This window comes from Camelus dromedarius, chromosome 4 (assembly GCF_036321535.1).
Source record: "Camelus dromedarius isolate mCamDro1 chromosome 4, mCamDro1.pat, whole genome shotgun sequence".
Taxonomy (NCBI): Eukaryota; Metazoa; Chordata; class Mammalia; order Artiodactyla; family Camelidae; genus Camelus; species Camelus dromedarius.
The window spans coordinates 72394647-72455594 of record NC_087439.1 but is presented as its reverse complement, the minus strand read 5'-3'; the positions used below and the strand labels follow the sequence as shown (position 1 = coordinate 72455594).

The 60948-nt window shown below is 38.0% G+C and overlaps 3 protein-coding genes across 3 annotated transcripts; 2 read left to right on the top strand and 1 right to left on the bottom strand.

Annotated features, from left to right (window-relative positions):
- The first annotated feature begins 238 nt into the window (after nt 1-238).
- Nucleotides 239-10334, top strand: C4H2orf69 (chromosome 4 C2orf69 homolog). Its single transcript, XM_010991946.3, has 2 exons — nt 239-755; nt 7337-10334. The coding sequence occupies exons 1-2, from the start codon at nt 399-401 to the stop codon at nt 8162-8164; spliced, it is 1185 nt and encodes a 394-aa protein (XP_010990248.2). The 5' UTR covers nt 239-398; the 3' UTR covers nt 8165-10334.
- A 3901-nt stretch (nt 10335-14235) lies between these two features.
- On the bottom strand, nt 14236-31647 carry TYW5 (tRNA-yW synthesizing protein 5). The gene is made up of 8 exons (XM_010991947.3): nt 31503-31647; nt 26508-26662; nt 22370-22439; nt 20021-20065; nt 19133-19270; nt 17338-17425; nt 16837-16953; nt 14236-14796 (listed from the first exon to the last, which is right to left on the bottom strand). The coding sequence occupies exons 1-8, from the start codon at nt 31578-31580 to the stop codon at nt 14540-14542; spliced, it is 948 nt and encodes a 315-aa protein (XP_010990249.1). The 5' UTR covers nt 31581-31647; the 3' UTR covers nt 14236-14539.
- A 108-nt stretch (nt 31648-31755) lies between these two features.
- MAIP1 (matrix AAA peptidase interacting protein 1) lies at nt 31756-42700 on the top strand. The gene is made up of 5 exons (XM_010991948.3): nt 31756-32350; nt 35848-35919; nt 36336-36462; nt 37706-37853; nt 39565-42700. Exons 1-5 carry the CDS (start codon nt 31901-31903, stop codon nt 39641-39643), a joined length of 876 nt encoding a protein of 291 aa, XP_010990250.1. The 5' UTR covers nt 31756-31900; the 3' UTR covers nt 39644-42700.
- The last annotated feature ends 18248 nt before the right edge of the window (nt 42701-60948 follow it).

Below are 60948 nucleotides of genomic sequence, written 5' to 3'. Positions count from 1 at the left end.
TTACGGGACAGCGACCCTCAGTCAGCCCCTGATGCGGCGCCTGTCACAACAGCAGACCTTCTCGCTCGGGGTCCTGGGTTCATTCCCTCGGGTTTTGCACCGCCTCAGGCTCTTTCCCAGACTTCCGTTCGAACCTCCCGGCCGTGGCAGAGCCCACCAATCACAAACGTCCTTCCTCGGGCCACGCCCCCTCCCGTCCCTCCGGGAACCAGAGTCGGATTTCGCGCACACCCCTCCTTCCTTTACGCACGCTGCGCGGAGACGTCGGCCTCTGACGCCGCCGTTGCCCCCGGGGCCGGCTTCCTCCTGGGCCGCTCCCGCCGACCGTTGGGCGCCCGGCCGAAGTTCCTCCTTCAGGACCTCCCCCACCCCTCGAACCGCTCTGGCGGCGGCGACCCATGTGGGGGTTCAGGCTCTTGCGGTCGCCGCCGCTGCTTCTCCTGCTGCCCCAGCTCGGAATCGGAATCGCGGCGTCCCGCTCTAAGGCCGGAACCATGAACCTGGGCAGCAGCAGCAGCAGCAGCAGCGGTGCGCTCTGCTCCGCCGCGGCCGAGGGGCGCCGGCAGCAGTGCCTGCAGCTGTCCACGGTGCCGGGAGCCGACCCGCAGCGCTGCAACGAGTTGCTCCTGCTGGCGGCGGCGGCAGCGGCTGCCGGGGAGGGACCGGAACGGCGGGACCTCTCTGGGAACCCGGCGAAGGAGGAGCCGCAACCGCCGCCCCAGCATCACGTTCTCTATTTTCCCGGGGATGTGCAGGTAACCTGCGGCCTGCCTAGGCACCTGTTCCTTCCTCTTGTGCATATGTAAATTCTCTAGATTCTTCCCTCGTAGCTGGTGCCCGGTTCCTTCGCTCGCCTGAACACACCCACTCATGCGCTAACCGGGGTGGCTTCACGAAATCTGAAACCGCCCCTTCCACGCCCCTGACCCCCTCCTCATAGAGCCCCAGAGGGAAGGTGTCCTTGGAGGGCTATGACTTCAGAAGAGACCCCTTGTCAGTCCAGGCTACGAGGGAGTGGAATTTAAGATACATGAATATTTATTTTATAACTTGGTTTCTCAGAGGGGGGGGGGCAGGAGACTGAGAGATGATTTTTAAATTAACTTAGTATGCAGTATTCAAAAAAACGCTGGCAGTTAGTAAAAAGCAAACAAGTAAACAGAAAAATTAGTACAAGGGTGTGACACTCTAGTAACCCTAAGAAAGGGAGAATGGGTGGAAGAAAAAGGACAGTAATTGCCAAGCATGTCAATATTTTGATGTTCACCTAAATTCTGTACTTTTGTTTTTGTGTGTGATTTTATCTGTTACTGATTTTGTGGCTGCAAGCAAATATCCGAGAATATGTTGCCCTGGAAAGCTGGGTCTTAATCTAGATCTTAATCTAGAACTACGTTGTCTAATAAGGTAGCTGTTAGCTAGATGTGGCTATTTAAATTAATTAAAATTAAATAAAATTAAAAATCCAGTTCTTTAGTCGCACTAGCTGCATTTCCAGGGCTCAGTAACACCTAAGGTTTGTATGTGCCAAGATTTGGACAGTGCAAATACAGAGCACTTTCACAGAACATTTCCATTGTGGCAGAAAGTTCTCTTGGGTAGTGCTTGGATGTAGACAAGTAAAGATAGAATATGGCTAGATATGGGAAACAATATTAGTTTATTGTTTTTGAAATTAATGCTTTAAAATAGTAGATTTACGAACTTTGTGTCCCAAGTCACATGACAGTGAAGGTATATGTAGTTTTTTCTCTTGCCCTCCAAATGATTTACTGGTCTAGTATACTGCTAATAAAAAAAAAACTGTGAAAAAACTAATATTTAGATTTAAGAAAAAAACTTTAATTTACTCCAGTGATGCCCTTTTGCCCAGTTTGAGAAAACAGCATGACATTGCTGGCAGCAATTTCTCGAGTTTTATGGAACAGCTACTGTGTGCATCTGTAATGATGATGATGATACTAATGATAACTAACCTTCACTGAACACCTACTAAGTGTTTTTAAAGTGTGCCAGTCAGAATGTAACAAAAGTCTTCAGATGAAGTCTAAAAAGTGCTAAATATAGAGTTGGAGTAATACCTCCTTTCCTTTTGACATCATCTGTTTCTTTAGCCTGAGATTCCATTAGCTTTTTGGACAGTGATATACTGTTGATTTATGCAGAGTATGACGTGCACTAAAAACCCAGGTCTTTTAGAGAAGAGGTAGAGGATAATGCATCAGAGGCTCTGAGGCCAGATTGCCTAGTTTAAACCCTGATTCTGCACTTTTTAAGCTATGAAGTCTCTAGCCAGTTGTTAAATCTCTCTGTATTGTAGCTGCCTCAACTACAAAATGGGAATAACAATGTATACGATATCAGTGAGGATTAAAAATGTGAATACCCAATGAGTTACATTCCTTTTTATCTTTCTGATGACCTTTTTAATTATTGGGGTGTACTGTCCTTGGATTTTTCCTCTGACTACCTTTACTCCCTTCGTGATCTCTTTCAGTCTTTGCCTTTACATACTACCTCATACTGTGACAACCTTCAACATTTGTGTTCTATCCTAGACATATTCCTGGAACTTTAGGCTTACCAATTGCATATACGATATTTCCTTTTGGACATTTAATAGATATCTCAAACCTAAACTCTCTGGATCATTACCCCTAAACTTGCTCTTCCTTAGGTAAAGGAAACTCTTCCTATTTAGTTCAAGTTAGAAATGTTGAAGTTACCCTTTTGTCTTCTCTTAATACACTATAGCAAATAAAGTGGCTTTACCTTCTAAATGTATCTAGAAGTGATCAGAATAATCATTTAAAAATCTAAGTCAAATCATACCACACCTCTGTTCAAAACTCTCCAGTAGCTCCTATGTCACCCCACACAAAAGCCAGAGTCCTCTTGATGGCCTACAAGGCGCTTCACTATCTTTACCTTTTCCCACCCTGTTCCTTTTCTGACTGTCTGCCTTTTCTGTTTTACTCTGCTCCAGCCGCACCAGCTTCATATTGTTCATGGTAGGGACGCTTGACCTCAAAAGCCTTGCACATACCGCCTGGAACAATTTTCCTGCAGATATCTGTAAGGATTCATTACTTCACCTATTTCAAGTCTTTGCTCAAAAATCACCTTAACAATGAGGCCTTTTCTGACCATTCTATTTAATAGTCATACATGTGCACAGGATCCCTGTCAACTTCTTTATTTTAATTCATTTCATTTACTATATTAGTTTCTCATTTCAGTTTTTGTTTGTCTTCCACTAGTACGATGACAGCTTCTTGTCTGTTCTCTTCACTGTTACATCTGTGATGCTTAGTGACTGGCACAAAGGAGGTGCTCAGTAGATAACTTGTTGAATGAATGAATATATGTAAGTTGCTTTGAACAGTGTGTTAAGTGCTTTATAATTATTATATGAAATGCTTTTAGGCTCAGATTTCCTTGTCTTTGCACATGGTTCTTTTGAGCCGAATGTTTATCCTTATGAAATTGCCCTGTTAGATGTAGCTCCTCTTTTTACTGTGTTGCTCCTTTTAGAACCCTTATTTTGGTTTGTATCGTATATAGGTAAAGTGAGCATTCTTTCTGTATCTTTATTTTTAATTTGGGTAATTTTTTTAAAAATTTGGGTAAATATTGAACAGAATAGGAAGGACCAAACAGAACTTTGTAAGGTACTGTTAGCAGCTTTGCCTTATCTTAACACAGATTTATTATTTGGTGTTAATTGTATCTGGTTGTCCATGAAATTTTAAATCCTAATTACCCTTACTTTCTTGATGTTCCTTTTGCAGTCATCTTTTGCTGTATGTCCTGTTTTATTCTGTGCTTGTCCGTTTATGATGTGAATTACAGGAAAGCTGAGGCCATAGTAACTCACATTTCTTTAGGAACCCTTTATGTTTTTCTTATCAGTAATGATTTTGGAGGGAGATCAGAATTTTTTTAAGTACATACTTTCGAATTTTTTTGAGTTACCTTGCTTTTTAAATCCTCAGGATATAGAATTATACTTACCTCTTTTTTTTTAAAGCATAAACTTACAATTGATAAATTTTGACAAGTACAATTATGTAACCATAACAGCAATTACATAATACAGCATCTCTACCACCCTAAAAAGCACCCTTGTGCCCTACTTCCGTCAGTATCCTTTCTCAGCCATAGGCAACCACTGATCTGTTTTCCTTCACTATAGTTTTGCCTCTTCTAGATTTTCATTAGTTAGGAATCATACAGTATGTAGTCTTGTGTCTAGCTATTTGGCCTAGTCTAATGCTTTTGAAATTCATTCTCAGTGTTGCCTTCATCAGGAGTTCATTCTTCAATGCCAAGTAGTTTTCCATGTATGGATATACAGTTTACTTACCCATTCAGTAGTTCGTGAACATTTGGGTCATTTCTGGTTTTAACCTTTAAAAGCTTTTGCTTTCCTAAACACTGGGATATGTAGATGATCATGTCCCAAGTGTATGTCCTGGTGGGTAGGAAAAGACTTAAGTTCTCCTGTGTGTCTCTCCTTTACTACTCACACCGTTACCACACTCAGAACACTCTGACAACAGATGTGTAGGTTTTTTCCCCCACACCAAGTAATTCTCTGCAACACCATCTGTCCTATAATTCAGTTCAGTTCTGACACTGTCTACCTGGAGCTCAGGCAAATGGATGCCCATTGTAAGTCCCAGTCATCACCTGTACTGCTGACTGACCAGCTATAAACTGAGATTCACACAGTACCCTCCTTGGGTTTAGTTAATTTGCTAGAATGGCTCACAGAACTTTGGAAAACATTTTACATACTGTTTACCCATTTATTATGAAAGGATAGGATAAAAGATACAGATGAACATCTGGATGGAAGAGATGCACAGGGCAGGCTATGTGGGAAGAGGTGCAGAGCTTCCATGCCTCTCTGAGTACACTGCTCTCCTAGCACTTGCACGTGTTCACCAACCTGGAAGCTATCTGAACCTGTACTTCGGGGATTTTTATGGAGGCTTCATTGCATTAGTATGATCAGTCATTAACTTCATTTCCAGTTTGTCTCTGGAGAATGGGGAGTGGTGTTGAAAGTTCGGAAATTCTAATCATGTCCTGGTCTTTCTGGTGACCAGCCCCTATCAACCAGGAAATTCCAGGGTTTTAGGAGCTCTGTGCCAGGAACCAGGGGCGGGCAGACACACACACACACACACACACACACACACACACACACACTCTCTCTCTCTCTCTCTCTCTCCCTCTCTCTCTCTCTCTCTCTCTCTCTCTCTCTCTCTCTCTCTCTCTCTCTCTATTATTTCACATCTGGTCACGTAGCCTGGGGCTTCCTGTGCTGTGTCAGGTAGCCTTCTTAGGCTAGTTCCTGTTATAGTCCTAGCTTTTTCACATGGAATGTCTACTTTATGCTCAGCAAAGATGCCCCTTGACACATTTTTTATGGAACTTATAGCTTATACCCCATATAGCTCTCCTTGCTCTGCTGTAAGAGTAGTCCACCTAGGTCACCTCTTTATCATAAATGTCTCCAAACTCTTGGAGACACATGTCAAGTTTTTCTAAAAATCCTTTGTGCCTGTACTTCAGTGGCAATATGGGATAGGCCTCTCTAAGTTTCTGCAGATCAGCGAGCATCTACCTGTGGAGTAAGCACCTCTCAGTCTCTCCAGGAGGTTCTCTTGCCACCTGCCTCCCTGGGGATGAGAAGCATGCCTCCTACCCTGTAACCCCTACAGGGAGAGTAAGTGCATTGCATTCCCAGCTGGGATGAAAAATCTCTCAAAAGAAAACCCTTTCTTCCCACATCCTTTGACCTTTTCTGTGGATTGACCTTGGGTAATAGCCTTAGTCTAATCAATGAACTAAATTTTTAATTGTATTTAAGTTTAGAGTTAAAAACTGATACTCAGTCTGGTTCCTGGAAAACTTTTAAGTGTATTTGAACAACTAGGGTATGTGAATCTACTTTTGCAACTGTAAATTTTATGAAATCTAAATTCAGATCAAGTATTTCCGATGACAATTTAGCACCCAAACTGAAATGTGTTATAAGTGTAAAATATACACTGGATTTCAAAGACTTAGTAAGAAAAAGAAATGTAATAGTCTCAGTATTTTTTACATTGGTTACATGTTGAAATGATAATATACTGGATATATTGGGCTCAAAAAATATATTATTAAACATAATTGCACTTGTTAACTTTTTACTTTTCTTAATGTTGCTGCTAGAAAATTTTATGTGTGGCTCATGTTGTATTTCTGTCGGACAGTGCTGCTCTGTTTACTTATGGAGTTGTTTATTGTGCATTTCTGTACTAGAATGTGTACTCCATATGGGCAGGGTTTTGTCTGTCCTGATCCATGACCAGTCTGTAGGTATCCAGTAAATTTTATAGAATAAATGAATAAATTTGAGTGAATTTTCCTTTTTTAAAAAAGCTATTATGAATAAAAATTAAAAGGAAAACATAATTTATATGCATGCCCTAGAACCTAAACAAAAAGTTATTAAAATATGTAGAATACTTATAAATAAGATCCATATTTAAGAAGTCAAAAGATATGAACAGGCACAAGTAGAAATCCAGATGGTTAATAAATATATGAATAAAATTTCAACTTCATTTAAATTTTTAATAAATTCAAATTAGAATAAGTTATCCTGTGACAGTGAAATTTAACAAAGATAAAAGAAAAAATTATACATACTTCTCTGGAAGATAGTATTGTAGTCTATATAATCAACCTTAAATTATAAATATTCTTTGAGCTACTTTTTCCACATCTAGGAATTTATTTTTAAGGATGTAATCACAGATGTATGAAAGATTTTTCTGTAATGTTCACTGCTGCTTTCTAATACCAAAATTGAAATCAAACATAGCATTCAGGTTGCTGGAGTAATCCAGAGAGGGAGTTCAGGATTGCAGCTTTAATAGGAAAATAATTTAAAATTCTGCTTTGGTCAGAAAGTCTGCCTAATAAACCAAATTGTAATTTTCAGTTAATGTGTTAAGAATAATAAAGATCATATGTATACTAGATAAAATCTATTAAAATATTTATAATCTTTCTAAGTTTTCTTTTTAAAATTTCTACTATGCTGTTTAGCTATATGTTATAACCCTGTCTTTTGATGGATTTGAGGCTTAAACTGAAGAAGTGACTTGTTTAAAATCTTATAACCAGAAAGTAATAGATTTATAGTTTTCATGTGTAGTACATTAGCTATAGGTCATTATAACCTCCTCCACAATAAAAATGGGAAACTAATTTTTTGGAAATAATTTTATATAAATGTGTACTTAATGTTTGTTTCATCTTTCTTACTTTTCAGAATTACCATGAAATTATGACTCGTCATCCTGAGAATTACCAGTGGGAAAACTGGAGTCTAGAAAATGTTGCCACCATTTTAGCCCATCGGTTCCCCAATAGTTATATTTGGGTGATAAAGTGTTCCCGAATGCATTTGCACAAATTCAGCTGCTATGACAATTTTGTGAAAAGTAATATGTTTGGTGCTCCAGAACACAATACTGACTTTGGAGCTTTTAAGCACCTTTATATGTTATTAGTTAATGCTTTTAACTTAAGTCAGAAGAGCTTGCTATCCAAGAAGAATATGAAAGATTTGAATAAGGACTCCAAAGCATCTAATTGTAGATCCAGTTCTTCTCATACTACTAATGGTTGCCAGGGAGAAAAAGAGAGGACCTGTGAAAAATTTGATGAGTCTGCCATGAGCTTTTATCCACCATCACTAAACGGTGCTTCTTTTACTTTGATTGGATTCAGTAAAGGTTGTGTTGTTTTGAATCAGTTGCTTTTTGAATTGAAAGAAGCCAAGAAAGAGAAGAACATAGATACTTTTATCAAAAGCATAAAAACAATGTACTGGCTGGATGGCGGTCATTCTGGAGGAAGCAATACTTGGGTTACTCATCCAGAAGTCTTGAAAGAATTTGCACAAACAGGGATAATTGTTCATACCCATGTAACACCTTATCAAGTACATGACCCAATGAGATCTTGGATTGGAAAGGAGCACAAGAAATTTGTTCAGATACTTGGAGATTTTGGTATGCAGGTGACTAGCCAAATTCATTTTGCAAACGAAGCTCCTTCCATAGAGAATCACTTCAGGGTTCATGAAGTATTTTGAGACTACAGTGTTATTAATGTACTTGTTCAGTGGAGGAGCAGAAGCACTTTGAGTGTTATAAATGCAGATGAGATGTAATTCATAGATGCATTGACAGGGTTTTTTTGATGGGGGGTGGGGGGAAGGAAGCACACATTCCTAAAATATGAGTGTAATGTGCAATAGTATTCCTTGCTTGTGAATGTGAATAGTTTTTAATTTGGACTGGGTTAGAATTAGTTCATTTGAAATCTAAAAGGTGGTTTGTGATAATCCTACAAGGAGATACAAGATCCTTAAGAATTATAGTTATGATACAATCCTTATAAAAGGCAATTAAGATTGTTATTGTTGGAACTAGTTTATTTTCTGAGTAATGTTTAAAACTAATTTTGGTGATACTCTAACAGTAATTAGCTGTTTTGGCACTCAAAACTTTTGAGTAGAAACACTATTTTTCTTCAAAGCGAAGGCACACTGATATTTTCCATCGTTTTGCAATAACTCTACCCTGCCTCTTATGTTTATAAACTCATGGAGTCATTCTTTAATGTGCCACCAAGTCTTCTCTTGCAAGTCAAAATGTATTTGTTTCTAAATATCTAAGAACGTGCAGTAGTGTAAAGTTGGCTTTAAAAAATATTGCACTTAAGCACCATGGCTTAATTTTTCATTGACAATTTTTGGATAAGACATTTTGGAGTTTCTCAAATTTTGGCAAAAAAAGTTATTTTGGAAAATTGTTTTAAATTGAACATAATTATGTATATTGGGTAAAAATATAGTACAGATTTAAAATCATTTCATTATATCAGCCTTTTAAAAGAAATCGACTTAGGTGAAATATTAATAATACTCTATTTGATAGTGCTGTATTGAAAAGGAGACAGATTCTGTAGGTCTAAGTCAGTGTTTCTCCTGAAGCATGAGTTTGTCTGCCAAATGAAAGCAGCTCTCTTTGGCCAAAATGCAAAATTATATTGCTATTAGAAAAATTAAAAGGGAAAATTTGAAGACACAAATGATTTAATTTTGGCTCAAAAACTGCATTTGCTTAACAGTGCTACATAATTTGGGTGAGGTTTCCTTCTGCCCATTTTTCTTGACCTAGATAAATACATTTTGAAAAACCAAGATCTAATGAATGTCAACCAACATTGAAACTTTGTGTGATTACAGTAAAAGGTGAGCAGTCATTTTAAAATTATTAATAATTAGCTTTTTCAGGTCATGAAATAACTAAGCAAAGAAGTAACATGCTGCTTTCAGACTGAAAAAAAAAAGACTGAATCTTAATATCTTAATAACCCAGAGGGCCTAAAATTATAAAATAATTAAAATGTTAATTTCTTGGTTTCTTCCCAGAATTGTATTTTAATGACTCTATACATTCCAAATATTCAGACTTATGAGAAAGGAATTTTACTTACCAAATGCTTAAAAATAACATCCTTTAATTCTGTGAACTAGAGAATAATATCTTTTTAATTTTTTTTTAAAGGATGAAGTACAGTTTTATATTGCTTCAGTTTAAATACCTGCTGTTTCTTTTGAGACCAAATTCCCAACAAGGAAATAAGTCAGCCTAATTCTAGCATTTTATTTATTACCTTGTCTTAAAGCACCATGATTGATTGGATGGCTTTTTTCAATGTGTTTAATAATCCTTGGTTAAATTTATGTGTATCTAATGTAAAATAGCTAAGTTACTGAATGCTTTAATGAGAGGAGAAGAAAAGGCATTTATTTTTACAGGATTAACTAAAATGGAAAAACTGTGGCTTTTTGCCAAAAGAGTTCATTTAAAAATCTGAGATATTTAAAAATCTAGTCCTTGGAGCTCTCTAGTCTTGTGAATGCTTAATTGTAATTGTTGTATGTTAAATGGATATTAAGAATAATTCACTAAACACCTGGAACTGTCTGTCAAAATGAGACTGTTGAAAAGTAGAAATATTTTCTTGAATGAAAATATATTCAGGTTGATCGTTATTCAAATATTTTAATACTTAAAATTTGTTCTTTCTCCACATTTGTTTAAAACTATTATAAATGTTAGTGCATCCTTTTGGATTGTGCCTTTGTATCTGAGTCATGAAAGAGTCAACTGAGAAAGTAGTCATACAAATAATGTGAAAGTTGTTACTGCCACAGCATGAATGTATAATTGTATTAAATTTAATCCACAGAAGTCTGTTTGGATGTACTGTATGTTATTAGATTTGTTAAAACTTCAGCTCATTATTTGGAAGGAAGCTGTTTCCATTTTGCCAGTTTGGGTTTGTGTATGTTTTCAGTAACCTCTGTGTTTTTTCATACGAGCAACTTTGAACCTTTCCTGTAAAAATACATCTCTTCTCTCCTTTAAATTGTTCCACAAAATTTAGCATTATTTCCTTCTGGTGGGTTTCCTAAAGAAGAAAATCTCTGAAAAATAAGTAAGTTCTTCCTTTTCTGTGCTAATCATCCCAGTATCTGCATTCCTTTAGCTGTCATCAAGAGACTTGATTAGAGTATAATGTGATCTATTTTTGGTTTTATTCATGCAGTAATATCTAAGCCCCACCAAGGGCAAGGAAGATCTAGGCACTGAGGATACAATACAGACAAAACAGTCCCAGCATGTGAGTGTGGGAATGTGTAATAGACTGACTTCAGTGGTAAAATATGAAACAAAAGGTATTATTCTTCAAAGAGCTGTTCTGTTATACTTCATTTAAGAGATAAACGCTTTAGAGGATAAGATCTACATGTAGGTAGACCTTCTCTGCAAATTAACGTTGCTCTTTAGAGGCAGAGAGGCCAAGCAGCTCTTGGCGGTAGAGACAGGCAGTCACTTAGGATGGTCATTTTAGTATCCCATTTAATGGAACTTGAAAAAACAGAATATAACTTAGGTGTATGTAAGACACCCAAACACCAGTGGCCTGTATGCTTGAAACAAGATTGTAGGGTAACACCAGAGATAGGTGGGTGACTGCCAGCCTATGTGAATTCCTCCTGATCACATGTTTTTGAGCACTGCCGGAAGGAAGCACAGCAGCACAGGTCCAACTCCATTCAGATGTGCTTTCCTGCTTCCTGCCTTTTTTTTTTGGTCAGCTTCTTAGATTCAGCTTCCATGTGTGTTGGCAACTCTAGATAGGTAAGAAAAGCCTTATTACTAAGGTTCTTTCCAAATGTTCACATAGCTGCTGTTCAAAAGGATGGAAAGAGAGAAAATAAGCCATATTGATTTTGTTTCCCTTGTTTTGATAATTCATCAAAGTGAAAAGTTTGAAACCACTGAATAAAAAGAATTCCAATGTAATTATGTACCATGGCAAATACTGTTAATGTTTGTGAGAAGATAGTAATTAGTCTAAACATGTACTTTTAATATTTTGAATATATATCAAGAAAAAGAAAAAAATTAAAATACATAACTGCAGATTCCAGTCTGCCCACCTACTTGTCTAACCTCGGAGGCGATCACTATCACTGGTTTCTTCTGTATCCTTGCAGAGATAATTCTGTGCATGTACAAGTAGGTGTTTACTTAAGTATACCTTTAACACAAATGGATGGCATCATTACTGCACCCATAGTTTCAAACCTTTTTCTCACTTAATTACCTTGGGGTAATACCTTGCCAGTACATACCTACACCTGTCTCATTCATTGGCTATAGTATTCCATTTTTATATTACACTTTGCTGTTTACCTGTTCATTAGTTCATCAGTTCATTAGTCTTAACTTTTATCCTTTGTGTAGCAAGCAGCACAGTGAGAAGTTTTGCTAGCAAAAAAAAAAAAAAAATCCTTTGTGCCCTAACTATAGCCAAAGAATAACTATATGATATATTCATAAGTATTTGAGATGAGCTACACTTAAGGGAGAAAGAATGGAGAATTACTAATCTGGTCACAACTGTAATTCCAGTTTCTATCACCCATCTGTGTGAGCCTGGACAATCATTTAAGCAATCTGGATTGATTACATGATTTCTGAGATCCCTTTCAGCAATAAAATTCTAAGATTTGGAATTCTTGAGAAGTTGCAGCTAACACATATTGTGTAATATTTGATACATGAAAAACACATCTCACTTGGTCTTAACCAGGCAGGCAAAAAAGATGGAACTATTTTGCACTTAAAATAAAAGACCTGAACATTAAAAATTAGGATCAGGAAAATAATTTTAAAACTTCCCAAAGGTTTCATCTCATTTTCCAGATACTATATATGTATTTTTTATTTTTAATGGAGGTACTAGGATTGAACGCAAGACCTCATGCATGCTAAGCACATGCTCTATCACTGAGCTATTACCCTCCTCCCCAGAAATAAAAATTTAATATTGCAACAGGAACTACCTTAAATCTCTCAGCAAAGGAGGAATTAAATGGAAGCTAGCACCAGCCATCAAGTATGTGCCTGCCATTGAACTATCTTACTTATTTTTGTAGCAACTTATAAAGTACAAGTTTTAAAGATGAGAAAAATAAGCTTAAAGATTAAGTTCATTTAACTTGCGTAAGGTCATCCAGTTTATTTTCCAAATAAACTGAATTAAAATGAATATTCATTAGCCAAATTGTAATCTGTTTTACTTCCTAGTTTTCTACATTACTCTGTACATGTGTATTTTGCATGGATTCTCTTACCGTTTAAAAAAAGGGGGCTTATTAAAGAGCTGACTATAAATACTGTTCAAACTAACAGGGTTTTTTTTTTTTTTTTCTTTTTCTTGCCTAAGGAAAAGGAATCATTAAAGAAGTTTTTGGTTAACCTAAGAAATAACCAAAGATCAAAATCTAATAATTAGATCTGGCTAATAAACCAATTCTTTTTCTGACAGACCTAACTTCTGTTACCCTAACTTCAATCTCTCTTCCCAGAGATACCAAAGAAGTTGAGAACAATTTTTTATATAATTTTCCTTTCTTTTTTGTTGTAATTTGCTTTTTATATCTGAAATTAATCCAACTCCAAACACAGAGTATGAGTGGATGAATTCTTTTTTAATAGAGAAAATTTTCTCCGTAATTAAAATGCACTAAATTGACGTACTCAGATGCTTTAGATGGGCATATTTATATTCAGTAACTGTATTTGGTCTTTCTTCAGTGACACTGCAATATAATTACTAGGTGCAAAACAAAGAATGGCACAGATCCATAGACAATGGCTTATTGTCTTCAATGATGACAACATTACTGGGATCTCTCATGTATTCGTTCTTAAAAAAAAATCTAATTTAAAAAAGAATAGTGGAATACATTTAGTGGGGAAAACTTGAATTAGGTTAAAGTTTAACTGTAGGTATAAATGAAAACCGATGTGAATATTTTCTGACATTCAAAAACTGAAAAAAGGGGCAGGCCTGACTTACACAGGATACCAAGAAAGACCAGAATAAGAGCAAACATTTGTTTTGGACAAAACACAAAACTAATAGTCCAAAGTACTATCATGTAATCCAGTTGTTCTCAATCCTGATTATGCATCAGAACAATCTATAAGATCTAGTAAATGATTCCTATGACAAACTCCAAACACAGTATCCACAAAGGTGAGGCCTAGCCATCTGCATGTTATAAAAAGCTCAAAAGATTAATGTAGTAGACACTGTGCTTGCCCACATTTTTTCCTTATCAGAATTCTGATTTTAAAAACTATCCATTCTGCCCCATGTATATATATATACACCTCATGTGTCTCAGAGGAAGCAGATTCTACTTTCAGCTCCAGCAGACCCAAATGACCTAAGGGTTACCCATATCCTCTACCAGTGACTGGGTCAAGGATGGACAGGTCTAAGCCCCTTTAGATCAATGAGACCCAAGCATCTGGTGGCAAATCTTGGGAAAGCTTTTGCATATTAAGAGAGGGCCCCTGGCATCCTGCCTGACTCCTCACTGCATGTAAATGAAATTGAACAGGGCCCCAACTGCTACTGGCAACCATCCCATGACCAGGAGGGCAGCCAGCCCTAAGATGAAGCCAATGCTGTGGTTGAAAACGGGAGGAAAAAACCAGAGGTTCTTGGTGATGCTACAGAATCACTGGAACAGAAATACTGGAGCCCTTTTTATCAGTAGACTTCATATATAATGATTCAACACATTTTCTTATTGTTTAGGTCATTTAAAGTTAGATTTTCAGTTATTTGCATCTGAAAGCTAAAGAATGGTCCCACTCAGCGTTCTTTCATTCAAAACAGTCTGTATTAAGTAGGTACCAAACAAACAGGCCTTGATACTTATTTAATCTATAAGTCTTAAGATTGATTTATCTTTCCTATTTCAACAAAGAATAAATCTTTAAAAAATAATTTATATCTTATTATACTTTTCCAATATTTGAGCTGAACTGTATTTAAAAGTTTATGTTCATTGCAGTCACTTCATTATTTATTCAAAGTTTTTGCTGTAGGCTTTGTCTTGAATGTGTAAGACCATTCGCCGGGCATAAAAGTCCCTATATTCCTCTGGTAATTCAGCCAGGGTTTTTAAGGCTCTGTCCAAAATTTGTGCAGCTCTTGATGCTGCTGTGGGATCTTTGTTTCCATAGGTATCTGTTTTATCATAGCATTCAGATGGAAGGTGCTTCCAGAAGACATTCACTCCCACTCCAAACTCTTCAGAAATTACATTATGGAACCATAAAGCTGGAGAAATTTTTAAAAAAACAAGTTAAAAATAAAAGCTAGAGTTAAAAAAAAAAAAACCCAAAATGTCAGTGAAATATCACGAATTGCATATAGCCAATGCAAGAAATAATTCTTGTAACTAGATCCCTTCGTTAGCACACTCCCAGCTTTTAACAGAATCATTTTAACTTTTATGAATTGCCAACCAATTTAAAGTGTCAATAGCATAACTCTACATTTAAAACCTTTGGAAGCAGCAATTTTTCCTTTTAACTTGAAAGGCATAATAAAGTTCTATTTGTTTTATGGTTCTATAATTTGGGGCTGTGTTTTGTGTTACTTGTTTACACTTCCTGAGTCACACAACCACATCAAAAGTATTTATTTTTTATACACAGAACATTTCAATTATTTGAGTATCTTTGACCTTTTCTGACTCAGTACAGTACTTTTATTCTCAAAGACTTCCTGTTCAAACTGCAGATGGTTTCCTAACTTGCTTAAATTTGCATTCATTGTAACCTCCTCAGTTTTATCCTTCTAATGCAATTATAATCACTGTATTTTTTCAGCTTCTTTACAATAAGTATATAAAACTAAAGCAAATATTTTGGTGGTGGAGAGGATGAGTAAACTTTTATCACATAGCTAATTAATATTTTACTTCCACTAGAAAGTTTACTTCTTTGTTTTCAATTGAGCCCTAAACATTTTCAAAATATAGGTGCTAAAGGAATACTAAAGCAGTGCCACGTAAAGATGAAATACCAGTCACATCAGGAGAGGTCTAATCTTATGAAAGGGAGAAGGGAAGATGTACAACACGCCAAATTTTAGAAACAAACTCATTCTAAGAGGGCTCTAGGAAAAACAAAAGCTTAAAATATTTTGATTTACAAACTAGTTTTCAAACATGGTTTTAATCTAACTACTTTTTCTTTCAAAATATTTTTTTACTTATTCAAAATAACAGAAACAAAGCTAACCATTCTGTTAAATTTAAATCCAAAGATGGGACTTACACTTTTTTTCAAAATACATGCAAATAAATGTTCAGTATTTCTGGTTTTGTTTTGTTTTCCTTTTTTAAAGTTGTGTACAGAATAAGGGAAAACCGTATAGCCCTTAACATCCTCTCAAGATACAAAACACCAAAATGCAAGTAATGGCAATGGATTTAAAAAATAGTGTGCTAGTTGTTTTCAATGAATAAAAGAAGTCAATGTATCAAATTTTTACACATAACTATGGGAAGGACATTTTATCAGGCCCTTTGGGGAACACAATGATTTAACAAGACATGGTTCCTTGTCCTCAAAGAATTTATAATCTAGCCCCAAATGAGATCATCATATTTTTATTAATACTTTTTAAACTTAATCACTGAAAAGAGCTATTAATGATTATAAATATATTAACTTAGATACAGAAAATACAATTATAGACATAGAATTTGTTAATGAACCTCTTTAATCTTAATTATGATTTTTATAATCAGGTATTCAGTTTGCACAATTATAGATGTTAAGATCACTGGTTACTAACAACTACTAATGCCTATTTACCGTTTAAAGAAATTAAGTGACACTAATTCAGACTACAGAAAAATAATGCATACCAAAGACATCACAGATGATGAGATTACAACATTTTGATATTTAATAAAGTCTCTAATCTGTGTTGGCTCTGAAATATATTTACTATTTCTTGGTAAATACTTAAGTGACATAGTTCTACAATGTGTAAATTTTAAAAATAAAAAGATTTTAAAACAACCACCAGGTACAATTTTTTCTCAGTATAAAGTATCTTGCTTAATATCTTTTAATAAAATAACTTAAGAGTATAGTATTACTTTATAGGTTGTCTTTGAAAAACAAGGCTTAATTTTATAAGAATTTACCTAAGCATACTTTAAATACACAGACATTTTGTGTATAAAAATCATCTTGTATAGGACAGGATACATATAAAAAATATACTTTTGCAAATCATAGTGGATGAATGACAGAGTACAGATGTTATAAACAGCAAATTACTGAGGTCTAGAACTCTTACCAGGAATGAATAATACATCTCCAGCTTTGAGGGAACATTCGTACCATCTTGCCTTGGAAAACAGTGGATATTTAGCTAAGTCTGGGTTATCTATATTCAGTACTTCTGATTTAGTACCTGAAAAGTTCCAAAAAATAATAATAATATAGATTGAGTAAAGTTAGCATTTTTTTAAAAAACAGTAACCACAAATATAAATTTGAAAAAGTAATTTTTTCTGTATGGTTACTTACTGTACCCATTACTATTCTCCTAAAATCTAAGATAATTCTCAGTGACTCAGCCTTTATTTATAACCACTGACATCCAAGTAATTAAGATAATTTGGAAATCTCATTCTTCAGATAGCCTATCATCACATGTATATACGTACACGGAGAATACAATACATCACAATTAGGAAGAAGCCCTAAAAAGTTTTTCTATGACAATGAAGAAACTTCTAAAAAAGACTAATTGAATAAAAGAGACTTTAGAAATACAAACTTAAAAAAATAGTACCTGATAAATATAAATATTGGGCATCTCGGGGACTGAACAGTACAACACGCTTTTTTCCTGTCACTTGTATTAAGAAGTTATCCATTACCTGAAGATAAATAAGAACTTAATGATAACCAGTTATCTAAAATTCAAATAAACAGACCCAACAGTATTCCAAACAGTTAACTGCAAATCCTATCCTTTAATAAAAACCTGACTCACTACCTAAAACTCTCATGGTAATATTTTAACAACGAAAACATTTACATTCCAAACAAAACTGTGGCTTTATTACAGACATTTCGGCAGCACTGCCTTACCATGGGAAATCTGAAGTCAGACCTGCTTTGCCCCACCATTATGACAATGAATGTTGCTACACCTATTTGAGGCTCCCTTTGTAAGTATCTATTTTATGTCTCTGTCAAGGAATGCTATAAGGCCGACATCAGACAACAGACTGAAAGCACTTAGCACTTAGGTGTTGGGAAAGTACATGGTTCTGCTGTTGCAACCATCGCTAAACCCTCCCACCGTACAGCCAACCATAATTTGATTATAGGTGTGAATCTTGATTTCCAAATTATTTCTATAGACTGTGACTTGGCAAATTTTCTTGATGAACTAATTAATGGAGTTTTCCTATGTATGTAAGGGTACACTGCATTAGTAAAAATTTTGAAAAATGTTAAAAAGGCAGAGCTACCTACTTCTCAGCTAAAGAATTAAAATATATACTAAGCAAGATATATTCATGATTATGTATATATTACTTTTACCTAAGCATTTCTCCTTTTACCACTAACCCTTGACTTATATAAACTTTTAACTGCGTAACTGGAAGTTCTTTGACTTATTTTTATTTTCAATTTAAGAAAAGCTTTATAAAGGGATACTACATAAAATTTTAAAAAGTTATTGACTTTAGTTAAAAATGTATGAATTATCACATCATTTTCTCACATTATCATTCATATAAATAAAATCTTAAAAAAAAAACCTAAGACTTTATATATCTATCTCATTTAATTATAGAGCTATGTTAAAATCCTCCCAAGAGGTCCTCAGCTGAATTATACAACGCATTTATAAAACCTTATTACATCTGATTTAGAATTTTTAAAAATATTCTTTTATCTTTAGAAACCTATTAGGTATTGCTTTAAAGCCTTCTAAATTTCTCCACCCAACACCAAACCAAACACAATACTGTTTTTAGGTATTTATATGCATATATTTAAGCAAATAAAATTATAACACCATAGAATAAATGAATGATCAAGATCAATATTCTACACATCTTGCTGCTCAATAGTTTACATTTGACATTCTCAAGGGATATATATCCTAAGACCTTCAGATACCCCCAAATTCTCATAACTAGAAATGGCTCTCCACAAGCTTCCGCCTTTCTCCTAAATAAAGGTTCCATTCAGTCATGTGTATGTCAACATCCTCACAGATCACAAACTTAACACTTTTTCTACTTTCACAATTTTCCCCCTCATCTGGTGCCCATTTTTCACATTTAAAAAAACTACTTTATAAAATTTAGTAAATATATAATGAACTAAAAACAAGACCACAGGGAAATGCAAATGTGAGAAACTAACTAGGCTTTGGCATTAGCTAAATAAATAATTCACTCCTATACTACCGCCTTGCAGAGCACCCGTTTTCAAATTTCGTATTTCAACAAATTATATGTTAAAGATCTTTGGGGTAGCCTACAGAAAGTTAAAACTGTGAATATTAAGTCTATAAATTCTAAAGGGCTATTGTAGTTTTAAAATTTCTCATTTATGTATCATACATCATAGTGGGTCCAAAGCTGTAACCCTGGTGAGCTAATTCGAAAAACACTGGAAAAGAACTGCTCTTCTTTGAAGAATTGTGGAAACTTAATATCTCCTTCCAATAAAGGAAACTGCTTTCTGATATCTGCAACATCCTGCATTGAAAGAAACACAGGGAGAACTTTAATTATAAATACAATATTGGCATAATGGTTACTTTATCTAAGGCTGCCAACAGAACCCATATTAAGGAGGAATGGGGCAAAACTGTTTGTTCACTGCTTTAAAATATTAGGATGTCATAGTCAACACATGATCTTTCTTTTTTTAAAATTTTCTTTCTTTATTTTTTATTCAAGTACAGTCAGTTATAATGTGTCAATTTCTGGTGTACAGCACAATGTCCCACTCATGATCTTTCAAATGAAGGAATGACAGACTGCGGAACAAGACTGCAGATTCAACAATATCACTATTGTTAAGCTTAATATGCTTCATTAATAGAAAAGTTCTTCCTACTTTAAGCAAGAATCATATAATTGTCATTTACTCTAATATTAAGTACTTTAAGTTTAGAAGTCATCAGCTTGAATGTTAACAGCTATGTAAAGCCTGTGGGTTCTACTAAGAGAGAAGACTAAAAGAAGGTAACGAAATTACGGTGTCATGAAGGGAAAAAATATAATCTGACTTGATCATTTTAGAGACCACTACTTAATACTGTGTCCATATTAATTTGACTCTGAATACATATCAAAGCTTATATAATGAATTATTCAGGACTTTATAATTATTTTAGGTTATATTTTATTAGCTGAATGGCCATCTGTATAAAATACAGTAGAATTAGTTTCTTAATTGTGGAGATATTAGAGTAGATGACTCTTTACATTCAGAATTCTTACCTTTCTAGGGTCTTCTCCAAGTGATCGAAGATAGTACTTCTCATCCTTAAATATTCCGAAGAAAAATAATAACAGTGTTCACTTAAAAATATGAGAATGCAATCTAACCCAGTTAAGTCATTTTTGAAAAAGTTGTTTTCTTACCCTTTCTACTAATGCTCTCTGGTGGCCATATGAAGAACTGTTTTTATTTGCTGCTTGTAATAATGACTGAATCCACAGAGCATTAGGTAAATTCTAAAGGCAGCACACACATACTACACCTAAAGCCACAATGCTTAATTTAGACTTTATATTCCAAATTAGTTAGGATTTTAACAGTGTCCTAAGACTTAAAAGAATTCTCATTTGTATAGCACACGTGATCTCAGAGTACTGTTGAGGTCCCAAACAGACTTCATGAATACAATACAAATGCAGAACAGAAGCTAAATAAAATACTTTATACTTCCAAAAATAAATTTTTAAAAAAACTGAAACATTGCATTTTATCAAGCTAAGCTTATCTCTGATCACATAATTCTGAAGCCAAATCCTTAACAGTCAGCTCATGTATGAAACAGAAATATGTCATTTCATAGCAGTAAATTTAAGTTGATGCTTTAAGAAACTGTCATTTATAACTTCACTGAGTAGCTCCAATAGGCAACTATTTGAATTATAAAGCATTGTACTGCCTGCATTTCCTGTAAGAATCAGAGAACTGAGATACATCAGGTCAAGCACAGGGGCAGCCCAACTCAAGGACTCTGCCTCTTTTATACCTACACTGACCATTAAAACACAAACTTCTAAATATTTCTTATTTACCTTTACAATATAATACACATCTGGGATCAAAAATTTAATCAAACTCCTAGATTCACTGTTTTTAGAATTTTAACTAGTACTATATCAAATAAGCTTCAGAGACTTATTACTGGCTGAATGGATTTCAAAGTCTGTTCTTCAAAGTTCTAAGGTCTTTCCACCACTTCTAATGTTTCATGATTTCAAAAATTAATTCATGATTTAAAAAATTAATTCATGTGGCAGATACTGAGATGCACCGCTGATCCCCCCACAAGAAAGGATTCATTGTTTAGTTGTAAGGAGTGTGATTAACTTACAGCTGTCAGCTGTTAATTCCTTCAGGTCCACCTCACCCTTTGAACTAAAGGTCATGCTCTTCTTGGGGTAGCCCCAACCAGTGACTAAGCAAGATGGAAAAAGGCCTAGACACTGCTACCCAAGACAGGACTCTTCTAAGAGACATTCTGCTCAGGAGTTCCACACTGAGCTGGCGCAGAGACCGTCGGCTCTGCATCACTGTCTGATGGCTCCCCTACCCAATCCTCTCCTCTCCCTTCACAGGTATTCCCCAATAAAACTTTTGCCCTCCTAATTCCATCTTAGCACCTGCTTTCTCGAGAACCAAACTGACAGTCCATATTCTACTTATTTACACACAACCCCTAATTTTTGGACTTTAATCCCTTTATCTTGTCTGTATTTCTTTTACTTCACTTGACATTTCATGGCTATTTAAATCTGTGCTGCTTCCCTTGGACAGGAAAAGTATCAAAGGGCAACTGAACACATATGTTAAAGCATGGCTAAAAAGTGAAAGAACATTTTTCAGGAATAGCTAATGGACTGTTTTAGTAGACATTCTAGTCATACTATAGAATCACAGAGCTCAGGAGTTTGTAGGGATACTAGTGGATCTAGTGTAAACATTACCTGATGAGAGAACTGTGAAAATGCAGCTCTTTTTGCAACCAAACTGACCACCAGCCCAGCTGTCTCAGATGCAGACAACAGATTTATTCAAAGCTTAAAAAGCAATTTTAAATGTGCTTTTGAGATAACACAGTAAACTTTTTTAAAAAATGTATTTATAAAAGCCTCAATGCCTTATCTCAAGAAATTTAATTGAATTATTTAAAGCTGGATTATAATGTAGGTAAGTAGAATTCTTCTGCATTTAATCCTGAACAAATGTTATAGGAAATACACACAATGAAAATCATGTTGATAATAACAATAATAAAATACAGAAACAGTCTAATAGTAAGATATGAAAATAAAGTTCTCCATTAGTATTTGAACTTAGCATATCAGACCAACACATTTTCAAAGGAAATAATATTAATTGCTAACATTTAGTGTGTAGTTCCTACATCTCAGGCACTGTGCTGTACTCTACAGATTTTATTTAGTTAGTCACAAAAATCTTATGGATCTAATAAATAGCACAGCTACAATATATGGAAGGCTACAGCTCTTACATAGCTAATGTTCTTTGAGAAAATAGCTTAGTATATACATACTAATGCTTTCTTTAAAAAATGTGTTAAAAGCAATTACCTCTGAAATAAAGAATTCTCTATGCTTTTCTTCAGCTGCTCTCTGGACCAACTTGTCAAAAGGTAAAGTTCTGAAATAAACGCAAAAGAATCCTTGGACTTAGTAATAATAAATCAACTAGTAACACTCTAGTTACTCTTTCTCTCTATATATATGCTTGTTGGAGTTGGATATGATCTTCTGTTTTATGATATCCATAATTTTTATTATAACCCATTATGTGGAATTCTAAATTTTCAAAATTCATTTAGTGGTAAGCTTACTTGACCTAGGTGGTCTGAAGTTTTGATTTCAAAAATTAAAGATTTTTAAATATGGTACAGAAGGATTCGTCTCATGTTAATATACTCCTATTCCAAGCTGCTGTTGGAAATACACAAAATTTCAAGCTGTTATTGTTACCAATTTTCAAGTATCATGGCAAAAAAAAAAAAAAGACACAAGAAGTCTTGTGATGAATGGGACAAACTGCTAGTGCTCCTTTGGAAGAGACAACAGGCAAATGGTCCAATGAATACAAAGTCCCTCCCCCTCTCACCAATCTTCCTGCCTTCTGGCACTACCACACAAAACTTCTCTCATCCTCTTGCACCATTGTCTATCATTTCAGGGCTCCTGAGGAATAGCTCAAGAAGAAACCCAGTAGCGACCAAGTTTTATTCTTCTTCAATATTTCTGCCCAAATACCCATCTCCTGTCATCCTGGTGAACAGGGCTAAACATCATAGAAGGAAAGTTTGTTTCCTTATCTCTCTTGAGCCTGGAGGGCTATCTTTTCTCTAGGTCATTCTATCCCTTCAACCTTCTAAAATCAAAACTGTTCACTGCCAGAAGAGGATACCTTATCAGGAACATCGAGACAGTGAAGTCTTCAAAAGCATCTGAGGCAAAACACTCCCCTCTCCTCCTGCACTGCACTCCAGCCTCCACACCTCTGATTAAGAGTTGTAACCTTTCACTGTTACTACCAAATGTCTTTCCACTTGAAATCTGTACTGAGGAGGTGAAGAGAAAGGGTTAGCCCTTTCTCCTCTGTAAGATGACCTTGCAATGTTTTCCTAGAAACATACTGGGTTAAGATAAATGTGAAATATCAGCTGTTAGATCAAGTAATGTTGTTTATTATAAAAATCACCCTTGACTGGTGAATTATATCTGGACTAGAAGGGCTGTTAATCGACTACAAACACTTGTTAGGAAGCAGAGGATTTGGTGTCCCTGTGTGCAATATAATTTAGTAACTGAGTATGTACCTAGAAGCTAAGTTCATGAGCCGTTTCACGTTAGTGGTTTCTGTGGACTATGTGGCTTAACAAAGCTAGTCTTGCCTCTAGTCTTGCGCCCTTCTAAGTAAGCTGTCACTCGGTGAGCCAAAAAGCAGAACCTGGATTGGTGTAAGCACTCTCACTGATACTATCCTGCCAGAATGCTGTTTCCTGCCTTGTATCCTTTTGCAAAGCTAAGTGGATCTGATGACAGATTATGAACTAGTGGGTGTCAATGTGAATTTGAGGACACTGCTGATAATTCTGTAGAGTGAGCACAGCAACAGAGAAGAAAGGAGTCTGTCATCTACTCAGACCAATCTCCTACTATAGTTTCTGCCTAATAATATCAACAAATGTATTTGTTCGGTGTTTTCCATCTCTGACCTCACCATTTACCCTTCACTCTTAGCAAAGCATCTTTGAAGAGTTTGGGAACAATGTGGAAACCTCTCTGGCCCAGAGCTACCTCTGTAATTGGTGTAGTTTCCAGGGTTTGCTTTTTAACTAGAGAACCTCAGACCTTTACAAGAACAGGCAGATAGAGTAGCTCAGTCCAGAGAATCAGAATGTGGTTGCCTCCAGCAACCTTCTCCCTTAGGTAGTGTCAGAGCTTCTGCAAAAGCAAAGCTGAGAGGTGGGGAAATGAGGTTATATGAATTGCGAAATTCCTTGGCCTTGAGGTCTTATCTATGCATAGGATAGATGCAAAAAGAAGGGCATCTGATACAGAAGTTCCACCTGTCTGGACTGACACACAGACTGGTAAGGGCGGTAGTATCAAAGAAGGGTTAGAATCATTAGGACTCCATGGAGTCAGGGAAATTTGAGTACAAGTTCTGGTTCCATCATTTCAAGCTATACAACCCTGGGTCAGTTATTTAACACTTTCAAGCTTCCATTTTCCCATCTGTGTAATTATTATTTAAAAAATCTACTTCACAGATTGTTCTGAAGTTTAAATGAGTAATCTAGGATGCCTGATAAAGGACAGATGGTGGGGTTAATAACAATAATATGGCAGCATGCAAGTAGTTACCAACATTTAGAAAAAGAAGAAGAAAAATTAGGTACTGTCCTGCTCCCCATTTTGGAAAGGCTGCTTTGCAAAATCAAGATTAGGAATGACGAAAGTACAATACACAATGAAAACAGGACGATGACAGGAACTAGATGATGTGATAAGTAGAAGCAGCAAACCAAAGTTTATATAAGATTCAGACTTAAAAAAAAATCTACGACCATGAGAATGCCAACACTACACAAGGCTCTTTTTTTTCATAGTATACTGTCTCTGGAAGACTAGTGAGAGGTAGTAAGAGGAAAGAAATCAAAGCTAAGACTTGGAAACATACTTATCTTCAAATGTTCAATAAGCAAAAATGCAACCTTAAACTGAAGTGATAATAATGATACACGTGTGTAGGATTTCTCAACTTTCTAGCCCCTCTTTGGCCTAGATGCCTCCCCTCTTTCCTACTCCCTGACAACTGCCAAAAATGACCAGATCTATTTTCTTTCTTCCTCTAAGAAAATAATCTTGCAATTCTTTAGTAGCTGTAGTGAAAGGCTTGGAGGAAGCTGGGTTAGGAACTATTACATAATATATGCGCTTCAAAAACATGTTTTGAAAAGTTTATAGGACATGACACAATATCAAGGCAATTCAAGATGAAGTTTCAATACCCACTTGTTAAGGCACTGGGCTCCCCGAAAAATAAACATCATTAACTGCAGGCTGAAAAATGCTCATCATTCCACCACTTTCTTCCACTTTTGTGATTTAATAAAAAATGAAAAGTTCTTACAACTTGGAAAAACTTATGGCAATTAAATTCAATTAATGGCCTATTAAAAACTGAAACTATAATGGTGAATATTCAAAGGATCAAAAACCGAGAAATGCTTTGGCAGGCTGCTATATGAGCTTGGAAAAGTCTAATGAGAAAAGAATGCCCCTGGACATTAGAAGCTCTGTTTAACTCATCTCCAAACTCTGGAAGGAACAGTAAGAGCTACCTTTCTTTAAAAATCAGTCTTTTGTGAACGACATGGTTTTTCAATAGACTGAATTTGCTGGGAACTGCACGTGCTCAGAATTTGAAAGTTGTTTGTTTTTAAATTTAACATTTTTAATGAAATTCAAGGGATTAACTCATGGGAATAAATAGTGTATTAAATCTATAAGACTTAAGATTAAGATTACAGTCTTTAAGCTTTCAAGTTTAAACATTCAGCAGCTTTTAAGTATTTCTTACTTTTAAAGATCCCAAGGCATGAAATGGTAACCATTAAAGTTATTTTGTGAAAGGAGAACTTTTTTTAAAGTTATCCAAGTTGATGAAAGATTATACCAAACATAGCAACCACTTGTCCTATATTTCTGGAAAGGGCAGAAAAAAAACATGAGCTTGTACTTATCTAAAAACAATTTGGAATTAGAAAATGTTCCAAAAATAAGAGCATTTAAATTCAAAATAGGTTATGAAGAAAAACCTGAGAATTTACTACTCTAGATAACAATTACTATTGTGGGAGGATCAACTAATTAATTAAGCACTGAATGAATACTGCACACCCAACTTTAGATGTAATCTAACTCGAGTTACAAAAATGCCCTGTTCCCTCCATGACTCCAGGAGGTATTGGGCATACACTCTTATTTTAAAAATGGTCTTTGTCTTTGTATAATTATGTAAGCTCAGAATTCTCGTCTTTCAAAAGCCATTCTTTAAAAATCAGTAAGCTATGCCATGATTATATCAAACTAGACAAATGAGGAAATGCCATTTGGTCTTTGTACAATGCAAAAATACCTTAAATGTTTAAAAAAAGTTATCTGTATCCCCAGAGTAAACCTCAGAAGAAAATACCTATATACAAAGTTCTTACTAATGAAGTCCATCTGGGCAACTGCAGCAACATGAATCTTCACCTCTTTCCTCCCTCCGACTTGGCTTAGGTAATCCACTGTCCATTTGCTTGTACATGCCCCCAAATCAATTCCTTCCAACACTAGAGGCTTTCTCTGTAAGTGTGGAAAAAACACAATAAAAAATTAAGGAAAACCAAGAATATAGCAGGAGTTGTATTTGGTAATAAAAGGACAAAAACAAATAAGAAATGATTCTTGAGCCCAAGATGCTCAAACGTAAACTTTTTGGTAATTTATGCTGTAACTGAAACAGGAGGAGCACCCATGTAATATAATTAGAACAAAATTTCAGCAACAAAACCAAACAAAACAGCAGTAGCATTGTAAGCTTAGGAACAAGAGAAATCTCAACATTATTTAAAACATCTTCATGAGTGTTATGTATGACAAAAAATACAAATGATTAAAATTTGTACTTAATATCAAATATTGTTTGTAATTATTCAATACCATTCTAAACTTACGGAAAAGTTGCAAGAACATTATAAAGAATTCCCATATACTATTTACTCTGATTCACCAGCTGTTAATTTAACATTCTGCCCCACTTACTTTACCATTTGCTCTCACTCTCACCATGTGTGTATAGAGAGAGACATATTAAAGATAATTTAATTTTTTTCTGAACTATTTCAGGGTAAATTGCTGATATCATGATCCTTTATCTCTAAAATTCGAGTATATTTTCTGAAAACAAAGACACTCTTTTACATAACCACAGAATACTTATCAAAATTATATTTAACACTGATATAATACTTAAGTCTGTACCTAAATTTTGCTAATTGTCTTTATAACAGCCTTTATATTTTTCCTATTTCTGAGATGTCACATTGCATTTAATTACTGTATCTTTTAATCTGAAACAGTTCCTCAGACTTTTTCTTCTAAGACCTTGACATTTTTGACTAGCACAGGCCAGTTATTTTGTAGACTGCCCTTCAATTTGGGAGTATCTGATGTTTCCTCATGATGAGATTCAAGTTATACACTTCTGGAAGGAATGTTGTGCCCCTCTCAGTGCAACATGGGAGGTGGCACACAATATTTTCCCTATTATTGTGATGTTAATTTTTATCAACTGCCTAAATCAAGGATTGCTATGATGAGTGTAAAAACTGTGATTTTAAAAAACCACTCTATCATCTTCTACGTGTGCTAGGCGATATTCTAAAGTCAAAATCAGTTCTAATTTCTCCATTCATTTTATTCACTGAGCTATAATCTACAGGATATAATTTTCATGCTCAAATTATCCCAGATTTGTCCAGTAAGAGCCCCTTCAAGCTGGCTCTTACGACTTTTTACCTGAGCACTTCAACACTTTATGGCAAAGTAACACAACCCGGGATCCTTTCACATCTCTGTCCCAGCCCTATAATCATTTCTTCTAGTGGGGAATGCTAGTTAGAAACCATGATCTGGGTGCTAGTACCACACTGTACTGATTTCTTTAGCTTTATAGTAAATCTTAAAGCTAGGTAGTTTAAGTCCTCCAACTTTGTTCTCTTTCAAGTTTGCTTTGGATATTCTGGGGCCTTTGCTTTTCTCCCAGCACAGTTTTTAAAGTGAAAAGTTTTTCTTTATTTTGGATCATATCCAAAGCACCCTTCTTTACTGACCTCTAAGTAGAAAGGAGCAATGTGTTCATTGCCATTGGTGTGTCATTACTTCTAGTTCTTCTCAGGGGACAGAGTTAGGAAGTACATGAAGGTGTGTATATTCTCACTCCCTCCTCCCCAAATATACACACGCCACATATGCATATAATTATGTCTATTCCTCTCTCTCCATATATACTACAAACACAAGTGCAATTAATGGATGTATGACGAACCATATTTCCAATACTGATACCTCTGAATTCTGATCTTATATCACAAGATTTATTCTAACCTTTACTATTAACAAATACATAACCTCCCTTCTCTTAGTGAGAAACCTGGTTCCTATCATCCTCAATGTTTAATCAATTGTACAATCTCAGGAGTCACAATAAGTACTTTTACAATTGTGAAGTCATACCACTATTTAAAAAGCCTACAAACTCGAATTCAGTATTGTTTACAGTTCTTTTTGTTTTTAGACTGAGGCTATATAATCAAAGTACTGTGTTCAAAAGTGGATGGGGGAATGGGAGAGAAGCTCAGTGGCAGAGCGCATGCTTAGCATGCAGGAAGTCCTGGATTCAATCCCCAGTACCTCCACTGAAAAAAAAAGTGACTTGGGGTTACTTCTCTTCTTCCCCCTTACTTAGGTTTATTTGCTACTTTTATATTCTATATTAGAGTTTGATTTTTTAAGAACTATTCCTCATGCTTGTTAGTTTTATTATGACTGTTACTTTAGAATGGAAAACATTAATGGGATCTCCAAAGTCAAAATTAAATAAAAAGGTCCCCACATCTACATTCACCCACCTCGTAATCTCTCATCCCCTATAGATAACCAGTCTCACTGTCTAGCTTACAGTTACTCTATTTCTTTCTTGCAAAGTGATAAAAAATAATAGTATATACCTCCTTATTTCTCCTCTTTTTTACACGAAAAGAGTCTTATTATGAATTTTCACTTGTATTTTGCTTTTTTTTTCAATCTAAAAATATATCCTGGAAATCACTGCTATCAGTTCAGATTATCTCCCTCATTCTTTTCTATGGCTTAGTATACCACAGTGTAAACAATTTAATCAATCAGTATCCTATGCATAGGTTTTTAGGTTATTTGCAATAATGTGCAAATATAATAAACACCAGATATTTTCATACTGTTGGAGGTGTACCCCCAGATTAACCTCCTAAAGAGGACTTCCTATATTAGAAACACATCTGCAGTTTTGTTAGACATGCCAAATTCCCCTCCATGACAGTTGAACCACTTGACATTAAATGTGAGCATGCCAGTTTCTTCACAGACTCACCAAGAGTGTATTATTAAAGCCTTTTGATTTTTGTCTACATGATAGATAAATGGTTTCTCAGTGTAGTTTTAATTTCTCTCATAAGTAAAGTTGAACATCTTTTCATGTGTTGCAGAGGCCATTTTTATCTTTTTGTCAATTGTTCACTTTTTAATCAGATTTTTGACACCTCCTCCCTTAATTTTTAAAAGTTCTTTACACACATGGGCTTTTACTGCCCTTTAATGAAATAAATGTTGCAAATATTTTTCCCAGTTTGTATTTTACATACTCAAATTTTAATCTTTTCTTTTATTATACCTGAGTCATAGTTAAGAAAACCCTTCCACAGAACTGGATTACAGAGACATTTACCCATGTTTTCTTCTAGTACTTAGGAAGTCTGCTTCTACATTTATCTCTGATCCATCTGGAGATTATTCTCATATATGGTGTCAGATATAAATCTAACTTTATCATTTTCTAAATTACTATCCAGTTGTCCAAGCACCATCTATTTAGAAGTTCATCTTTGCCCCAGTGATTTTTAAAATGTCATGTCAATCACATACTAAATTTCCATATGAATGGTAATTTATCCAGAGTCTGGATAAATATGTGTGAGTGTATACATAAGTATATATATGTGTATATACATATGTAACACACACATACATATACATACATACACACACACACACATATATGTGACATTTATCTCCATCCAGACTTTCTATTCTACCCCTCTGGTCTGTCTATTCATGCACCTGTACCACACTGTTGCTTATTAAAACATGTTTAAAAATCTGATAGGACTATACCCCCTCACAGCTTTTCTTCAGTATATCCAAGTAGTAAAGTCTTGTTCTACAATTTAGTTGTTAATTTCTACTTTTATTACATTGTGACAAGAGTGATGTTTGTATTTTATGAAACTCGGTGATGCTCTTTGTGACGTATTCTATGTCTGTTTGGAAAGATTAAATTGCAAAACACTTTTTGCTATGCATGTTACAAAACACTTCCACATACATACATCATTTAATCTTCACAATACTGCCCTGAAGGCATCTTAGACTAACTTGTCCTGCGGTGGGAGTGGGGAGGACAACAACCCACTTAGCACTAGTTCCCGAAATAAATGAAGACTTGAATACTCCCTGTAGGTTGCTAATTTCTGAAGGAAAAAACCTAATTCCTGACTCTTGTGATACTCAAACTGTAGCTCTATAACCACCCTTACAGATGTAAATATCAAGTAAAGTAGCTGGGGAGCAGGAGGCTATCTACCTTGAACAGACTAACTGTAACCTTGTGGGTTTTTTTCTCTAAATATCTTCTGGACTCTTTATTCTCAGTTTTTCTGAAGCCTGGATTCCTCTGCAAAGCACTGCTAGTAAAAACAGTTTTCTCCCCCTTAATATTTTTCTCTGAGTTTTCGGTTAAAGAACTAAGATTCAAATTACACATATAAGGGAGTCGAAAGTGGGAACTAGAACCTACGTTAGTTAGAATCCAAGACCAGTGGAAGTTTTTCGGGGGATTCGGCTCAGTGCAGTGAAAAATTGCTCCTTTGAATTCAGTAACTCGAGTAAACCGACAGGCGCTCATTGCGCCACCAGGGGGGATCCGCGAAACCTCCACTAGAATTTAGGAAGTCGGACTGGAAGATGGGAAGAGTCGGGGGAGGTGGATATTTCCCTTAGTCGCCATGGAAACGGCAGAAGATACCGCGATAGGGCTTATGCAAGGCCGCCCTAAGCAGCGAGAGGTGCTTATTAGGCAAAATATTTCTCGTATTCAGCTCTCCGCCGTCATCCTGCTTCCCTAAAATGTGAAGCAGTTCTCTCTGTAAAATTTAATAGCTGAGCCAGTCAACATCCCCCATGAGCCCTCTCCCTTGGCCGCAGAGTCAACCAGCCGTCTTCAGCCGACAGCAGCCTCGTCCCCACACGCTGGGTAGCAAGAAACCCGTTTGGACCCGCTCGGGTATCCTCTGGCTTCCGGCGGTTCCGTCTCGCGGGAGGGGCTCACCTGAGGGTATAGCTGCTCCATGAATTGCTCCTGCGAAACCCCCTCCAGCCTGGGTACCGGGATGCGACGCCCAGCCATGGTTGCTCGTGCCCGTCCTCTTCAAAGTCCTCGGAACCCCGGCCCCAACGCGTTCCTCCTCGCACGATCCGCCCGGAAACACGACCCGGAGAGAAAAGGTCCGTGAGGACGGCGGAGTCGGCGAGAGCAGCCAGTTCCCAGCGCGGGGCTGGGGCCGGCGGGCCTGTGCCGGAGAGCGGGGATGGGGCGGACCCACCAGAGGTGGCAGCAACAAGCTAGCTTGCCTCTCCAGCCTCTTTCTCCGAATCCCGCTGAAGCGGTTTCCCACCGACTTTCTTTTCCTGCTGCGCAGGTAAGCACAGGGGTGAAAGGTCACAAAAATGGCGCAGGCCGTCTGTATTTTACCCCGGTTGCTACTCTCTCGGCCTCTGTTTGGCTTGGCCGCACGCCTCCGGACTCCCGGTTCGGCCGAGCTGAGGCCGCCGTTGCCTGGACTTTGCTGCTTCTGCTGCCGCCGCCTCGGCTCCGGAGCGGCCCTATTTCCTCGAGTCTCTTGGGCCTCGGCGGCCTTGACGCTGCCTGTTCGCGGTCCCGGGCGTCCCCTGCTCAACCCTCCGGGACTCATCGCAGCCCTCCCTGCTTTCCCTTCCTGCCTTCGGCGAACCTATAGCACTGAGGAGCAACCCCAGCAGCGCCAGAAAACAAAGATGATCATTCTGGGGTTCTCCAACCCCATCAACTGGGTTCGGACTCGAATTTACGCCTTCCTTATCTGGGCCTATTTCGACCAAGAGTTCAGCATCGCAGAATTCTCCGAGGGAGCGAAGCAGGTTTGTTTATTTCCTTGTGGATAATCAGTCAGCCTCTTGTGCATTCAACTTACACGCAACAGTGTTTAGAGGTGAGGTTTCCACTGGGTCTCAAGTTATAAATTTGGGTAGTGACCCAGACACAGAGCCCTCCGACCACTTCCTCACTTAAATTGAGCTTTTGCTTATGTTTGCACTGGCGGCAAGGAATAGGGATTTGATTTGAGTTTCCAGGGTGAAGTCCCTTAATTATGCTTTATGCTCTCTACAGGTTTTGAATCAGATAGAACAGAACAAAGCCTGTTCCTGCCACTTAAAAGCTGTACGGCTTTATTTTTTCTGAATGTGATTTTCTGCAAAATGAAGAGGATAATATTGTTTGAATGCTGATATTGATATATTTACTCCTGTTTTTTTCCCCAGATTATTTCTATAAACACAGCCATTTATATTTATTATGTGATCTCTCAGTTATAAATTAACTGTTTCAGCTTTATATACTCAGTGTCAATATTAACTCCTGCTTTCTGCTTTCCTGAGTCAACTCTTGACTGATTTATGTTTTTATTAAAAAAAAATTAAAAAGCAAAGGGCAAGCTTGATCAATAGCATCATTAGGGATAAACCTCTGCTCATATCAGTTCTCAAAATCTTTTGTCCATGGAGAGGTGAATGGGCAGGATGCTACTGTTCTCCACAATTCCTCCTGATGACCTGAGATCTTGTTTACCTTGTGCTCATTTATGTGTCAATAAGGAATGGAAACCATCTCCCACCAATGACAGGGATCAGGCCTAAGTCCCTACTTCCTCTAAACACAGAGAAGCATGGGGACACTTTCAGTCACTCTCTGATCCAAGTGGTCCTGGCTGTTGGCTATTTTAGCACCTTTCCTTGCTATTAAGTAGTCTCTTCACCCCTTCATCAGCCAGTTTGTATGCAGTTTTGCTTCATTTAAGTCAATTTTTGTGCATTTAACCATTCTGATTTCCATAAGGAATGTTGGATCATCCATGACAAATATTTAGTAATTCCATTAAGCCAGTGGTTACTTAATGGACCTTTCAGATCAAGCAAGTCAGTTTTTCAGCAACTAAGATTTGAAAAGACATGGCCCAAAAACCTTCTCCCTTCTCAATCTCATAAGGCAACTGTACCTTCCTTTACGTAGGTATAAATTCTAGGGCTTGGGAATAATCTGGTACAAAAACATTGGCTAGCTTATCTACTTTCATGGGCTCAACTTGCCCTTTCTCCATAGGTTAACCTCCCAGCAATAAGATGTTATCTTGGGTTGTGAATATCTAATTATCGATGAGATCATGCGCATTAAGATTTTTCTTTTTTTAATCATAGAATATGAAAACAAAAAGGCACCTAGGGTTCATCATTCTAGTCTAATTCTCCTTCACAGATGATAAAATCGAGTTCCAAAAAGGTGAAACAATTGGCCCAAGGATGCATAGCTAGCAAGTGCTGGGGTGCATTATCCTGTGACCCTCTCTACAAGCAGTCTTGTTCCTCCAGAGTCACTAGAAATTGAAATGGTTAAGTACAATCTAGGCAAGCTTTTTTTAAAAATGATTTTTTAATTGAAGTATAGTTGATGTACAATATTATATATATAAGTTACAGACACACTATATAGTGGTTTATAATTTTTAAAGATTATACTCCATTTATAATTATTACAAAATATTGGCTATATTCCCTGTGTTATACAGTGTATCCTTGAAGAGTATTTTATACCAATCTAGGCAAGCTTTTATTCATCAAGTGAGCCAGAGAAATAGGTAGTCCAATGATATACAATCCTTAAACAGCTTTATTTTCTCTACAGACTCTCCTTTCCATTGTTACGTACATATGATATCTTCTGTATTACTACCATCAAACCACACTAAACATACACTGTTTGTTTTCCTATGTCTTGCCAGCACATTTTGGCCTTTTCTATGAAAGCGAGGGCTATTTCCTAGAAGCCTGTTTAGGTTAGACAATCTTACATCATCAAAGCCTTATCAGGGCAGCCTCCTAAGGGTTCATTACTACCTTATAGGATAGTTTGCTCGGGTGTGATCTTCTTTGGCCACACAAACTACAGTCTCATGGTTGGGTTTCAACATGTTAGTTACTGTCTTTGTTTCTTTTTATCAAGTATCACCCGTCATCCACATACAAAAGCTTACTAAAATATCTAGTGTCTCTGAACCCTGAGGGCCTCTGAAGTGTTTGCAAAGAATTGAATCCTTGAATCCATTTGGAAATGCACTTTTTCTCAAAATGCAGCGCCATCATTGTACTAGTTTGCTAGGGCTGCCACAACAAAGTACCTCAGTCTGGGTGGCTTACACCACAGAACTTTATTTTCTCACAGTTCTGGAGGCTAGAAGTCCAAGAACAAGGTGTTGGCAGGCTGTTTCTCTGAGACCTCTCTCCTTTGTAAATGACTGCCTTCTTGCTGTGTCCTCATGTGTATTTTTTCTCTCTACATGTGTGCCCCTGGTGTCTCTTTGTGTGTCCAAATCCCCCCTTTTAAGGACACTCGTCAGACTGGATTAGGGCCCACACTTATTTGACTTAATCACTTCTTTAAAGGCCGTGTCTCCAAATTTAGTTACATTTTCAGGTGCTGGAAGATAGGGCTTCAACATATAAATTTGGAGAAACACAATTCAGCTCGTAACAGTTATACAGTATTATCTCTCTGACATCCTGTGCATTCTCTTTCTCTCGCCAGTTCTTCAAATTTCATCTTGGATGTTACTTCCTTGAGGAAGCCCACTCTGGTCCTCCCTGATGGCATAAGTGCTCACTTATATGCTCCCAAATCATCCTATTCTTATCCCTATCATAATTCTTGAACTTGTCATTTTACTCCCCTCTCCCATCCCCTGGAACACAGGTAGAGTTTTATGCACAGTTCCATTCCTCATTGCTAGGAATGTGGAGGATTGCAGCTGCTTCCCTCTGCTTTAAAATGGGATCTCATACTTCAAAGTTGGGATCTACAGTCTTAGACTGTGCAAACTTGTTATCTTTTCTCCCCCTTTCCCATATCTGCCTTACCCATCTTAATGAGGCTCAGCTGCAACCCAGATCTCCAGACTCCCAGCACCATCTAGGTTGTGCTACTTCCCAGCTACTGTGTGTTCATGATCAAGAGGGGGTCATGTAACAGTCACGATGGCCATTACTTCATCATTATTTTAAGAGGAAATATATAGAAGATTTTTTATTGAGGACCTAGTATGTATACCACACATTATCTTTTCCCAGGTCCTTACAGTGGATACATTGTTAGCAACCTGTTCATTTACTGTGGTACATGTGGGAAGGCCATATGAGAAAAGAAAAGTCAGTCAACTTAGGAGTCATGCCTAATATCCATATCTTAGTGTTTGACATTATTTATTGCCTTTATCATAAAATAGTCTTTGTTACTATTAAGTATGAGCATTGTATGTTGTATGGTATTTTGAAATAATAATCACTACCCACCCCCACTGTTTTTTTAGGCTTTTGCTTATGTGTCCAGGTTGCTGTCACAGTGTAAATTTGATCTGTTGGAAGAACTTGTGGCCAAAGAGGTAAAGTATACTTTTAATTTTCCTTTAAAAATAAATGTAGTATTCTCTTGAAGTAGAATGATATACATTGTCTTTATTTATGTTTAAAAATAGTATGTGTGCCATCAGCCAAAGTAGAGTCCCTGTATCTTGCCTTTTGGGTACTCGGGGTCATATAAAAGTATAGAATGACTTGCTCCTTAAGGCATAAGTGAGTAAATGTGACGTCTCTCTGTTCTTACAAAGAATGTTCTGTTAGGAATTGTCTAGTTGAATAATTAGATGCTTTTCAGCTTTGCTTTCAAAGATGAATAAATATGGTACTAAATTTAAAAATAGTTTTAGAAAAATTCATTCAGTGAAGAATTCATTTCACTTTTTGAAAAGTTTTTTGAAAATTCAGCAGGTGAACTATGGTTTGCTCTTTCCATACTTAGGCGCTACAGGTATTGAAAGAAAAGGTTACTTCATTACCTGACAACCATAAAAATGCCCTTGCTGCTGACATAGATGAAATTGTATACACATCAACAGGAGACATCTCTATTTACTACGATGAGAAAGGTAATGCTGGAGCTGAGTCAGCTTTAAATGATCCACGATTGTCCAGACAAGCTAAACTAGTGAATAATCATGGAATAGTGGGGTTTTGTTGGTACACGTGGATATTTATAGAACTTCAGAGAAAATAACATATTCATCCTTTAAAGTTCTAGCTCTGGAAGATTTGAGAAAGGATAATAGTTTCTTATGCCTCTCTGTCTAGAACTTTTCCTTAATAATGTTTAATTCACAGAAGAAAATGCTGTCACTAGTTAATGAAAATTGTCTAGAACCAGCTATTCCCATGTCTCAAACTGAAAATACTTGTTTCAGATTTCCTATCTTAAAGGAAACAATTGAGCACTTTGAGTGTCCAGCTGTGTGTTAAATAGGAATAAAGAGTAAAAGAAAAAGTAAATAATGTTAGCTAAAGACTGTTTTGACAGTAACATTAATTCAGAACTCCCAAGTTGGATTTATGTGGAGACAATGAAAATAGTTGAAAGGAACTTTAGCATTTACCTAGTTCTTCTCCTTGTCCTGTTTTCCCAATAGCATTCCTAAAAACGTACTGACTTACTTATTCCTTCTACAAATATTTACCAGACGCACAGGAAATCTAGCCTTTGCTTACACACTTGCCAAGGCAGTTCTGCTAGAGGACTCTTAATAGTGAAAAAAAATTTCGCACACTTGTTAATTTGAAACATTTATAAAGGTACTTTTAATGATAAATATTTTCTTCTTTCCTAATATTTCAAATTGCATCTCAGCACCACAGGTATTACCTGATTTTTGCACAGGGCACTGTCATAACCGCCAGGTGCAGCAGAGTGAATCAGAGTAGAAGTCTTTCTTTTATAGGCAATTGGGGTTAAGTTAATTACTTAGCAAAAAATGTGTTCCTCCCCACCATCTTGTTTTTGCTTTGACAATAGATACCTGTTATCATAATTTTAGAAAAATGCCACAAATTAAAAATAATCCATGTAGTACCCTCAGTCAATAGTACATGCTTAGTGAAAAGTAGTTGGTATTACTGCAGTGCAGAAAGGAGGGCAAATATGTCATAAACCCCAAGAGAAATTTCTAAAAAAAGAACAAAAAATGTGTCAATACAGGTGTCTTAAGTTAGACTAGAATAAGCACAACATTTGATCTGTAACAACTGTATACATACTGCCAATTGCTGGTTTCGTTTTGCATATATGGATGATAGATGATTGTGATTTGTGTTTGTATGTGTGTATGTTTTTTCTCTAAGGAAGGAAGTTTGTTAACATCCTGATGTGCTTTTGGTATCTAACCAGTGCCAACATCCCCAGTGAAACTATAAGCGGAGCCAGTGTTTTCCAGGTTAAGTTGGGGAATCAGAACGTGGAAACTAAACAGCTTCTTAGTGCAAGCTATGAGTAAGTCTAATCACGTTTCGTTGTCTCCTTTCTCTAGAAAATAGAAAGTAGTATGAAGGTATGAAAACTAAAGGGAGCTTTAGGAAGAAAAGGATTGAAATTTGACAAGTTATTTATGAAGAGAGAAAGTCTTAAAGACATACTGGCCACGAAACAGGAGTGTTCAGAAATTAGGAAGAGGTAATATTGCTGAATTTAATTAAACGGTGTTTCAGCTGTCTTTGCTACATTATAAACCCTCTGCAAAACTTGGTAGCTTCAAACAGCCTGCTATTCCACTGCTCAGGAATTTTGGAAAGATTCACCTGTGGGATTTTCTCTGTTCTTCCTGGTATCAACTGGGGTGGCAGGAGCCAGGGGATTCTTTTCCACAGTGGATTCTTTTTCACTCACTCAGGCAGCTCCATGGTGCTCCTTGGCTTCTCCATACAAAACATCTCATTCTCCAAGGGCCTCTCTTCGTCGCTTGGGCTTGTGATAGTCTCAGGCTAGTCACATGTTTAGATGGTGGTTGGCTTCCAAGAGGCAGAAGACAGAAGATGCTAGACTGATAAAAGACTATGTGCAGGGTTGGAACATCATTTCTGCCATGGTTTGCTGGTCCAAGCAGACACAGGCACAAGATCTGCACATTGAAAGGGTGCGGAGAGACACCACCTCTTCATGGGGCAACAGCAAGGTCACACTGCAGAGGAGCACGTAGGATGGGAGATGTAGTCATGGCCACCTTTGGAATATAAAATCTGCCATAATTGGTACATAGACCATCCACTTACTAGACTTGTATTGGCTATCTCCTGTTTACCAAGTACTCTGGTAGGGGTTCAGATACAGAATTAAAGAGTTCCTGCCTAATTATTTAAAAGAGGCACTATAGTGTATTATTATGCTAATAAAATTTGAAACAGTGAACAAGTCAAACAAGTCAGTGGAGACATAGTTTAATATTTTTTTAAAAGGGAGTACTATTATGTCACCAAAGTTATACAAGTTTGCTTTAAAATAATGAACAAATCCCAAAAATGACCTAAGAAAGAAAATATATTCTGTTCACTAAGATAAAGGGAATTATATCTTCATTTTTTCATTTTCTTGAAGTAAAGGCTCTTTCTTTTTTTTTTTGTTTTGAATTTTGCTTTATTTGTAATTACCCAAAATATTCTATATGTTTAAATACTTATTTGATTTTAATCTACTGAATTGTCTCTTTTTTAAGACATCATCTAGAACACTAATCAACACTAACCTTTGGTTCTTCTGACGTTCCCTGCTAAGATCATGGGCAGCTCGTGAACACTGTTTTCAAGGTTGATCTTAGTGCAAGCTCTGCACCTAATCACATAAACCAACTTCCATGGAAGTGCTGTTTTTGTCACCATAGTCCAGTTTATCTCTCCTCACATTAGACCTATGTTATAGCTAGTATTTAACAACAGAATAACATCCAGGTTTCTCTCAAGGACTGGCAGATGTTGAAGTGTAGATCAGTCCATTAGAAATACTTATTTTAGTTGAGAATGCACATGTAATTTTGTGGGGATATTTTTTGTGATCAAGTTGGTAGATTAAACTTTTGTTTTGGTATTTATTTACTATTTACCATTAGCCTTTTGCTAAAAACTGCCTCTAATATATACTTGCAAATTATATAATTATCCAGGACGTGCTTGGACTGATAAAAGATTCACATTATTTGTAACTTTTTCCCTAGATTTCAGAGGGAGTTTACACAAGGAGTAAAGCCTGACTGGACCATTGCACGGATTGAACACCCAAAGTTATTAGAATAAACTTTCTTGGAAAAATCAGCTTATTGGATTTTCAGCAGTTACTATGAAAAACTGAGGAAGAAAAATGTTTGGATCAGTTGCTCTTCCCTTAATCAAGTCTGTGGATTACTTTTGTATTATTTTGAAATACTCCTTATAGTAAGTTGGCATGATACAATAAAGCATTTTCCACAGATCATTATCACCTTTTATAGAAGAGGTCAAAGTTAAAAAATGACAACAGCTTATCATTGGTGTCATTCAGTATCATTTCTAATGTTACATGATATGTATATACACACAAACTAATTTTATAGACAGTAAAGAAGGTATTGGAAAAGACTATACATTTCTAAATTAATAATCCTTAAACATTTTATTTGTGGTTAATACATTTATACCAATAATCACATATGTGTAAGGTTTATTTTTAAAAATCACTGCTGCTATTTGATTACCTCTTTGGTCACTAGCTGGATGAGAAGGAATGGATGGAATTTAGCAGATAGGTCACTGCAGAACTAAGGATCAGTGAACTTGAAGCTTATTAAAGCACAGAGAGAAAAAAGTAGAGCAGTGTCTCAGCCCCCTGTGGAGTAACTTCAAGTCTTCTAACATACTTGTATTTGAACTCCTAGAAGCTGGGATGGGAGACAAAAACAATGTAAGAAATAATGTCTGAAAATTTTCCTAATTGATGAAAACTATAAACCCACAGATTTTTAAGAAATTTCAAGAAATTCAACAAGCAAGCAAGGTAACACACAAAGATAACTTCACCAAGGTGCATCATAATCAAATTGTTGAAAACTAGAGAAAATGAGAAAAGCAGCTGGAGGAAAAAAAGACACATTCCAAACAGAGAGTGAATGTATTTCTTTTCTCAAACTGCAAGTGAGTGGCCTTGGCATGACATTTTTAAAGTGCTGAAAGAAATAACCCTGCTGACCTAGAATTCTATATTCAGCAAAAATATCCTTCAGAAAAGGTGAGAAAGACTCTTTCAGACAAGGAAAAGATAAGAAGATTTGTTGCCAGTAGACATATTTTGTAAGAAATTTTAGGGTCAGTGGGAATAGAGTTCAACAATTAACCCATGCATATTGGACAGTGGATTTTTCACAATGGTGCCATAGTTATTCAACGAGGAAAGAAAGTGTTTTTAACACATGGATAATTATATATTCAAGTAGGAAATAACCTCAACTCTTGCCTCACACCACACATAATTGTACTGCAAAATTATTAGGTTACAAAGTGGATCACAGACTTAATAGAAACTAATACTCTAGAAATTCTAGAAGGAAGCATAGAAGTTGTATCTTGGACTAGAGAAAGATTTCTTAGGAAACAGCATGAATTGTGAAAAAAGATTTATAAATTGGAATTTATTAAAATTAGTACTTTTGCACTTTGAAAGGCAGCAACAAGAAAATGAAGAGCTAAATCACAGATTGAGAGAAAATACTTGTAATACATATATTTGACAAAGGACCTATATCTAGAAATGCTTATAGCTCAATAATGAAGTTAATGCAATAAATATTAGGGAAGCGATTTGAATAGATTCTTCATAAAAATGTTCAAATTGTTAATACATAAAAAGATGCTCAACACCCTTAGTCAATAGAAAAATATAAACCATGGAGATACCACTGCAACCCCACTTGAATGCCTTAAATAATAACTGCCAGTCCCAAACGATATTGAAGGTACAGAGCAACTGGAACCCTTACACATTGTTAATAATAATGCAAAATAGTGCAGAGATTCAGAAGATACTCTGACAGATTCTTACAAACATAACATAGGACCTAGCAGTTCTCTTACTAGATACTTACCCAAGAGAAGTGAAAACACATCTCTACAAAGTGTATGAGAATGTTTGTAGCAGCTTTTTCCTTAATGACTACAAACTGGAAGAACCCTAAATGTTCATCAGTGGATGAATGGATAGATGAGTGACATAGCCAGACACAAAAGACTACTTACTATATAGTTCGATTTCTGTAAAATTCTAGAAAAGTTAAAACATGTTCATTGCAGCATTATTTACAACAGCCTAGATCCAGAAACAACCTAAATGTTCATCAGTGGATGAATGGATAGAGATGTGATACACATATGTGTGTGTATACACATAGAACCTTGAGGACCTTGAGGGCACTATGCTAAGTGAAATAAGTCAGAGAAAGAAATACCGTATCATCTCACTTATGTGGAATCTAAAAAACAAAAATGGCTCATAGAGCTCATAGGTAGAATAGACTGGTGGTTGCTGGGCATGAGGAAGGGATGGGTAAGTGGGTCAAAAGGTACAAACTTCCAGTTATAAAATAATTAAGTCCTAGGAGAGTAATGTACAGCATGGTGAATAGTAATACTGTATTGCATATTTGGAAGTTGCTAAGAGAGTAGATCTTAAAAGCCCTTGTCACCAGAAAAAAAGTTGTTTTTAACTATAGTGATGGATGTTTAGTAGACTTATTGTGGTGATCATTCCACGATGTATGCAAGTATTGAATCATGAATAATATGTTATATATGTCAATTATACCTCAAAAAAAAAAGTTAGAACTTTTCTATAGTGACAGTAAATCAGTAGTTTCCTGGGGGTAATAGTAGAGGAGGGGGGTTTGACTGCAAAGATGTATGAAGATTTTGGGGGTGATGAAAATTGTATACTATACCTTGACTGCGGTGAGATTACTTTATACAGCTATCACAACTCATCAAACTGTGGACTTAAAATGGGTGCATTTTATTATATGTAAATTAGTGTATTTATGCAAATTATACCTAAATAAAGTTTGCTAAAATGGTCAGCAAGAAAAGTAAGTTGCGGAAAAATAAGCTCAGATGATTAAATTTTTACAAAGTATAAAAAAGTTAATTTGTGTTTCATCTAATCTTAGATGAAACAGCTAATGGAGCAATAAGGCCCTTACTACTAGAAAGAAAAACATGCAGCCAGTTCAGCTCACTTGCTATCAGGTGTTAAGATGCATCTCCATTCAATGATTTTAAAATGGGTGGGAAATGTGTGGCTTAGAAACAATAAAATACAGTATGATTGTATGTCTATCTTTAAAGTCTTCTATTAATTTATCTTTACTTCCTTTACAATTTTGAATCTTTGTTCAGTTATCCTTAAGGGAAAAACTGTATGTCCCTATGTAGTGTGTGTCATGTGTGTATTTTTTTTTTCTTTTTCAAAGCCATTTTGTTTATTTGTGCACAATCGGGTTCTTTAAATTTCTTCCCGTTGTTTCCCATCCTGCTACTTTTAACCATTCTTTCCTTTTGAGAGGCTAGCAGTTAAGCAAGCTAACTGTATAAATTAGATAGCCCAGGACAACGCAAATCTAACAAAATCTCAAATTCTATACCCAAATATATATATATATATAATATATAATAGTATATAATGTGTAAAATATATTTTAGGTATGTGCTATATATAGCACACATATATGTATATATTAAAGATATGTGCTCTATGTTCTATATATTATATGTAATAAAATATATCCTATTATATATGTGCTATATATAACATTTTGTGTATATACATATATGTATACACACATGTATATACATATATATGTGGGGAGAGAGAGAGATTGAGAAAGAGATTTTAAGGAACTGGATCATGCGATTGTGGAGGCTGGCAAGTCCCAAGTCTTCAGGCTAGGCTGGCAAGCTAGAGGCCCAGGGAAGAGTTGATGTTGTGGTTCAAGTCGGAAGGTGGTCTGCTAGTGGAATTCTTTTTTCTTGCAGGTGAGGGATGTCAGTCTTTTTCTATTAAGACCCTCAACTGTTTAGGTGAGGCCTACCCACAGTATGGAGGCTAATCTACTTAAAGTATTCTGATTTAAATGTTAATCTCATCTAAAAATACCTTCACAGAAACATCTAGAATAGTGTTGGGCAAAATATCTTAATACTGTGACATAGCTGAGTTGACTCATAAAACTAACCATCACAGCTATGATACACAACTATATACTCTTCCCTTAGATCCATCGAACTTTAACATTTTGCCATATTGCTTCATATCTTTCTTTCTCCTTCTCTCCACACATACACACACAGACACACACACACAGACACACACACACAGTTTTTATCTAAATCATTTGAAAGTAAGTTGCAGACATTGTATACTTTATTCTGAAATTTTTCTGCATGTGTTTTCAAAAAAAGAGACATTTATCCTATATAAACATCCATAAGAACATTAGCAATAATTTCATATCATCTAATATTTAAGTCAAATGTAAAATTCCACTAATTGTCTTCAAAATATCTTTTTGAACTGAGATTCAACCAAGGTTCACACAATGCATTTGGTTATGATGTCTCTTAAACCTTTTTAAAATTTTTAGGATATCCACCATCCTTTTTATGACATTTCAATTTTGAGGAGTCTAGGGTAGTAGGCATATGAATGTTTGGATTATTTTGTTATGGTGTCATTTCTGTAAGCTGGAAGTTAGGACTAAAGCCTTGATTAGATTCAAGAATATCTTTTGATTTGTGTACTTCATAACATATAACACACATTTTACTTATTTATGTGTGTGTATATATATATACACACACACATTTATATTTATATATATATATATAAATATTTATATATATATAAAGTTGCAGTAGGCTGGATCATGGCTCCCAGAGATGTCTACACCCCTAGCCCTGGAACTTGTGAATATATTACTTTACATGGCAAAATGTAGATGTGATTAAGGATCTTGTGATGGGAAGAATGCCCTGGATTATCTGGGTTGGGCCCATTGTTATTCCAAGGGTCCTTGTAAAAGGGAGGTCAAAGGGTCAGAGTCAGAGAGAAGGAGATGCTATAACAGAGGCAGAGGTTGTAGTGATATGGGACCATGAGCACCAAGAAAGGCAGACAGCATCTAGAAACTAGAAAAGGAAAAAAAAATTCCACTGGAGCCTGCAGAAGGAACACAGCCATGCTGACCCATTTTAGACTTCTGACCTCCGGAGCTGTAAAATGATAAATCTGTGTTGTTTTAAGCTGTGGAGTTTACAGTACTTTGTTAATAGCAACAGGAAATTAATATACAAGATGATGCTTGCTTGAATCAGTATTCCATTATAATCTGCAAAATGATTCTCTAATTCTATATCTTCTTTTGGCATTCTATGAAACACAGCCCCCTTCCCTATTAAAAAAATAAAACCACTCACTCATGAATTTTAATTGCCCAGTGCAATATCAGTTATGGTTATGATTCTTCTTGATGCTTAAATTGCCCCGTTTGCCAATGGGAGCCCCTATAATCTGCTGTTTGAGGTCAAAGGTCGTTGTGACCATGTTGTTAGTCTCTGAATGCTTCTACATTTTCTGTCACAACAATATGCCCCAGGATCTTCTTGTCTATGTCCTGCCTCAGACTTGAAAAATCAGTGATTTCTCCCAGGAGTCGTGATTTTCTTTCAGGGCAGCTGTTACAGACAGACTGTTGATGTCCCTCCCAAATTCATAGGCTGAAATCCTCAACTGGATGTTATTAGGAGGTGAGGCCTTTGAGAGGGATTAAGTCATGAGGGCAGGGGCCTCATGAGGGGGATCTGTGCCCTCATAAAAGAGCTCCCTCCTCCTGTCCGTGAGGATACAGTGAGAGGACGGCCACCTTCAAACCAGAAAGCAGCTCTCAGCAGACACTGAGTCTGCCGGCACTGTGATCTTAGACTCTGCAGCCTCCATCCAGAACTGTGAGAAATAAATGTGTGTTGTTTAAACCACAAAGTCTATGGCATTTTTGTCACAGCAGCCTGAACGGACCAAGACAGGATAATGTTTAGAAACCAAGATTTGGGCATCTTGAAGCATTTTAACCTTTTGTGTTGGCAATAGAATGTTCATATTTATATGTATTTGATATTTTGGATCATTTATCTAGAGGAACTTTGGGATAACTAAATGTGAACTGTCTGCCTTTATTTCTGTCAACCTTACTTAAAAGAACCCCTCCCATCACTCTCTCTCTGCCCTAACTCAAATTTCTTTTGGTTTATAGCACTTATCACACCCAACATAGCAGTAAATACTACTTTGTTGATTTGTTCCATTGTCTGTCCTTCCAACTAAGGCAGGAACTTTGTCTGTCATGTTCACCGCTCCATCCCCAGGGCCTGGGGTGATATATGGTGCATAGTAGAGTTCAGTAAATATCAGATGAGTGAACAGGAAATGAGTGAGCCTTACTGCTGTTGTGTTTCCTGGCTCACGTGACAGAAGCATTTTCCCTCCTGCTTTTGATTTAATGCCCTAGCAAGATGGATGTTATTTCTTTTATCATGTACAGGATCCCCTCCAGGCATACAGGGTATTATTACTGGATACGTGACCTTGCTTTTAGAGTCCTATAATAAATGTTATTTATTCTGAACACCACACGGTGGAGCCAGTTGTGTATGGAATGTAAAGGCAGGAGCAGCAGTGGGTTTGATAGGCTCTGAAGTCACTGAGAAACAGGACGATTGCTTTGCTTACTGATAGATTTTTGTAGCTAGGGGCACCATAGGCAACTTCTCAACAAAAAAGTTTTTTGAACAGAATTTGTTGAATGTTAAAAGGGTTAAATGCATGAGTCCAATCAGAGAGAACTTTTACCCACATGTCTTCAGATTGCTGGTACTAGTTCCTCTGTGATTACAACCGTCCTCCGAAGGCTTTTTCTGGATGATGTGGTGTATCAGTCAGGATAATATAGATTATGCCACAGTAACCATCTCCAAATCTCAGTGGATTGAAGCAGAAAGGTATACTTCTTGTTCAAACCACATATCCAGTAAGAGACACTTGGGGACACTGCTCAGTAGTGGCATCTCCTGCCTTCCTGGACACAGCTGACAGGCAGCCACAACGTGATACTATGGCAAATGAAAAATATAACCCTGAAGGGTCTCACACGAGCAATAAATGCCAAACTTGGAAGTGATACAATTCACTGGCCAGAACACAGCCCTAATCAACCACAGAGACCCAGGAAGTACAATTTTATCTTGTGGCTGGAAGGCAGAGAGTGAGAAGTCTTTGGTGAGCAGCAGTAATGATTATCACATGCTGCAAGTAGCTGTTTCTCTTATTTTGACCCTGGGAAGGGTGACTGTGGAGCCAGGTAGCACACACTATTGCATCAGGAAGATCAGGCGGCTCAAGAGAAGGAGGGACTTCCCAGTACTTTGGTGACATACTGTTAGCTGAGAATTATTGATACGCTGCTGTAGAAGCCTGAAGATGAGGGTCTCTGTTTCTGTATACCAATGATTGCACGTGTCTTAAGCCAGCTGTAAATGAAAAAGGCCATAGAACATCTGAATTCCATTCTCTTCATTTGATAAGATCTGCCAAGGTACATGATAACACTTCTTAGATTAATGGGGGCCCCAAATGAAATCAAAATTGGCCAGCTAAGACCTTGTATGGTATCAATCTTATTATAAAGATAAAGAGACAGATAAAATAAAACTTTATGAGAATACTTAGTCCTGGTCAATCAGTCTCACAATGTGGGCAGATTATGCAAATATTGGTATATCATTTAGAATTAGTTTCGACTGCATTAAACAAAAACTTTAAAATCATGATTTAAATAATATAGAAGCAGTTGATTTCTCTTACACATAACAGAAGTCCAGAGAGAGGATACTTTGGGCTGTATACCAACTCTACAAAGTCCTTGGGGGTCCAGGCTCTTTCTAGTCACCACGGCCTTCCTTAGTGTATGAACATGTCCTCATAGCACAAAATGGCTGGTAGGGCTCCAGCCATCATATCCATATAGGAAGCAGCAGAATATGGGTAAGGAAATAATGAGTAAAGTATATATAGCAATGGTCTTTTAAGATGCTTTCCAAGAAGTCACACAAAACACTTCCACTTAATTTCATTGGCTAGGAATTAGTCATGTAGCCACATACAATTTTGGTGGTGCTGGGAAATACACACACAGTCTTCAGCTAGTACAATGTATTGCCCTGAATAAAATTAGGGGGTCCTAAGATTAAGGAAGAAGAGAAGATAATTAGCAATTTGCCCTAGTTGGGTCATGAATCAGTGCTGACTCTGGTAAATAGCTGACAGGCTTGCTTTGCCAATTTCATTAACTGAAAGCTAGCTTTATAGAGCCCATATGCTTTCTAACTGGGGTCTGCAAATAGTCCTAAACATAGCCCAGGTAATTTTTAAAACTAAATGTCATAGAGCACCCAGAGAAGACTTTTTGATTCCAGAGCTGTTTAAGGATGCTCCGAACAGTATGTCCAGACCTCTGAGGGCTCACTCCCTGTTATTTATACCACACACACATTCCTGCTTATAGGACCCCAGATATAGTTTATCCCATCTTCAAAAATAGAAACCTCCTCCTGTTTGCACTCCACCTTGATTTTATAAACCAATCAGCCTATTAGACATTCTATCAAAATTTACTTCATCTACTTGCTTAGTAAATTACAACCCTGGCCCAGCTTTATGTGAGAAATCCACCAGAAACAGAGGAAGAAATAGATAATCGATTCCTTGTATAGGACTTTCCTTAGCCTCTAACGTTGTGAGTGCAGAGTAGCTATGGGCAAGGCTGGCATGCTGCTTGCCCTCCTCCCCACCCCCTCTCCTGGCTTTATCGATTCCTGAAGTGTGCACTGCAACATTGCCTTCTACGCAGGGCAGCTGAAAGGCTCCAATGGAGCAAAACAGAAGTATGTTCTGCAATCCCTCCTTTTAAACTTCCGTCTTACGTTACTGCATTTGAATAAGCCCCACGCTACAGAGAACGGGAAGACATATGTGGCTTATTTCAAACTGGAAGTAATCAAATCCAATAACTGACCTTGTTAATTGACCTTGTTAATTCATTGCTAGGGAAGAGACTCCCTATTATTGCTTCCTAAAGGAAAGAACCTTAAAACTAACTTAAAATTTATACCACATAACCAATCACATATTTTAGTTACCATTGAGTACTTTGAGGCAATCTTTTTTCCTAAAGAGTAGGGTGCTTAACAATATCGCTAGCCTCTACCCATTAGATGTCCCCTGGTTGTGACAATCAAAAATGTCTCCAGACATGGCCAAACGTCCCCAAGGGAACAAAACAGCCTGCAGTTGAGGACCCTGGTTTAGAACGTTGGCCGCTGTGTTGCTGCTGTGGTATTCAGGAGGCAGAATTGTCTCAGAGTAATCATAGCTGTCCTTCATCGACTGTCTACAGATAGAGGGCACTGTTTTATGAGTTTTACATTTAATTTCTATAACAATCCTTACAATAGGTGCTATTATTATCCTCATTTTCCAGATTGGGAAACTGAGGCACAGGATGATTGATAAACTAAGTTCACACCATTAATAAGTGTGAAGTCCAGCATTCAAACCAGACAGCAGGCTCCAGAACTCTGTGCTAACAGCAGTGGGCATGGATGTGGGAGTCTCACAGCCTCTGGTGGCAGAAACTGGGCATCCGATGGGCTACCCATCCTCCCAACCCACACAGCCATTCATTGAGCGACCATGTGCAAGTGACAACTTTCCTCTCCAAGCCTCAGTTACCTCTGTAAAGAATAACAATAATAAGAATTACGCAGCATTGCTTTAGGGACTGATTGCAATAGCATACATGAAAATACTTAGCCAGGTTTCTGCAACATACTAAGTCCTGAATTCCTCCTATTTCCTCTCCTTCTTCTGTCCTCGGCTCCAAGCTGCAAGCACTGAAAACAGGTTTTAAAGACCTGAGTCAGACCAGCCCATGGGGAAATCTAACCTGTAAGCAGTCTGCAGGGTTTGTTGTTACCGACAGGGCGAGGGGAAACCGGCCTTGTACAACCGCCGTCCAGGGTGGCACCTCCTCCTCTGCTAATGACCAACAGCACAAACCATCAGCGCTTTCCCATTAAGCCAAATGGGCCTTTTAAATCTGTGCTGATTAGCTATCCCAGGGCCTGGCTGACAAGTAGCCTTCTGAGCTCCATTTCTTGATGTGAGTCAGTGAATTAATCGTCTGACCTATTGTTTTCTAACACGGCCAATTAAGTGAATTTTCGGATGACTGGCATAGACCTTTTGGCCAGCAGGGGGCGTCCTTTGCCAGCATAACTGCCTTACCCACAGAGCACCACCAAAAATTGTGGCTACGTTTGAAACGTTTGCTCAGAATAGGGGTTCTGAAGTTGGCGGCCACCGATCTCTATGAATAGGGTTCCATGAATTTGGATGGGAAAAAATATGTGTTTATTCTCACTAACCTCCTACTGAAATTTAGCATTTTCTTCGATTATGAGTGTAGACAACAAATCATGGATATTTGCAGAGCCCACTACAGCTGCTGCAGAGATCTTGAAATATCGTTTATACCCCTCACTCCTTCAAAATTACTGTAGCTGTAGGACCTGCTGCTAGGGCTTGTGATTTAATACATTAAGAAAGAAGTGCCTGTGTCTAAATAGTAAGGATGTAAATACATCAGAAATACACATACATGGCATTAGAAGATTTGCACCAATTAACAAAAAAAAGAAAGAACAACATATTTGTTGTTTTGTTGATGGTATTTTAGTACCTGTTTTTTGATATCGTTAGTTTGCTTTGTGATCTTATGTATTTTATTTTACTTTATTTAGTTTAAAACATTATTCTGAGGCATGGTCCATGGACTTCACCAGACTGTCAGAGTGTTTATGGTACAAAAAAAGGGTTAAGAACACCTGGCTGACAGGCTACTAGGCTGGTCTCTGGAGAAAAGAAATTAGTCTTCGAGGGGATATGTATTCTTATTAGTTTTAGTCATGACTCACCTCTCGCCCTTGGATCTCTTCCGGGGACATAAACATGTGCCACACATGTCGAAACTAGTAGCGACGATGCTTGGCAGCGTCCAGTTTACATCAGGATGAAATTTTGGTGTCTTTAGAATTGTGTTGACTGGAGTTTAGAGCATCTGTCATCCTGGCCTTGGGGAGGAAGGGGCCTAGCTTTTCCAGTTGCCTTTGACTTCATACTTTTGTTATGCTTGGTTCATTTCCAGGGCTCAGGAATCTTCTGAAATAACAGGAGTTTCTCTCCGCATTCAGCACTGAGACTCAACTTATTTTTCAGGGAGGAGGCCTCCGCGCTCTGCGAGTGTTGTTCCCCAACTCGCATAGGGACAACTCTGAAAGACCCGCACCAGAAGGAGAGGAAGAAGGAGGCACATAGAGCATTTCTTTCCCCGATGCTTCTGTTTCTTTTCCCTCAGGGAAGTAAGGCCACATGGGGAGCTAGTTGGGCTGCGGTGTCCGTTTTCCTGCCTGACGCCGCCGAGTGTATCCCAGAGCCTGGCCTCTGAGGGCACAGGAACCAGGCAAGCTCAGGCGATGACTGTCCCCCCAGCGCTTTCTCCTCCCTCTTTCCAAACCTCCTACTTTTCACCGCTGCCCCTCCCCTGGCTGCTTCTCAGGCCCAAATCAAACCTTTTTGTTTATTCTCTAGAAGAGCAACGATGAACCCCACTGCAGCAATAACAACAAAAGGCAATAACCACCCCTGTATTTCTTGAAGTCCTATAATGCGCAGGTATTCTATGAGGCACTTTAACTGCAACCTTCTCAGTCAACCCCCTAATCTATTATCATGGATTGATTGTCCCGCCACCACCACCTCACACTGAATTCACGTCCACCTGGAACCTCAGAATTTGATCCTGTTTGGAAATAGGGTCTTTGCAGATGTAGTTAGTTAAGGATTGAGATGAGAGCACCCTGGATTAGGTCTGGCCCTGAATCTAATGACTGATGTCTTTATAAGAAAAGGGGAGAACAGAGACACAGAGGAAGGCGAAGACGGCAGTGATTGGAGTGATGCAGCCACAAGCCAAGGAACGTCAGGGGCCACCAAATGCTGGACAAAGCCAGGAGGGTTCTTCCCTAGAGCCTTCGGAGAGAATATAGCCCCGTTGATACCTTGATTCCAGTCTTCCAGCCTCCAGAGCTATGAGAGAATAAGTTCTTGTTATTCTAAACCACCTGCTTTATGGTACTTTGTTACAAGAGCCATAGGAAACTAATACACCAGCTGATGAAATGGGTACTGTGACCCTCACTGGTCAAATGAAGAAACCCAGGCTCGAACTACCTGCATAGAATTGCAGTCGCTGGAGGACCTGGGATTGGAACCAATGTAACAAACTCCCAAAGCCTTCCAACCTCCCTTCAGGAGTGTTGGATTCAATTGGCTGTTGACTTTGCTAGTTGAATTCAGTCATTCATTTTCAGGTTTGAGGAAGACATGGGGCACAAGCTGTGGGAGGCAGTATGTAAAGGGAGCACAGAATTCCCAGAGGACTTCCAGCCTAGCTGGGAAGGAGAGGGGACAACAAGAGCAGCTCTCCATCATCTTTTCGCTTAACTCTTCCTGGAATCGATCACATGGAACCTGCGTTCCAGGACCATTCCTTGGGGAGGTTTGCTCTCCTCCCTTCATTTGCATCCTTACCTCAACTATTTTACGGGGTTCTTCAGATGTTCAAATGAGGAATTAAGATCTCTCTCTGTTATTACAGGAAACCTTCATTTCCCAGCAGATTAGAGTCCGAAAGACAATTAGGAAACTTATTTTTTAGTTAAAGCGGCACACCATAAAAGTGTGGGCTAAAGTCATCTGTTGGTGAACAGAGAGGGCTTGATTTTGCCCACATGAACAATTTTTTTTCATAGGAACATTTCTAAGAAAATGGGCATCTGTCTTTAAAAAATCACTGCATGCTGAGGTTCCTAAAGGTGTTGCCATATTCCACATACCAGGCCCTGTATTATGGTGTGAAGTTCCTGGGGACATTAGACACCTGTGGACCCCAGATGGTATCAGCATGGCGCATGGTTGGCCTGTGACTTGCTATGGTAACACTGCTAGGGATTCAATGGTGTCAGGTCACTTGGTTGAGGGGCTGGAAATTTACCAAGGTCCCTGTCCTGGGCTTGTCAAAAGTTACAATGTTATATACACTGACAGGAGAGTTTTTGTTGAAAACAAAATCAGATTTCTAAGACAAGATCAATTTTAGTCCTAGCAGTCCTGATACTGTCACTTTAGGTAAAACTCATCACAAGTTCAAATCCCAGCTCAGTTCTTACCGGGTAGGTGTCCTCAGGCAAGTTCTTGAGCTTCCCTGTGCTCTGAACCTTTCCGCTGTGAAAATACTATCCTATCTCAAAGGCTGTGGTAGACTGAAAATATAAAAGTCAAATAAAATATAAAAAATGGGGAAAAGCAAAGTCATAAAAAGTGTGTGTTATCTCTGTTCCAATTTAACGCTGAGAGTGATGGTCAGGTGTGGGTATGGCCACAGAGCTACTTGCCAAAAGCTAGAAACAGGTTATCCTAAGTGACCACCCTAAATGAAGCTGTTGATCCCTTCCTTTTGCTTCCAATATAATTCCTAGCAAAAGAATAGATGATGTGGAAGAATAACCTGTGTTAAGTTGGCAAGTTTTGTACTTCTATGCACGATTGGGCTAGTGGAAAACTTGTGAGATCAGAGGGGTCTGCAAATATGTAAAAGGAGTCTTTCTAGCCAGGTTTTAGCCAGAACCCTTGACCTCCTCTATATTAGAATCCTAGTGTCTTGCAGAAACAGTGTTCAATGTCAGCTGGTCCAATCTCCTCATGTGACAGACAGGGCGATGGAGGCCAGAGAGTATCAGCGTTTTCTGGCTTCATTTTCCTCATTTGTAAAATGGGCGTAATGGGCTTTATCTCTGAGGACTTTTTCTCTATTTTCAGGGTGCGAGAGGCAGTAACGCTTGGAACGAAGAGAAAATTTGTATATCAGACTGCTGGGTTCATACCCTGGTCTTTTCCTCACTATTTTGTGACCTGGGGTGAATTAGCTAAAGTCCCTTTCTTCATAGAACTGTTGCAAGGATTAAATTAGTTAATATACGTAAAACACTTAGTACCTGGCACATGATAAATGCCATACAAGAATGTATTTTTATTATTGTTACTTTAGAAGAGATTATGTGGTTTATATAAGACTGCCCATTCAGTAGCAGAGCCAAAAAAAGAATAAAAAATGTTGGCTCCTAGCTGTGTGGACTCTTTACCAAACTAAGGTTCCTCTCCAAGCAAACAAACAAACAAACGAAACCCCCAAAAACCCCAGACTGGTTATGCATAAGCATAACGTCTATTTATAACCTCTTTGTGGCCATTTCTGACTCCTAGGATTGTGATAGAGCTGAATGATTTATTTCATCCACCATAAAGTTTGCAGCACAGCTTAATCAATAAGCTGTAAATAAGGTTCATCAATAAGCTGAACACACGCCCTGAAGACTGAGGAAGAAGGTCAGCCATTTGTCTCCAGGAGGGGGCGCCAAAGAGGGACCGAAAGTGGAAGGAAGAGGAAGAACTAGCTGCTTCCTGTTTGCTTCCTGTTCCTGTGGGTGTTGCCCAGCGATGGCCCTTCACCCTAAGCCCTCCGCAGAGGCACTTGATTCTAGTGTGCAGTTTTCCCAACCTTTGTAGACACTCCCTTGTCAAAGATCTGAATCCGAGATCCTGAGGCGGTCGCACCAGCCGAGCTCCCGTCCAAACTCCTAAAATATAACAAACCCAACAGCCTCTCTTGCTTCCCCAGCCCTAGGTGGTGGCTGCTTCGTGTAGTTGTTACCCCTGGGATGCTCCAGTGTCCCCTTTTGCTGTTTCAATTCTTTCATGCCTAGTTAAAAATTCTCTTAAATTCTGTTACAATAATTGGGGTGGTTTATTTCTTCTGACTTCTCTGGCTGATCCACACATGAATTTGCATTATAAAAATAAAAACAATCCACAAATAGAAGCAAATTGAAAGTCCCCAGTCATCTCCTCTCTCCTTTCACACCCCATAAATTAAGCCTCTTTTGGGTTTACTCAGTCACTTTGTAACTTCATTTGCGAGAGGAAATCATAGTTATTAGCAGGCGTCTGTCCCTCCAGAACTTTAAAAACTACATTTACATACGTATATGTACACACTCATATATTGTAGAATATAATCACCTAATGAAAACGTAATGAAATAATGTAGTGTAAATATAACCATACATTAGCATTTAAAAGTTCTTTTTCTCTTTTCTAAGAAAATTGACCTCTTCCAATTTAAAATCTTAATTAGAATTAGATCCCAGTTCTCTAATTTTAATCTGTTCTTACTTCTTTTCACCATTCAAGATGCTGTACTCTCCCCTCAATTCTTTTATTTTTCCCTTTGCTCTTGACATCACTTACGCTAAGTACATAGGAAGGGCACAGTAAATGGTGGGTACCACTGCTACCACAACAGAACCTCACTGCCTGGCTCTCCTTGGGTAATAAGATGCAATATACTCATGAGACGCTTGTGTGTACTTCATCAATTGAACCCTAACTCACTTTTGAGTTAACTCCTTTACCAGAGGAATAACTCCTTTACCAAAAAGTGCAATGAGAGTTATTAAGGGAAAACACAAAAAGGCGAAGATATTATTCCTGCCTTTAAATTTCTTATAACTGTTTGAGTTCCTCTTCCTGACAGTTAAACATGAATGAGTGAATGAACGAATGTGAATATGCCAAATGAAATGAAAAGTAGAACATGATCTACATGGTCGAAGATTTCAGAACAGGAAGAGATCACTTTCAATGGAGAAGCCAGCAAAGACTTTCCAGAGGAGCTGGAATTTTGGCTGAATCGTGGCGGAGCACTTGGACTTGAAACACTAGAGAAAACACTAAGATGTCTGATCTAGATTCTCTGTCACAGTGAAACAAGTTGCTTTCTGCATCGAGCAGGATTACACAAAATCCATTTATGAGGTGGACACATGCTTGGCCAAAACCCCCCCAAAGTCTATGTATAAAACCAAGGGTTGGACCCAAAGCAAAAAGCATCTATTTTTCCAGTCTATACTGTCACATCCAAGATGCTGTAACATTCATGCTCTTTTTCCTTTATTCTTTCCACAGCTCTGACCATTACTCTTTCCCATTCAATACCCCTCAATAGCCCTCTCCCCACCTTAAAAACCTCAAACCATTCCCCAACAAACAAACATGAAAAACATTTTAAATTTATTTTTATTCCCCTGAATTTGTAGACCCTGGTCATACATTCAAAGTCAAGCAGCCCTGTTGCATGATCATTTGTAATCCCTTTAGATTTTCCCTTAGCATCTCAATGAAATTCTCTCATAAATCCCCTTCTTTGCTGACCAAGGGCTGTGCAGTTGCTGATTTTGCAAGATACGTGCTAATGTAAAGTATGTCTCCTTTGAGTCTCTTTATCATTTGGTTGCTCTCTGCTCCACCTTCTCCATATTTATGCCCTTATCAGAGCTGCACACAGTATTTCAAATGAGTCTCAGTGTTCTTCCTGCCACACCAGAATATTGACTGTAATCTGATAGCCTATCTCCAAATTGGTTTGGAGGATTCTTTTTCTTGTTGTGGTTAAAATAGCTTGCCTTGTAAATGCTAGAATATATTTTTGCCGATCAGGGTTTTTACAAAGAATCGTGTCAAATGCTTTCCGGAAAGGTGTTTAAATTATTAGGATGGGCTGCTTCAGCCATTAACATTTTCCTTTGCAGCTTAACCTCACAGATTTGCAGGACAGTTTCCCCACTGAAAATTTCTGCTGAGTTCTTTGTAATTAAACATAACTTTCTTAGCGTTTCTTACATTCAAGCAATGGCTCAAAGCTTCAAAACACGTTTTCGTTGCTGTTGAAATCATGATGTCTGTGGTCTCCCACACCTTTCTGAAAAGCCTCTCTTAACAGAGAAGAAGCCTTTGCAGTTTCTGTCCTATTCAGCTGTTGCCACTGATAATTTCAAAGACATATTCACAGACTCAGCTCTGCATCAGGCAGCTGTTATGTGGTTACTGAGTGTGTGAGCGTTTGTGGCTCCGTATCTTCTTTCAAGTTTCCACTTGTATGTAGGATTGTCTGCTTGAGCAAGGTTTTGTGCTACCCTCCCCCCCAACCCCACCACCCAATCTCAGTGCAGCGTGTTTCCTGTTTTCCTTGGGAGAGCTCTGTATTGTAATCATTTTTCCATTCCAAGTTCCCTCTAGGCTGATTTACTTAACTGTTTTGCTGCCCCTCTGTGTCTAAATACGCGTTTCTGCAGTACGGTTTGGGCGTTTATGTCAAGTAGGTAGCGCGGGTTTCACGACTGCCTCATGCCTGTCCTTTCTCTCTCCTCCATTTATCTGTGCACATCCCAAGTCATCCTTCCAGACCTAAGACCTGAAACCTCAGTTTTGCTTTTCTAAGTGCTTGGGTTGATGTCAAGATGATTCATAAAGTGCTCTCATTCCAGTGCATGGCAATGATACCATCAGGTTAGCAGCTTCTGAACTGCTTACCTGGATTTGCCTATTGACTAAGGTCACTCACTGCCAGCTGCAGCTCATTCCACATGTGCCATTCAGCAAGCTCTGGTTTATAAGCCAGTCATTTATGACAAACATCATTCTAGTCATCATTGCATGATGTGCCTTTGGCACATTTTGGATTCACATTCATAGACCGCAGTCACCCGTAATTAAATCCTGCCACTGTTGCATGAAGTATTGTATCTAGTCATATTTAATTCGCCTCTTTCTTCTTTTAGAAATCTCTGGTGAGCTTCAGGCTTCATCCTGTAGATCTTTTGTCTATTTCTGAGGCTAAAGCTAGATTGATCACACATTCCAGCCTGTGAATACTTTGTGTGAGTCCTCATGCCAGGAATAAAAAGCAACCTACTACCAATCTAGTTTCCTACCTTCTTTCTTTTGTGGAACTCAAGGGTTTTTAGATATATTGCAACCCACCTGAAGATGGTTAAGTGTTCCTCTAGACCAGTGGTTCTCAACTGGGATGATTTTGTTCCCTGGGGACACTTGGCAATTTCTGGAGACATTTTTGGTTGTTTACAACTGACCATGGAGTGAGACTGACATCTAGTGCATAGAGACCACAGATGCTACTAAACATCCTTCAATGCATGTGCCAGCTCCTCACAACAAAGAGCTACCCCATATTTCAATAGTATCAAGGCTAAGAAACCCTGCTCTAGACCATATGATTTCAGATGTACTTACAATGTGGTGGTGATATATCTCTACATGTACCTTCCCAAATTCCTGATACCTGTTCTCAGGGTTCAGGCACCATCAGGCTGTCCTTTGATAATGTATTGATGTTTTCAACTTCAGTTTTTAGGATTATGCATCTCAATGATTGGAGTTACACATGCAGAGCCCCAATTTGCTATTAATCCTTGCTATCTTCTTAATTTAGCTACACATGATTCTTTTGACCAGAAAGGAAATAATACAGCCAGCCAGTGTAAATTTCATTCATTAATTCATTCTTTCACAAATTTTTCTGAGTGCCTATGATGGCAGGCACTGTGCTAGGTGCTGGGGAACAGCAATGAACAAAACTGATATGCTTTTTGCAATCTTGGAACTTACAGTCTAGTCAGGAAGACTGACAAAACTGAGAAAAGTATTACGAAGAAAACAGAGTGTGGCAATACAGAATAATGAGAGGGAGAGAGATGGGGGAATGGGAACTGGTTCTTAATTTAGGCAGGGAGGGCAGAGAAGACCTCTCGGAAGAGGTGACATTCTGGCCAAGGCGGATCCAGCCATGCAGAAGCAGAGGTGGAGGGGAGGACATGTGGGGAGAACCCTACATCAGAACAAGCTTGGTCTGTGGGAGGAACAGGAGTAGCCCAAAGAGAAGGCTTACCCCACACAGGCACTCAGAGCCATGGCGTACAGCGGATTTTATTCAATGTGGTTTGGCCCTCCCCTGGCCCAATAATCCCCGTCAGTCCTTCTCCCCTCATTCTTTAGTTGCTGTGTCCACAATATTAGGTAGATGATGCCCAACAGTCCCTCGTCCAACCTGGAGAGAAATTCTGAAGCTGCTTTCACATTGAGACTTTAGAAGGGCAGTGATAACATCTGATTAACATTTGAAAAGATCTTTCTGGTTGGTGTGAGGGAAAATGGGCTTGGGGAGTGGGCGGTACAGTAGAGGCTGGAATTGGCTGATGCAGGAGTCTAGGTCTGGGTGAGGTTGGTGGCAGTAGGGTTGGAGGGAAGGACACAGATTTAGAGACGGATCTACACATCTTGCCTGAGGACTGACTTTGGAGAGAGATGAGGAGAGGAGCCGTGTCAATGCCCGGGCTCCAAAACTGCCTAATGGGGGGAATACAAGCACTTTGGGTCACTTCTTGGCCACAGACGAGTCCAGAAGCCCCTTCATTCCTCATTTCTGGATCTCCCAAGTGAGTTATGCCTGAAGGCGAGGAGCACAGGATCAGTTCATTCATTCAGTCATTAACTCTGACCAGCTGACCTCCACTGACCTGAGCTAGGGAGGCAGTACTCCAGAAGGTGGGAGGCGAAGAAGGTGTGGAAGAACAGTGGGCAGGTCCAGCCCTTCAGAGACGAGAACGTCGTTCTCGTTGGACTCACTGTGGCTGGTCCCCAGCACATAGGCCACAGCTTCCTTCAGAGGCAAAGACTCCATCTCTGTTTCTCTTGCTTTTTCCGACTCGGTTTACAAAGGAGACACCTTGGGAAAGACTGTGAGCTGGGGCTGAGAACTGGCCCCATCTGCCCTCACTGGGGAAGGAGAGAACAGAAGAGCAACCTCTCCTTTCTCCACCTTGCCGTGGATGGTGGGACAGTCCCACCTGTATCCTTCCTAGAGTACTTGGCATGCCTTTCACCCAGTAACAAAAACGAATGCAGATCATTCCCTTGATGGCCCCATTCCCCAAAATTTAAGCAAGCCAGCAATGGGTCAGTGTTCTCTGTAAAAGTATAAATTCTTCTGTAATCAGAGTCCAAGTTTTAGGGGCCCAAATGGTCTAGAATATATCAGTTTGTACTTAGAACAAAAGAGAACCAACTTCCATCACAGACTGAAGTCTGAAAATATACTTGAGCTCTGGGGCGTCAGCTATTATGTTTCTTGGGTAATCTAAACATGGCCTTTTCAATTGTTTTCATCTTGAGAAAATGGTTTCAATCTCTTTCACCAGAGAAACATAGTCCTTTTATTATTTCCTTTATTGTTTCTGAGATGTGTAAGGTTTCCTATGTGCTCAAAGTGGTTCTTTGGAGACCAAGTCAGACCATTTCTGCTGATGTCCCATACTTGGCATCCAAATGAGGATTCTTATTCTTCCTTGGCTTGGATCTTAACTGGAACCTGTGAAAATGTCTTTAAACCCTTTCCCCATATCACTCAGCCACCTTGGTTACTCAGTCAGCCTGAGCCAACGTGTAACAGGTAACAGCATGAAAGGGTGGGGGTGAGGTGGCTGCAGACCCAAAGGGAACCTTTGCTCAGACTCCCAAGTCGTGACTCATTGAGAATTGAGTTCGCTGAATTCTGGTCTGTCCTCAGTTCTTTGGAAAATAACCAAAACAATTGCCCCAAATCTCTCTCTCTATTTCTATCTCTATATCAATCTGTCTATCTCTCTCTCTGTATATATATCATCATTAATGTAGGCATATATAGCAATACATATGCTTCTTTTAATTGGTGCACAGAATGCAGAGGTAAAGTAGAGTTTTCAAAAAAGTGTTTTTAAAACCACAACAACCTGAAGCTACTCTGGATCTAAGAGACTGGACTATTTCTCTGAAGTATACTGTCCTCTGTTTATTTGAAAGGCAATTGTCCCTTTTCTCCTCTCATCCTGCCAGCTCCCACCACTCCTCTGGTTTGAAAGAACAGGAAGAGAGCATAACGCTGCTTTTGGAAAGAAATGAGGTGAAGAGCTAAGGAAAAGGAGACAAGGGGCTGAGAAATGCCACCAGTGAAAAATCACAGATGGCAGGGTGGGGGTGGGGTGGGGTGGTGACTAAAGGACACCTCAGGACAGGAAAATTTAATGTTGACATTTAACGCTGTTTGTTTTCTAGTGCTGTAGTGTAAACACTCTGTTGTTTCCCTGGCTGCCTCTTCTCCATCCTGACCAGTGCACCAACACTTCAACGAAGTCTGCTCTTCCCTCAAATGCCTGGTCGGGTGGTGTTTGGGCCCAGTGAGAAAGAGAAAACTGAGTTTTTCATATGGGTCAAGTTGGAGCAGAAAGCTAAGAACAGCTGCATGAGAAGAGAGATTGAGAATTTACAGGACCAGGAAATTAAAACCAGAAGCGCTCTTAGGAACTTAAGACATCAGGAATTAGCAAACATCCTGAGGAAAGCACTGAACTTTTGCAGGAAAGGGAGTTCCTCTCAACTATATGTAAATCTGAAGAATGGGTAC

What these genes read in the sequence shown, in the direction of transcription:
- MAIP1 (XM_010991948.3), top strand. Translation starts at nt 31,901, where the DNA reads ATGGCGCAGGCCGTCTGTATTTTACCCCGGTTGCTACTCTCTCGGCCT. An exon ending in AAGAACTTGTGGCCAAAGAG is followed by an intron (nt 35,920 to 36,335) that starts GTAAAGTATACT and finishes TTCCATACTTAG; the next exon opens with GCGCTACAGGTATTGAAAGA. An exon ending in CTTCTTAGTGCAAGCTATGA is followed by an intron (nt 37,854 to 39,564) that starts GTAAGTCTAATC and finishes CTTTTTCCCTAG; the next exon opens with ATTTCAGAGGGAGTTTACAC.
- TYW5 (XM_010991947.3), bottom strand. Translation starts at nt 31,580, where the DNA reads ATGGCTGGGCGTCGCATCCCGGTACCCAGGCTGGAGGGGGTTTCGCAG. An exon ending in AGTAAGAACTTTGTATATAG is followed by an intron (nt 22,440 to 26,507) that starts GTATTTTCTTCT and finishes CGTTTATTTCAG; the next exon opens with AACTTTACCTTTTGACAAGT. An exon ending in AGATGTATTATTCATTCCTG is followed by an intron (nt 14,797 to 16,836) that starts GTAAGAGTTCTA and finishes AAATTTCTCCAG; the next exon opens with CTTTATGGTTCCATAATGTA.
- C4H2orf69 (XM_010991946.3), top strand. Translation starts at nt 399, where the DNA reads ATGTGGGGGTTCAGGCTCTTGCGGTCGCCGCCGCTGCTTCTCCTGCTG. An exon ending in ATTTTCCCGGGGATGTGCAG is followed by an intron (nt 756 to 7,336) that starts GTAACCTGCGGC and finishes CTTACTTTTCAG; the next exon opens with AATTACCATGAAATTATGAC.